At 43.0% G+C, this 72,089-nt stretch overlaps 3 long non-coding RNA genes across 6 annotated transcripts in view; all 3 read right to left on the bottom strand.

Moving 5' to 3' along the window:
* Positions 1 to 21,149, bottom strand: part of LOC141575240 (uncharacterized) — a 21,629-nt gene extending 480 nt beyond the window's left edge. Inside the window, exons 1-4 of the long non-coding RNA XR_012502679.1 lie at positions 20,585 to 21,149; positions 10,047 to 10,613; positions 4,780 to 5,349; positions 1 to 81 (exon numbers count right to left, since the gene is read on the bottom strand). The exon at positions 1 to 81 is cut by the window's left edge and continues 480 nt beyond it. This is a non-coding gene — a long non-coding RNA (uncharacterized LOC141575240). The remainder of the gene's footprint in view (positions 82 to 4,779; positions 5,350 to 10,046; positions 10,614 to 20,584) is intronic.
* A 4,318-nt stretch (positions 21,150 to 25,467) lies between these two features.
* On the bottom strand, positions 25,468 to 54,990 carry LOC141575301 (uncharacterized). The gene is made up of 5 exons (XR_012502831.1): positions 54,208 to 54,990; positions 36,391 to 36,959; positions 33,062 to 33,134; positions 31,125 to 31,693; positions 25,468 to 26,430 (listed from the first exon to the last, which is right to left on the bottom strand). It is a non-coding gene; the product is annotated as an uncharacterized LOC141575301 (long non-coding RNA).
* A 12,305-nt stretch (positions 54,991 to 67,295) lies between these two features.
* LOC141575300 (uncharacterized) overlaps positions 67,296 to 72,089 on the bottom strand; it is a 13,598-nt gene continuing 8,804 nt past the window's right edge. For all 4 annotated transcript variants that reach the window (XR_012502829.1, XR_012502828.1, XR_012502830.1 and 1 more), the window contains exon 4: positions 67,296 to 72,089. This exon is cut by the window's right edge and continues 1,678 nt beyond it. This is a non-coding gene — a long non-coding RNA (uncharacterized LOC141575300).

The raw sequence follows: 72,089 nt of genomic DNA on the forward strand, positions 1-72,089 counted from the left end.
AGAAACATACGGAGAGTCTACGTGCCCTTGAGAAAGTTACTCGATTGTCAGCTCCAAGAACGGGTCCAAGATTCCTGACATCTAAAATAGAAGAGATGGCAGAGATGATATAAGCGATCATGTTCTTGGAAGAACTCGTGAGAACCCACACATCCCAAGGGGCATTTACGAATCATTCAGACCGAAACGCACCAAGTCCAGGTAAGCCTATTCCCACGTTTGTGCCCAGCTATCAATCACATGCTCTTCCCTCCACTCCACTCAGGCATCCATTTCAAAGGATCAGAACCTGAGCTGCAATGAATCCAGTAGGAGGAGAGCAAGCCCCTACTTGAATCAGAGTTCCTCCTCCTTCACACTTGGTGAACAAATTGAACACCATAAAGGTCAAATAATCTCGACTGAAATAGTTAGGAATTTAATACTTAGCTCACACAAAGAAATGATGACCTTCCCCTAGATTCAGGAAAAGCTGGGGTTATGTAAACTTTGGGCTGAACATGGTGTGGGAAGTGAGGGGAATCTTTGAATGAACTTGAAAATGTATTAGGCCTCAGTTTCTCAAGACAGTACAGGAAAATATTCGAACTCAGATAGTGAACTGAACTGTAAAATTCGCCAAAAACATTAAAGACACAGGTTATGTGGACAGTCATTCACTTCCGTCAATCCCCGGGATCACTATTTCTTTGAGGTGCAGACTTGGTTGTATTAAATTGCATTACCCATCATGATCTGATGATTAAGCCTTCTCAGCACTGATAGAAGAGCACCTGGTTCTCAATAGACTAGAATAGATGCAGCAGGATTCTCATAGTTAAATGCCTCTAGGTGCTTTTGGGATCAAGCCTAAATGTGTATATTCTGCTTAGATTTTCTCGTATATTCCTAGAGAGGAATGATACCCCTTGAAATGCCAACATTGCCTATTATGTGTCATTGGGAATAAAGGGCACCAGGTGCACAAGGGAAACCCAGGATGGGGGTTATTTCATGGTTCCAATAGGTATTTCATTGTTCCTTTTGTTGTTGGAGGCTTCAAGAGAAAAGAGATGGCATGACCCCTTCAAACTTTTGGACTGCTATTTTACATTGAGTCTGTCTGTTTTTTCCTTAGAGCTGACAAAATCTTACAGAAATTGTCAAGTCTGGCTTCTAGGTTGATTTGGTAATTTTCAAATACTAACTTCACTTTCATATAAATCCTAAAACATGTAAATCGATACTGTTAACTTTCTTAAAGACTGCAACTGACTTGTCAACTTATGGTCAATCCTGGAATCTTTAGAAAAACCTTCCGATGATGGCTGTAAAAAACGGAGCGAAAGAAATATCCAATTTCTGTGAATTATTTGTGAAAAGTGTTGATTTGTCGATGCCCAGTAGGAGGAGGAGCAGTGCAAACGGCTCCCACTAGCTACCATACACAAAATATTCTAAACAACCACTCACCCAGCCCTTGGCAAGGATAATTTCCTAAGAGTGGTCTGTTACTTCCAAAGACAGGATGAGGCCTAAGATAAACTGGAAGCAGGAAAAGTCAAAGTAGAAAATGTAACCAGTGCAGGATCTGACTTCTGGTAATGCAGCATTAAAGGTGAAACTCTGTTTTACTTGGAAGCACACTCTCAAGCCAGCAGCAGGCATGGGATTGAAGGTGATGCACTGAGTATTAGCAGAGTGCACAGCAGATTCTTGGCTGACAGAACTCAAAGAAATCAGCTCAAAATATCCCCACAATTGAATCTGAGACCAAGATACGAGCTGCCAAATCTGAGCTAGCAGAGTTAGCGGAAAAAGAGTGGTAGGACGGCGGATGATGGCTCTCGCACAACTCAGGGATCTAGAGTGCCTTGTGGGTTTTGGTGGGTACTTTCAAGAGAGCAAAGAGAGCTGTGAACTCAGTGAGAGAGCAAACGCACTGGCTCTTGAAGTTGAGTTTATCGATATGTAATAAGGCCACATCAACTGCATCTGCAGGTCTAGGGTCCAATTTGACATTTTGCCAATACAGCACGTGTGGGGCTCAATCAGATGTATCATGCATCTGAACTGAGTGTTCCTGTGTGCATTGGGTTTGAAATAATTATTAAAAGATTTAGGATCTGCTACATTCATAACCTGGATTGGGATTACAATCTGGTTTGAGGCAGAGGATGGGGAACAGCTCAGTGGTTGCATTCGTGATCCCATAACTCAAGAATGAGAGAACTAGGAACAGTGGTCAAAGTCCACAGCATGAGAGGATGAAGCATTCCTTACAGCATTATCACCAAAATGCAGATGCTACATTTTGGACGGCACTGACCGGGTACTGAACCGAGGACACATAGGTCGGCCAGCGGGATCACCCCAGCAGGCCCTGAATTATGACATCCATACATATGTTTCCACTGGTGTTTCTGTAGACAGAGAAGCTCTGGGAAGGACTGGTAACATTAGGACATTCCCATGGCAGTAGAAAGTACAAGCGCACTCTCTGTTGGCTGTTTAGGAGACACTTCAAAATGACATACAGAAGAATGCAGAGCTGAAACCCTATAGAAGCTTCATTTCCACTAGAGGAAGTGCCCTGTGCCCTGACAGAATTGTGAGATTAGTGTAATAAAAGTGAGGTTCTACTAACTGAAACATTATGGTGTGTTCATCACATCAAAGACAACACCAGGATTTAGAAATATACAAGACAACACACACAGGAACAGATCATGGCTACAAGGTCTAGGGAAAATTGACCTCAAAGAAATACCTTGGAATTCTGTACACAAAAAAGACTAAAGTATGCACTTAACCAAGCCCTATTAGTCTATATTAGATACATGATATTACATGACCTGTAGAGTAAAGAAGTATAGTAAAAGAAACAGGAAGTACCATTTTCAGTTCCAAAGAGATTGAAGGCCCAAAAAATAAGCTTTCAAACAACTAGACGGCAAAACGATACCAGAGCAAGCTCTGAAAGTGGAGGTGAGGAAATCACTGATGAACCATAGTGCCTCAGAATCACAAAAGGCAGAATACCAGAAAAGGGGAAGGGAAACTCTAAAGAAGAACACAATAGTATCAGAAAACTCAATGGATGAGATAAAAACTTGGCTAAAGTGAATCCTAAGCTGACTACTTAATGAAGATGGACTCATGAATAGCTGAGAAGACAGGGGAACAGAAATCCCTCCATCAGAAGAAGACACAGAAAAGCAAGTGCAAACCAACGCTAACAACAATGTTGAATCCTGGGTTAAGAAAAAGCAGGTATGTATAGGACTCATAGGATTCCCAAATGGAAAAGCAAGTGATAAAATAGTATATTCTGAAAAGAAATTTGTAGAAAAATCAGAATGAAACTTGCTTAAAGACAAGAAAGTATCATCTATATGAATTCAGGAAGTACACAGCGTCCAAAAATGTCTAATACCAATAGACCAACAAGAAGCAGTAGAATTCAAATAAACAAATTTCATGATCATCCCAGTGATGTAAAATGCACCTCGAGGAAAGCAACTTAGTCACAAAAGTACCTCCAGAGGGGGTTCATCTGATATCACGGCAAAAATTTTGCAGCACGGGGAGGAGTGCCAGGACATAGACCATATCCTGAATGAGAAAAAGCTGCAATCTAGAGTAGCCTATGCCAAATGACCGCCGTTTATAGCAAAGGCAGAGCTAGGGAAATTCACTGACCGGCAAACCTTAAAAGAATTCAGCAGTTTGAGGCTGATCCTAAAACAAAAATTGAGAATCCTACCCTGAGTAGAAAAGTAGCAAGATGAAATGGAAATAACAAAACCATTATTTGAAATGCAAGAAGAGCCTGAGTTGCAAAGAAGTAAGAAGAATAAGGCAAGGAGGACATCAAAATCCTAAAGATGGGAGAGGGTAGCAGGAAATCATAGGTGATTTTAAGCACTATTTTAAGTGAATAAGCTTACATGACTGTCTGTCTGAAGCAAAGGGAGAGATGAATGGCATAATGTGTTTGCAAAATAAACAATCAGACAAACAAACAAACACCAAAAGGTTACAGTTGGCTGACATATACCAAACCAACATGATTATTCAATACAAAATACTCAAAGTGATGTCGTTTCAATCAGCACGCATTGAAATATTATCGCTGTTAGCATGTACTCAACACACTTGTATTCAGAAATCAGACGCGTGCATTAATATTCATAGATACTGATCCAGAAGTGCATATCGTGAGCCAACCCAAATGACGGTTTTGAATAAGAGTGGGTCATAGAACGGGATATAGACTTACAAGGCATCCAACAGGATGAACGAATGCCTAATTCTACCCTACGTAGAGAAGAAATGGCATAAGCCTATAACAAAGACAAGTAGCTCTGCAAAACTGAACTAAGTGCAAAAGAGACAGACTGGAAAGTGCACATTGGGATTGGTTTCATTTCTAGGAATTTCAGCCCCCATGAAACAAATGGATACATGTTCTGAGACTGTGGGTATTTCAGCAGAAAGCAACACACGGATATGTAATCTGGGTGAATGGATATTACACAAACATGAGATTCCTTGAGTGGGTGTCTGTGTAATGTGAACTGTTAGAAAGTTTAAATAGGTGTGAATCCATAAACTGAACATGGACACACTTCCCTCTGTTTGTACTGTGTATACAGATTTGAACAAAAGGAAACAGGGAAGAGAAAAGGAAATGAGACCCTTGTGGATAGAATCACAATTCCCTTAGGAAACTCTCGTCTATTGCAGCATCACACCCAACACTGACTTGAAGCATCAACCAATGGGGATGGCAGTTACCGGTAGGTTTCCTTTGTGGAATGTTGGTGTGTATCACGAGGCTTGTTGAGGCTGGTGGATCCAAAGTATCTGGGCAGAATTCTGTGGGTGGATCAGTTTGATGGTGGGTGTGTTGCCCTATGTGGGATTGGCTTAGGTCTTTTGTTCGGGAATCTGAGTAAGTTCGAGATATTGCTGCTGCCAAAAGACCTGAGTTCATGGGTCAGTTTCCAGAATCTGAAAGGGCAGACAGTGGAAGATCTGCCTGTCAACAGCTTACTGGTGTGGCTCCGTAGAATATTCAGACATATCCATTCTTGTTGACGTGGACTTTATGGGAGACACGAAGAGAAGCTGGCAGAAACACTGGCTGAATGGATTGAGGAGATGTGCGGACACATTGATGAAAGTTGTTCTGCTACAGTGGAGAATATCGGCATGGAGACATCTCTAGAGAATACCAGGCTCGAAAGACTTTCATGAGACCTACTGAACCTCGCTGATACTGGCACAAACATACGGAGTGTCAACGTGCCCTTGAGAAAGTTACTCGATTCTCTGCTCCAAGAACGGGTCCAAAATTTCTGACGTCTAAAAGAGAAGAGATGGCAGAGATGATAAAAGCGCTCATGGTCTTGGAAGGGGTCGTGAGAATCCACACATCCCAAGGGGCATTTATGAATCATTCAGACCGAAATGCACCAAGCCCAGGTAAGCCTATTCCCACGTTTGTGCCTAGCTATCAATCACATGCTCTTCCCTCCACTCCACTCAGGCATCCATTTCAAAGGATCAGAAACTGAGCTGCAATGAATCCAGTAGGAGTAGAGCAAGCCCCTTCTTGATTCAGAGTTCCTCCTCCTTCACACACGGTGAACAACTGTGAAATCCTTAATGTTCAAATACTCTTGACTGAAATAGATAGGAATTGAATACTTAGCTCACAGAAAGAAATGATGACCTTCACCTAGATTAAGGAAATGCTGGTGTTATGTATTATTTGGGCTGAAAGGAGTGTGGGAAGTGAGGGGAATCTTTGAATGAACTTGAATATGTATTAGGCCTCAGTTTTCAAGACACTACAGGAAAATATTAGAAGTCAGATAGTGAACTGAAATGTAAAATTTGAAAACACATTATAGACACAGTTTATGTGGACAGTCATTCAGTTCCGTTTAGCCGCAGGTGCATTATATCTTGGAGGTGCAGACTTGGTTGTGTTAAATTGCTTTACCCAACATGATCGGCTGATTAAGCCTTCTCAGCACTGAAAGAAAAGCACTTGGTTTTCTATAGCCTAGCATATCTGCAGCAGGTTTCTCATAGTTAAGTGCCTCTAATTGCTCTTTGAATCAAGCCTAAATGTGTATATTCTGTTTAGATTTTCTTGCATATTCCTAGAGATGAATGTTATACCTTTAAATGACAACAGTGCCTATTATGTGTCATTGGGATTAAAGGGCACCTGGTGCACAATGGAAACAAATTTGCGGGTTATTTCATGGCTCCAATAGGTATTTCATTGTTCCTTTTGTTGTTGGAGGCTTCAAGAGAAAAGAGTTGGCATGTCCCCTTGAAACATTTGGACTGTTATTTTACATTGAGACTGTCTGTTTTTTCCTTAGAGCTGACAAAATCTTACAAAAATTGTCAAGTCTGGCTTCTAGGTTGTTTTGGTTATTTTCAAAAACTAACTTCACTTTCATATAAATCCCAAAACACGTAAATCGATACTGTTAACTTTCTTAAAGACTGCAACTGACTTGTCAATATAAGGTCAAAGCTGGACTCTTCGGGAAAACCCTCAGACGATGGCTATAAAAAAACGGAGCTAAAGAAATATCCAATTTCTGTGAATTATTTGTGAAAAGTGTTGATTTGTCGATGCCCAGTAGGAGGAGGAGCAGTGCAAACGGCTCCCACTAGCTACCATACACAAAATATTGTAAACAACCACTCACCCAGCCCTTGGCAAGGATAATTTCCTAAGAGTGGTCTGTTAGTTCCAAAGACAGGATGAGGCCTAAGATAAACTGGAAGCAGGAAAAGGCAAAGTAGAAAATGTAAGCAGTGCAGGATCTGACCTCTGGTAATGCAGCATTAAAGGTGAAACTCTGTTTTACTTGGAAGCACACTCTCAAGCGGGCAGCAGGCATGGGATTGAAGGTGATGTGCTGAGTATTAGCAGAGTGCACAGCAGATTCTTGGTTGACAGAACTCAAAGAAATCAGCTCAAAATATCCCCACAATTGAATCTGAGACCAAGATACGAGCTGCCAAATCTGAGCTAGCAGAGTTAGCGGAAAAAGAGTGGTAGGACGGCGGATGATGGCTCTCGCACAACTCAGGGATCTAGAGTGCCTTGTGGGTTTTGGTGGGTACTTTCAAGAGAGCAAAGAGAGCTGTGAACTCAGTGAGACAGCAAACGCACTGGCTCTTGAAGTTGAGTTTATCTATATGTCCTAAGCCACATCAACTTCATCTGCAGGTCCAGGGTCCAATTTGACATTTTGCCAATACAGCACGTGTGGGGCTCAATCAGAGGTATCATGCATCTGGACTGAGTGTTCCTGTGTGTGTTGGGATTGAAATAAGTATTAAAAGATTTAGGATTTGCTACATTCATAACCTGGATTCGAAATACACTCTGGTTTGAGGCAGAGGATGGGGAACAGCTCTGTGGTTGCTTTCGTGATCCCATAACTCAAGAATGAGTGAACTAGGAAGAGTGGTCAAAGTCCACAGCATGAGAAGATGAAGCATTTCTTACAGCATTATCACCCAAATGCAGATGGTATATTTTGGATGCACTGACAGGGTACTGCACCGAGGACACATAGGTCGGCCTGCGGGATCACCCCAGCAGACCCTGAAGTATGACATCCATACATATGCTTCCACTGGTGTTTCTGTAGACACCGAAACTCTGGGAAGAACTGGTAACATTGGGACATTCCCATGGCAGTAGAAAGTACAAGCTCACAATCTGTTGGCTGATTTGGAGACACTTCAAAATGACACACAGAAGAATTCAGAGATGAAAACCAATAGAAGATTCATTTCCACTAGAGGAAGTGCCCTGCGCCCTGTCAGAATTGTGAGATTAGTGTAATAAAAATGAGTTTCTACTAACTGAAACCGTATGGTGTGTTCATCACAAAAAAGACAACACCAGGATTTAGAGATATACCAGACAACACACACAGGAACAGGGCATGGCATCAAGGTCTTGGGAAAATTGTCCTCACAGAAATACCTTGGAATTGTGTACACCAAAAATACTAAAGTTTGCATTTAACCTAGCCCTATTAGTCTATATTAGATACATGATAGTACCTGAAATGTAGAGTAAAAGAAGTATAGTAAAAGAAACAGGAAGTACCATTTCCAGTTCCAAAGAGATTGAAGGCCCAAAAAGTAAGCTTTCAAACAACTAGACGGCAAAACGATTCCAGAGAAAGCTCTGAAAATGGAGGTGAGGAAAACACTGATGAACCACAGTGCCTCAGAATCACAAAAGGCAGAATACCAGAAAAGGGGAAGAGAAACTCTAAAGAAGAAACCAATGGTATCAGAAAACTCAATGGATGAGATAAAAACTTGGCTAAAGTCGATCCTAAGCAGACTACTTAATGCAGATGGACTCGTGAATGGCTGAGAAGGCAGGGAAACAGAAATCCCTCCATCAGAAGAAGACACAGAAAAGCAAGTGCAAACCAACGCTAACATCACTGTTGAATCCTGGGTTAAGACAAAGCAGGTAAGTATAAGATTCATAGGAATCCCAAATGGAAAAGCAAGTGATAAAATAGTATATTCTGAAAAGGAATTTGTAGAAAAATCAGAATGAAACTTGCTGAAAGCCAAGAAACTATCATCTATACGAATTCAAGAAGTACACAGCGTCCAAAAGAGGTGGAATACCAATAGACCAACAAGAAGCAGTAGAATTCAAATAAACAAATTTCATGATCATCCCAGTGATGTAACATGCACCTCGAGGAAAGCAACTTAGTCACAAAAGTACCTCCAGAGGGGGTTCAGCTGATATCTCGGCAGAAAATTTGCAGCACGGGGAGGAGTGCCAGGACATAGACCATATCCTGAATGAGAAAAAGCTGCAATCTAGGGTAGCCTATGCCAAATGACCGCCATTTATAACAACGGCAGAGCTAGGGAAATTCACTGACCGTCAAACATTAAAAGAATTCAGCAGTTTCAGACTGATCCTAAAACAAAAATTGAGAATCCTACCCTGAGTAGAAAAGTAGCAAGATGAAATGGAAATAACAAAATCATTATTGCAAATGCAAGAAGAGCCTGAGATGCAAAGAAGTAAGAAGAAGAAGGCAAGGAGGACATCAAAATCCTAAAGATGGGAGAGGGTAGCAGGAAATCATAGGTGATTTTAAGCACTATCTTAAGTGAATCAGCTTACATGACTGTCTGAAGCAAAAGGAGGGATGCATGGCCTAATGTGTTTGCAAAATAAACAATCAGACAAACAAACAAACACCAAAAGGTTACAGTTGGCTGACATATACCAAATAACCATGATTATTCAAGACAAAATACTCAAAGTGATGTCAAGTTTCATTCAGCATGCATCGACCTATTATCGCTGTTAGCATGTACTCAACACACTTGTATTCAGAAAACAGACGTGTGCATTAATATTCATAGATACTTATCCAGAAGTGCACATCGTGAGCCAACCCAAATGACGGTTTTGAATAAGAGCGGGTCATAGAACGGGATATAGACTTACAAGTCTTCAAACAGGAAGAACGAATGCCTTATCATACCCTACGTAGAGAAGAAATGGCATAAGCCTATAACAAAGACAAGTAGCTCTGCAAAACTGAACTAAGTGCAAAAGAGACAGACTGGAAATTGCACGTTGGGATTGGTTTAATTTCTAGGAATTTCAGCCCCCATGAAACAAATGGATACATTTTCTGAGAGTGTGGGTGTTTCAGCAGAAAGCAACAGAAGTATTATGTAATCTGGGTGAATGAATATTACACAAACATGAGTTTCCTTGAATGGGTGTCTGTGTAATGTGAACTGTTAGAAAATTTAAATTGGTGTGAATCCATAAACTGATCATGGACACACTTCCCTCCGTTTGTACTGTGTATACAGATTTGAACAAAAGGAAACAGGGAAGAGAAAAGGAAAATGGGACCCTTGTGGATAGAATCACATTTCCCTTAGGAAACTCTCGTCTAATGCAGCATCACCCCCAACACTGACTTGATGCATCAACCACTGTGGATGGCAGTTACCGGTTGGATTCCAGGTGGAATGTTGGTGTGTATCACGAGGCTTGTTGTGGCTGGTGGATCCAAGGTAACTGGGCAGAATTCTGTGGGTGGATCTGTTTGATGGTGGGTCTGCTGCCCTATGTGGAGATTGGCTTAGGTCTTTTGTTCGGGAAGCTGAGTAAGTTCGAGATATTGCTGCTGCCCAAAGACCTGAGTTCACGGGTCAGTTTCCAGAATCTGAAAGGGCAGACAGTGGAAGATCTGCCTGTCATCAGCTTACTGGTGAGGCTCCGAAGTATCTTCATACTTGCCTATTCCTGTTGACGTCGACTTTATGGGAGACACGAAGAGAAGCTGGCAGAAACACTGGCTGCATGGATTGAGATGTGCGGATACATTGATGAATGTTGTTCTGCCACAGTGGAGAATATCGGCATGGAGACAGCTCTAGAGCATACAAGGCTCGAAAGACTTTCATGAGACCTACTGATCCTCGCTGATACTGGCAGAAACATACGGAGAGTCAACGTGCCCTTGAGAAAGTTACTCGATTCTCTGCTCCAAGAACGGGTCCAAGATTCCTGACGTCTAAAAGAGAAGAGATGGCAGAGATGATAAAGCGCTCATATTCTTGGAAGAGGTCGTGATAATCCACATATCCAAAGAGGCATTTATGAATCATTCAGACCGAAATGCACCAAGCCCAGGTAAGCCTATTCCCACGTTTGTGCCTAGCTATCAATCACATGCTCTTCCCTCCACTCCACTCAGGCATCCATTTCAAAGGATCAGAACCTGAGCTGCAATGAATCCAGGAGGAGGGGAGCAAGCCCCTGCTAGATTCATAGTTCCCCCTCATTCACAAGCGGTGAACAACTGTGAACTCCTTAAAGTTCAAATACTATCAACTGAAATAGATATGAATTGAATACTTAGCTCACACAAAGAAATGATGACCTTCCCCTAGATTAATGAAATGCTGGTGTTATGTATTCTTTGGGCTGAAAGGAGTGTGGGAAGTGAGGGGAATCTTTGAATGAACTTGAATATGTATTAGGCCTCAGTTTTTCATGACACTGCAGGATAATATTAGAAGTCAGATAGTGAACTGTACTGTAAAAGTCGAAAACACATTATAGACACATGTTATGTGGACAGTCATTCACTTCCGTCAAGCCACGGGTGCACTATATCTTGGAGGTGCAGACTTGGTTGTGTTAAATTGCTTTACCCAACATGATCGGCTGATTAAGCCTTCTCAGCACTGATAGAAAAGCACCTGGTTTTCTATAGCCTAGCATATCTGCAGCAGGTTTCTCATAGTTAAATGCCTCTAATTGCTTTTTGAATCAAGCCTAAATGTGTATATTCTGTTTAAATTTTCTTGTATATTCCTAGAGAGGAATGTTATACCTTTAAATGACAACAGTGCCTAGTATGTGTCATTGGGATTAAAGGGCACATGGTGCACAAGGGAAACAAAGTTGTGGGTTATTTCATGTTTCCAATAGGTATTTCATTGTTCCTTTTGTTGTTGGAGGCTTCAAGAGTAAAGTGTTGGCATGTCCCCTTCAAACATTTGGACTGCTATTTTACATTGAGACTCTCTGTTTTTTCCTTAGAGCTGACAAAATCTTACAAAAATTGTCAAGTCTGGCTTCTAGGTTCATTTGGTTATTTTCAAAAACTAACTTCACTTTCATATAAATCCCAAAACACGTAAATCGATACTATTAACCTTCTTAAAGACTGGAACTGTCTTATCAATATAATGTCAATGCTGTAGTCTTAGGACAAACCATCAGACCACGGCTGTAAAGAAAAAGGAGCGAAACTAAAATCCAATTTCTGTGAATTATTTGTGAAATGTGTTGATTTGTCGATGCCCAGTAGGAAGAGAACAAGTGCAAACTGCTCTCACTAGACACCATACACAAAATATTGTAAACACACACTCACCCAGCCCTTGGCACATGACACTTGACTAAGAGTGGTCTGTTACTTCCAAAGACAGAATGAGGCCTCAGAAAAACTGTAAGCAGAAAAAGGCAAAGTAGAGAATGGAAACCAGTGCAGGATCTGACCTCTGGTAAAGGAGCATCAAAGGTGAAACTCTGTTTTCCGTGGAAGCACACTCTCAAGCGGGCAGCAGGCATGGGATTGAAGGTGATGTGCTGATTGTTAGAAGAGTGCACAGCAGAAGCTTGGCTGACAGAACTCAAAGAAATCAGTTAAAAATATCCCCACAATTGAATCTGAGACCAAGATCCAAGCTGCCAAATATGAGCTAGCAGAAGCAGCGGAAAAAGAGGGATAGGGCTACGGATGATGGCTCTCGCAGAACTCAGGGATCTCGAATGCATTGTGGGTTTTGGTGGGTTCTTTCAAGAGAGCAAAGGAAACTGTGAACTCAGTGAGACAGGAACAGCACTGGCACGTGAGGTTGAGTTTATGATATGTCCTATGGCCACATCCACTGCATATGCAGGACCAGGTTCCAATTTGACATTTTGCCAATAGAGCACAAGTGGGGCTCAATCAGAGGTATCATAAATCTGGACTGAGGGTTCCAGGGGGCGTTGGGTTGGAAATCAGTATTAAAAGATTTAGGATCTGCTACATTCATAACCTGGATTGGAATTACACTCTGGTTTGAGGCAGAGGATGAGGAACAGGTCTGTGGTTGCCTTCCTGAACCCATTACTCAAGAATGAGAGAAATAGGAAGAGTGGTCAATGTCCACAGCATGAGAAGATGAAGCATTTCTTACAGCATTATCACCCAAATGCCGATGCTACATTTTGGATGGCACTGACAGGGTACTGCACCGAGGACACATAGGTCGGCCTGTGGGATCATCCCAGCAGTCCCTGAAGTATGACATCCATATATATGCTTCCACTGGTATTTCTGTAGACAGAGAAGCTCTGGGAAGTACTGGTAACATTGGGACATTCCCATGGCAGTAGAAAGTAAAAGCGCACTCTAATTTGGCTGTTTTGCTGACACTTCAAAATGAAATACAGAAGAATGCAGAGCTGAAAACATATGGAAGCTTCATTTCCACTAGAGGAAGTGCCCTGCGCCTTTTCAGAATTGTGAGATTAGTGTAATAAAAAAGAGGATCTACTAACTGAAACAGTACGGTGTGTTCATCACAACAAAGGCAACACCAGGATTTAGAGATATAACAGACAACACACACAGGAACAGGGCATGTCTTCAAGGACTAGGGAAAATTGTCCTCATAGAAATACCATGTAATTACGTACACCAAATTGTCTAAAGTTTGCATTTAACCAAGCCCTATAATTCTATATATGATACATGATATTACCTGACCTGTGGAATAAAAGAAGTATAGTAAAAGTAACAGGAAGTACCATTTTCAGTTCCAAAGAGATTGAAGGCACAAAAAATAAGCTTTCAAACAACTAGATGGCAAAACGGTACCAGAGTAAGCTCTGAAAATAGAGGTGAGGAAAACAGTGATGAACCACAGTGCCTCAGAATCACATAAGGGAGAATACCAGAAAAGGGGAGAGAAACTCTAAAGAAGAACCCAATAGTATCAGAAAACTCAATGGATGAGATAAAAACTGGGCTAAAGTCAATCCTAAGCAGACTATATAATGCAAAGGGACTCGTGAATGACTGTGAAAACAGGGGAACATAAATCCCTCCATCACAAGAAGACGACACAGAAAAGCAAGAGCAAACCAACGCTAACATCACTGTTGAATCCTGGGTTAAGAAAAAGCAGGTAAGAGTAGGACTAATAGGATTCCGAAATGGAAAAGCAAGAGATAAAATAATAAATTCTGAAAAGGAATTTGTAGAAAAATCAGAATGAAACATGCTGAAAGCCAAGAAAGTATCATCTATACGAATTCAGGAACTACACAGCGTCCAAAATTCTTGGAATACCAATAGACCAACAAGCAGCTGTAGAATTCAAATAAAAAAATTCATGATCTTCCCAGTGATGTAAAATGCACGTCGAGGAAAGAAATTTAGTCACAACATTACCTCCAGAGGTGTTTCAGCAGATATCTTGGCAGATATTTTGCAGCACGGGGAGGTGTGCCAGGACATAGATCATATCCTGAATGAGAAAATGTTGCAATCTAGGGTAGCCTATGCCAAATGACCTCTGTTTATAACAACGGTAGAACTAGGGAATTTCACTGACCGGCAAACCTTAAAAGACTTCAGCAGTTTGTAACTAATCCTAAAACAAAAATTGAGAATACTACCCTGAGTAGTAAAGTAGCAAGATGAAATGGAAATAACAAAACCATTATTGCAAATGCAAGAAGAGCCTGAGTTGCAAAGAAGTAAGAAGAAGAAGGCAAGGAGGACATCAAAATCTTAAAAATGGTCGAGGGTAGCTGGAAATCATAGATGATTTTAAGCACTATCTTAAGTGAATCCGCTTACATGACTATCTGTCTGAAGCAAAAGGAGAGATGCATGGCCTAATGTGTTTGCAAAACATATAAACAATCAGACAAACAAACACCAAAAGGTTACAGTTGGCTGACATATTCCAAACAACCATGAATATTCAAAACAATATACTCAAAGTCTTTTCAAGGATCATTCAGCACGCTTCGACCCATTATCAAGGCTAGCATGTACTCAACACACTTGAATTCAGAAAACAGACGCGTGCATTACTATTCATAGATACTGATCCAGAAGTGCATATCGTGAGCCAAACCAAATGATGGTTTTGAATAAGTTTTTGTCATAGAACGGTATACAGTCTTAGAAGGCTTCCAAAAGAATGAATGAATGCCTTATACTACCCTACGTGGAGAAGAAATGGCATAAGCCTATAACAAAGAAAAGTAGCTCTGCAAAACTGTACTAAGTGCAAAAGAGACAGACAGGAAAGTGCACGTTGGGATTAGTTTCATTTCTAGGAATTTCAGACCCCATGAAACAAATGGATCCATTTTCTGAGAGTGTGGGTGTTTCAGCAGAAAGCAACAGAAGGATATGTAATCTGGGTGAATGGATATTACACAAACATGAGTTTCCTTGAGTGGGTCTCTTTGTACTTTGAACTGTTAGAAACTTAAATAGGTGTGAATCCATAAACTTAACATGGACACTCTTCCCTCCGTTTGTACTGTGTATACAGAACTTAACAAAAGGAAAGAGGTAAGAGAAAATGACCTTGGGACCCTTGTGTTTAAAATCACATTTCCCTTTAATAACTCTCGTCTAATGCAGCATCACCACCAAAAAGGTCCTGATGCATCAACCAGAGGGGATGGCAGTTACCGGTTTGATTCCAGGTGGAATGTTGGTGTGTACCACGAGGCTTGTTGCGGCTGGTGGATCCAAGGTAACTGGGCAGAATTCTGTGGGTGGATCAGTTTGATGGTGGGTCTGCTGCCCTATGTGGAGATTGGATTACGTCTTTGATTGGAACCTAAGTTCGAGATAATGCTGCTGCCCAAAGTCCTGAGTTCACGTGTCAGTTTCCAGAATCTGAAAGGGCATATAGTGGAAGATCTGCCTGTCATCAGCTTACTAGTGAGGCTCCGAAGTATTTTCAGACTTGCCCAGTCCTGTTGACGTCGACTTTATGGGAGACACGAAGAGAAGCTGGCAGAAAAAATGGCTGCATGGATTGAGGAGATGTGCGAACACATTGATGAAAGTTGTTCTGCTACAGTGGAGAATATCGGCATGGAGAAATCTCTAGATCATACCAGGCTCAAAAGACTTTCATGAGACCTACTGAACCTCGCTGATACTGGCAGAAACATACGGAGTGTCAACGTGCCCTTGAGAAAGTTACTCGATTCTCTGCTCCAAGAAAGGGTCCAAGATTCCTGACGTCTAAAAGAGAAGAGATGGCAGAGATGATAAAGCGCTCATGTTCTTGGAAGAGTTCGTGAGAATCCACAAATCCCAAGGGGCATTTACGAATCATTCAGACCGAAATGCATCAAGCCCAGGTAAGCTTATTCCCAGGTTTGTGCATAGATATCAATCACATGCACTTCCCTCCACTCCACTCAGTCATCCATTTAAAAGGATCAGAACCTGAGCTGCAATGAATCCAGTAGGAGGAGAACAAGACCCTTCTAAAAACAGAGTTCCTCCTCCTTTACAATCGGTGAACATCAGTGAAATGCTTAAAGGTCAATTAGTCTCGACTAAAATAGATAGGAATTGAATACTTAGCTCACACAATGAAGTGATGACCTTCCCCTAGATTCAGGAAATGCTGGGGTTATGTATTCTTTGGGCTGAAAGGAGTGTGGTAAGTGAGGGGGAATCTTTAAATGAACTTGAATATGTATTAGGCCTCAGTTTTTCAAGAGAGTACTTGAAAATATTAGAAGTCAGATAGTGAACTGAACAGTAAAATTCGCCAAACATATTAAAGACACAGGTTATGTGGACATTCATTCACGTCTGTCAAGCCCCGGGAGCACTATATCTTGGAGGTGCAGACTTGGTTGTGTTAAATTGCTTTACCCAACATAATCGGATGATTAAGACTTCTCAGCAATGATAAAAGAGCACCTGGTTCTCAATAGACTAGCATATCTGCAGCAGGTTTCTCATAGATAAATGCCTCTAGGTGCTTTTGGAATCAAGCCTAAATTTATATATTCTGTTTAGATTTTCTTGTATATTCCTAGAGAGTAATGATACCCCTTGAAATGCCAACATTGCCTAGTATGTGTCATTGGGAGTAAAGTGAACCACGTGCACAAGGGAAACACAGGTTCTGGGTTAATTCATGGTTCCAATAGTTATTTGATTGTTCCTTATTTTTGTTGGAGGCTTCAAGAGAAAAGAGTTGCCATGTCCCCTTCAAATTTTTGGACTGCAATTTTACATTGAGACTGTCTGTTTTTTCCTTAGAGCTGACAAAATCTGGCAGAAATTGTCAAGTCTGGCTTCTAGGTTGATTTGGTTATTTTCAAAAACTAACTTCACTTTCATATAAATCCCAAAACACGTAAATCGATATCATTAACTTTCTTAAAGTCTGCAACTGCCTTATAAACCTAAGGTCAAAGCTGGAGTCTTTGGACAAACCATACGACGAAGGCTGTAAAAAAACGGAGTGAAACTAATATCCAATTTCTGTGAATTATTTGTGAAAAGTGTTGATTTGTCGATGCCCAGTAGGAAGAGAACCAGTGCAATATGCTCTCACTAGCTACCATACACAAAATAATGTAAACACACTCTCACCCAGTACTTGGCACAGGACACTTGACTAAGAGTGGTCTGTTACTTCCAAAGACAGGATGAGGCCTCAGAATAATCGGAAGCAAGAAAAGGCAAAGTAGAGAATGGAAACCAATGCAGGATCTGACCTCTGCTAATGGAGCATCAAAGGTGAAACTCTGTTTTCCGTGGAATTACACTCTCAAGTGGGCAGCAGGTACGGGATTGAAGGTGATGTGCTGAGTGTTAGAAGAGTGCACAGCAGAAGCTTGGCTGACAGAACTCAAAGAAATCAGCTCAAAATATCCCCACAATTGGATCTGATACCAAGATCCGAGCTGTCATATCTGAGCTAGCAGAAGCAGCGGAAAAAGAGGGATAGGGCTACGGATGATGGCTCTCACAGAACTCAGGGATCTCGAATGCATTGTGGGTTTTGGTGGGTTCTTTCAAGAGAGCAAAGGAAACTGTGAACTCAGTGAGACAGGAAAAGCACTGGCACGTGCGGTTAAGTTTATCGATATGTCCTATGGCCACATTCACTGCATCTGCAGGACCAGTTTCCAATTAACATTCGGCCAGTAGAGCACGTGTGGGGCTCAATCAGAGCATCATGCATCTGGACTGAGGGTTCCAGATGGTGTTGTGTTTGAAATCATATTACAAGATTTAGGATCTGCTACATTCATAACCTGGATTGGGATTACAGTCTGATTTGAGGCAGAGGATGCGGAACAGCTCTGTGGTTGCCTTCGTGAACCCATTACTCAAGAATGAGGGAACTAGGAAGAGTGGTCAAAGTCCACAGCATGAGAAGATGAAGCATTTCTTACAGCATTATCACCCAAAAGCAGATGATATATTTTGGACGGCACTGACAGGGTACTGCACCGAGGACACATAGGTCCGTCTACGGGATCATCCCAGCAGGCCCAGAAGTATGAAATCCATACATATGCTTCCAGTGGTGTTTCTGTAGACAGAGAATTTCTGGGAAGAACTGGTAAAATTGGGACATTCCCTTGGCAGTATAAACTACAAGCGCACTCTATGTAGGCTGTTTCGGAGACACTTCAATGTGACATACAGAAGAATGCAGAGCTGAAAACATATAGAAGCTTCATTTCCACTAGAGGAAGTGCCCTGCGCCCTTTAAGAATTGTGAGATTAGTGTAATAAAAATGAGGTTCTACTAACTGAAAGAGTATGTTGTGTTCATCACAACAAGGGCATCACCAGGATTTAGAGATATACCAGACAACACACACAGGAACAGGGCATGGCATCAAGGTCTAGGGAAAATTGTCCTCACAGAAATACCATGGAATTGCGTACACCAAAAAGTCTAAAGTTTGCAATTATCCAAGCCCTTTAAGTCTATATTACATACATGATAGTACCTGAAATGTACAGTTAAAGAAGTATAGTAAAAGAAACAGGAAGTACCATTTTCAGTTCCAAAGAGATTGAAGGCCCAAAAAATAAGCTTTCAAACAACTAGACGGCAAAACGATACCAGAGCAAGCTCTGAAAATGGAGGTGAGGAAAACACTGATGAACCACTGTGCCTCAAAATCACAAAAGGCAGAATAACAGAAAAGGGGAAGAGAAATTTTAAAGAAGAAACCAATAGTATCAGAAAACTCAATATATTTGATAAAAACTGGGCTAAAGTCAATCCTAAGCAGACTACATAATGCAGAGTGACTCGTGAATGACTGTGAGTTTAGGGGAACAGAAATCCCTCCATCAGAAGAAGACACAGAAAAGCAAGTGCAAACCAAAGCTAACATCACTCTTGAATCCTGGGTTAAGAAAAAGAAGGTAGGAATAGGAAACATAGGATTCCCAAATGGAAAAGCAAGAGATAAAATAATAAATTCTGAAAAGGAATTTGTAGAAAATCAGAATGAATCTTGCTGAAAGCCAAGAAAGTATCATCTATACGAATTCAGGAAGTACACAGCGTCCAAAAGAGGTGGAATACCTATAGACCAACAAGCAGCTGTAGAATTCAAATAAACAAATTTCATGATCATCCCAGTGATGAAAAATGCACCTCGAGGAAAGCAACTTAGTCACAACAGAACCTCCAGAGGGGTTTCAGCTGATATCTCGGCAGAAATTTTGCAGCACGGGGAGGAGTGCCAGGACATAGACCATATCCTGAATGAGAAAAAGCTGCAATCTAGGGTAGCCTATGCCAAATGACCGCCGTTTATAACAACGGCCGAGCTAGGGAAATTCACTGACAAGCAAACCTGAAAAGAATTCAACAGTTTGAGACTGATTCTTAAACAAAAATTGAGAATCCTACCCTGAGTAGAAAAGTAGCAAGATGAAATGGAAATAACAAAATCATTATTGCAAATGCAAGAAAAGCCTGAGTTGCAAAGAAGTAAGAAGAAGAAGGCAAGGAGGACATCAAAATCCTAAAGATGGGAGAGGGTAGAAAGAAATCATAGGTGATGTTAAGCACTGTCTTAAGTGAATCAGCTTACATGACTGTCTCTCTTAAGCAAAAGGAGAGATGCATGGCATAATGTGTTTGCAAAACAGACAATCAGACATACAAACAATCACCATAATGATACAGTTTGCTGACATATACAAAACAAACATGATTATTCAAGACAAAATACTCAAAGTGATTTCAAGGATCATTCAGCACGCATCGACCTAATATCGCTGTTAGTATGTACTCAACACACTTGTATTCAGAAAACAGACGCTTGCATTACTATTCATAGATACTGATCCAGAAGTGCATATCGTGACCCAACCCAAATGACGGTTTTGAATAAGAGTGGGTCATAGAATGGGATATAGACTTACAAGTCTTCCAACAGTACGAACGAATGCCTTATCATACCCTACGTAGAGAAGTAATGGCATAGCCTATAACAAAGACAAGTAGCTCTGCAAAACTGTACTAAGAGCAAAAGAGACAGACAGGAAAGTGTACGTTGGGATTGGTTTCATTTCTAGGAATTTCAGCCCCCATGAATCAAATGGATCCATGTTCTGAGAGTGTGGGTGTTTCAGCAGAAAGCAACAGACGGATATGTAATCTGGGTGAATGGATATTACACGAACATGAGTTTCCTTGAGTGGGTCTCTGTGTACTGTGAAATGTTAGAAAGTTTAAAGAGGTGTGAATCCATAAACTGATCATGGACACTCTTCCCTCTGTTTGTACTGTGTACACAGATCTGAACAAAAGGAAAGAGGGAAGAGAAAATGAACATGGGATCCTTCTGGATAGAATCACATTTCCCTTAGGAAACTCTCGTCTAATGCAGCATCACCCCCAACACATTCTTGATGCATCAACCATTGGGGATGGCAGTTACCGGTTGGATTCCAGGTGGAATGTTGGTGTGTACCACGAGGCTTGTTGCGGCTGGTGGATCCAAGGTAACTGGGCAGAATTCTGTGGGTGGATCAGTTTGATTGTGGGTTTGCTGCCCTATGTGGAGATTGGCTTAGGTCTTTTGTTCGAGAAGCTGAGTAAGTTCGAGTTACTGCTGCTGCCCAAAGACCTGAGATCACGGGTCAGTTTCCAGAATCTGAAAGGGCAGACAGTGGAAGATCTGCCTGTTATCAGCTTACTGGTGAGACTCCGAGGTATTTTCAGACTTGCCCAGTCCTGTTGAAGTCGACTTTATGGGAGACACGAAGATAAGCGGGCAGAAAATCTGGTTGCATGGATTGAGGAGATGTGCGAACACATTGATGAGAGTCGTTCTGCTACAGTGGAGAATATCGGCATGGAGATATCCCTAGAGGATACCAGGCTCAAAAGACATTCATGAGACCTACTGATCCTCGCTGATACTGACAGAAACATACAGAGAGTCAACATGCCCTTGAGAAAGTTACTCGATTCTCTGCTCCAAGAACGGGTCCAAGATTCCTGACGTCTAAAAGAGAAGAGATGGCAGAGATGATAAAAGCGCTCATGTTCTTGGAAGATGTCGTGAGAATCCAAACATCCCAAGGGGCATTTATGAATCATTCAGACCGAAATGGACCAAGCCCAGGTAAGCCTATTCCCAGGTTTGTGCCTAGCTATCAATCACATGCTCTTCCCTCCACTCCACTCAGGAATCCATTTCAAAGGATCAGAACCTGAGCTACAATGAATCCAGTAGGAGGAGAGCAAGCCCCTACTAGAATCAGAGTTCCTCCTACTTCACACTCGGTGAACAACAGTGAACTCCTTAAAGGTCAAATACTCTTGACTAAAATGGATAAGAATTGAATACTTAGCTCACACAATGAAATGATGACCTTCCCCTAGATTCAGGAAATGCTGGGCTTATGTATTCTTTTGGCTGAAAGGAGTGTGGTAAGTGAGGGCAATTTTGAATGAAATTGAATATGTATTAGGCCTCAGATTTTCAAGACACTACAGGAAAATATTAAAAGTCAGATAGTGAACTGAAATGTACAAGTCACCAAAAACATTAAAGACACAGGTTATGTGGACAGTCATTCACTTCCTTCAAGCCCCGGGTGCACTATACCTAGGAGGTGCAGACTTGGTTGTGTTAAATTGCTTTAACCAACATGATCGGATGATTAAGCATTCTCAGCACTGATAGAAGTGCACCTGGTTCTCAATAGCCTAGCATAGCTGCAGCAGGTTTCTCATAGTTAAAAGCCTCTAGGTGTTTTTGGAATCAAGCCTAAATGTATAAATTCTGTTTAGATTTTCTTGTATATTCCTAGAGAGGAATGTTACCCCTTGAAATGCCAACAATGTGTAGTATGTGTCTTTGGGAGTAAAGGGCACCAGATGCACAAGGGAAACACAGGTTGGGGGTTATATCATGGTTCAATTAGGTATTTCATTGTTCCTTTTGTTGTTGGAGGCTTCAAGAGAAAAGGGTTGGCATGTCCCCTTCAAACATTTGGACTGCAATTTTAAATTGAGACTGTCTGTTTTTTCCTTAGAGCTGACAAAATCTACAGAAATTGTCAAGGCTGGCTTCTAGGTTGATTTGGTAATTTTCAAAAACTAACTTCACTTTCATATAAATCCGAAAACACGTAAATCGATACTTTTAACATTCTTAAAGACTGCAACTGCCTTATCAACATAATGTCAAAGCTGGATTCTTCGGACAAACCCTCCGACCATGGCTGTAAAGAAATCGGAGCGAAACTAATATCCAATTTCTGTGAATTATTTGTGAAAAGTGTTGATTTGTCGATGCCCAGTAGGAAGAGAACAAGTGCAAACTGCTCTCACTAGCTACCATACACAAAATATTGTAAACACACACTCACCCAGCCCTTGGCACAGGACACTTGCCTAAGAGTGGTCTGTTACTTCCAAAGACAGGTTGAGGCCTCAGAAAAACCGGAAGCAGGAAAAGGTAAAGTAGAGAATGGAAACCAGTGCAGGATCTGACCTCTGGTAATGGAGCATCAAAGGTGAAACTCTGTTTTCCTTGGAAGCACACTCTCAAGCGGGTAGCAGGCACAGGATTGAAGGTGATGCGCTGAGTGTTAGAAGAGTGCACAGCAGATGCTTGGCTGACAGAACTCAAGGAAATCAGCTCAAAATATCCCCACAATTGAATCTGAGACCAAGATCCGAGCTGCCAAATCTGAGCTAGCAGAGGCAGCGGAAAATGAGGGATAAAGCTACAGATGATGGATCTCGCACAACTCAGGGATATAGAGTGCGTTGTGGGTTCTGGTGTGTACTTTCAAGAGAGCAAAGATAACTGTGAACTCAGTGAGACAGCAACCGCACTGGCGCGTGAGGTTGAGTTTATCGATATGTCCAATGGCCATCTCCACTGCATGTGAAGGACCAGGGTTCAATTTGACATTTTGCCAATAGAGCATGTGTTGGGCTCAATCAAAGTTATCATGCATCTGGACTGAGGGTTCCAGGGGGTGTTGTGAATGAAATCAGTTTTAAAAGATTTAGGATCTGCTACATTCAATACCTGGATTGGGATTAAATTCTGGTTTGAGGCAGAGGATGCGGAACAGCTCTGTGGTTGCCTTCGTGAACCCATTACTCAAGAATGAGAGAAATAGGAAGAGTGGTCAAAGTTCACAGCATGAGAAGATGAAGCATTTCTTACAGCATTATCACCCAAATACAGATGCTACATTTTGGACAGCACTGACAGAGTACTGCACCGAGGACACATAAGTCAGTTTGTGGGATCATCCCAGCAGGCCTTGAAGTATGACATCCATACATATGCTTCCACTGGTGTTTCTGTAGACAGAGAAGCTCTCTGAAGAACTGGTAACATTGGGACATTCCCATGGCAGTAGAAAGTACAAGCGCACTCTATGTTGGCTGTTTTGGAGACACTTAAAAATGACATACAGAAGAATGCAGAGCTGAAAACCTATAGAAGCTTCATTTCCACTAGAGGAAGTGCCCTGTGCCCTTTCAGAATTGTGAGATTAGTGTAATAAAAATAAGGTTCTACTAACTGAAACAGTATGGTGTGTTCATCACAACAAAGGCAACACCAGGATTTAGAGATATACCAGACAACACACACAGGAACAGGGCATGGCATCAAGGTTTAGGGAAAATTGTCCTCACAGAAATACCATGGAATTGCGTACACCAAAGTGTCCAAAGTTTGCAATTAACCAAGCCCTATAAGTCTATATTAGGTACATGATAGTACCTGACCTGTAGAATAAAAGAAGCATAGTAAAAGAAACAGGAAGAACCATTTTCAGTTCCAGAGAGATTGAAGGCCCAAAAAGTAAGCTTTCAAACAACTAGATGGCAAAACGATACCAGAGCAAGCTCTGAAAATGGAGGTGAGGAAAACACTGATGAACCACCATGCCTCAGAATCACAAAAGGCAGAATACCAGAAAAGGGGAAGAGAAACTCTAAGGAAGAAAACAACAGTATCAGAAAACTCAATGGATGAGATAAAAAACTGGGCTAAAGTCAATCCTAAGCAGACTACATAATGCAGAGGGACTCGTGAATGATTGTGAAGACAGGGGAACTGAAATACCTCCATCAGAAGAAGACACAGAAAAGCAAGTGCAAACCAATGCTAACATCAATGTTGAATCCTGGGTTAAGAAAAAGCAGATAAAACTAGTACTCATAGGATTTCCAAATGGAAAAGCAAGAGATAAAATAATAAATTCTGAAAAGGAATTTGTAGAAAAATCAGAATGAAACTTGGTGAAAGCCAAGAAAGTATCATCTATATGAATTCAACAAGTATACAGCGTCCAAAAGAGGTGGAATACCAACAGACCAACAAGCAGCTGTAGAATTCAAATAAACAAATTTCAAGATCATCCCAGTGATGTAAAATGCACCACGAGGAAAGCAACTTAGTCACAACAGAACCTCCAGAGGGGTTTCAACTGATATCTCGGCAGAAATTTTGAGCACGGGGAGGAGTGCCAGGACATAGACCATATCCTGAATGAGAAAAAGCTGCAATCTAGGGTAGCCTATGCCAAATGACCGCCGTTTATAACAACGGCCGAGCTAGGGAATTTCACTGACCGGCAAACCTTAAAAGAATTCAGCAGTTTGTGACTGATCCTAAAACAAAAATTGAGAATCCTACCCTGAGTAGAAAAGTAGCAAGATGAAATGGAAATAATGAAACCATTATTTCAAATGCAAGTAGAGCCTGAGTTGCAAAGAAGTAAGAAGAAGAAGGCAAGGAGGACATCAAAATCCTAAAGATGGGAGAGGGTAGCAGGAAATCATAGGTGATTTTAAGCACTATCTTAAGTGAATCAGCTTACATGACTGTCTGTCTGAAGCAAAAGGAGAGATGCATGGCCTAATGTGTTTGCAAAACAAACAATCAGAGAAACAAACAAACACAAAAAGGTTACACTTGGCTGACATATACCAGACAAACATGATTATTCAAGACAAAGTACTCAAAGTGATGTCAAGGATCATTCAGCACGCATCGAACTATTATCGCTGTTAGCATGTACTCAACACACTTGTATTCAGAAAACAGACGCGTGCATTACTATTCATAGATACTGATCCAGAAGTGCATATCGTGAGCCAACCCAAATGACGGTTTTGAACAAGAGTGGGTCATAGAACGGGATATAGTCTTACAAGGCCTCCAACAGGATGAACGAATGCCTAATTCTACCCTAAGTAGAGAAAAAATGGCATAAGCCTATAACAAAGACAAGTAGCTCTGCAAAACTGTACTAAGAACAAAAGAGACAGACAGGAAAGTGCACGTTGGGATTGGTTTCATTTCTAGGAATTTCAGCCCCCATGAAACAAATGGATCCATGTTCTGAGAGTGTGAGTGTTTCAGCAGATAGCAACAGACGGATATGTAAACTGGGTGAATGGATATTACACAAACATGAGTTTCCTTGATTTGGTCTCTTTGTAATGTGAACTGTTAGAAAGTTTAAAGAGGTGTGAATCCATAAACTGATCATGGACACTCTTCCCTCTGTTTGTACTGTGTATACATATCTGAACAAAAGGAAAGAGGGAAGAGAAAAGGACCATGAGATCTTTCTGGATAGAATAACATTTCCCTTAGGAAACTCTCGTCTAATGCAGCATCACCCCCAACACAGTCTTAATGCATCAACCACTGGGGATGGCAGTTACTGGTTGGATTCCAGGTGGAATGTTGGTGTGTACCACGAGGCTTGTTGCGGCTGATGGATCCAAGGTAACTGGGCAGAATTCTGTGGGTGGATCAGTTTGATTGTGGGTCTGCTGCCCTATGTGGAGATTGGCTTAGGTCTTTTGTTCGAGAAGCTGAGTAAGTTCGAGTTACTGCTGCTGCCCAAATACCTGAGATCACGGGTCAGTTTCCAGAATCTGAAAGGGCAGACAGTGGAAGATCTGCCTGTCATCAGCTTACTGGTGAGACTCCAAGGTATTTTCAGACTTGCCCAGTCCTGTTGACGTCGACTTTATGGGAGACACGAAGAGAAGCTGGCAGAAAAACTGGCTGCATGGATTGAGGAGATGTGTGAACACATTGATGAGAGTCGTTCTGCTATAGTGGAGAATATAGGCATGGAGACATCTCTATAGTATACCAGGCTCGAAAGACATTCATGAGACCTACTGATCCTCGCTGATACTGACAGAAACATACAGAGAGTCAACGTGCCCTTGAGAAAGTTACTCGATTCTCTGCTCCAAGAACGGGTCCAAGATTCCTGACGTCTAAAAGAGAAGAGATGGCAGAGATGATAAAAGCGCTCATGTTCTTGGAAGATGTCGTGAGAATCCACACATCCCAAGGGGCATTTATGAATCATTCAGACCGAAATGGACCAAGCCCAGGTAAGCCTATTCCCAGGTTTGTGCCTAGCTATCAATCACATGCTCTTCCCTCCATTCCACTCAGGAATCCATTTCAAAGGATCAGAACCTGAGCTGCAATGAATCCAGTTGGAGGAGAGCAAGCCCCTACTAGAATTATAGTTCCTCCTACTTCACACTCGGTGAACAACAGTGAACTCCTTAAAGGTCAAATACTCTTGACTAAAATGGATAAGAATTGAATACTTAGCTCACACAATGAAATGATGACCTTCCCCTAGATTCAGGAAATGCTGGGCTTATGTATTCTTTTGGCCGAAAGGAGTGTGGGAAGTGAGGGGAACCTTTGAATGAAATTGAATATGTATAAGGCCTCAGATTTTCAGGACACTACAGGAAAATATTAGAAGTCAGATAGTGAACTGAAATGTACAAGTCACCAAACACATTAAAGACACAGGTTATGTGGACAGTCATTCACTTCCTTCAAGCCCCGGGTGCACTATACAAAGGAGGTGGAAACTTGGTTGTGTTAAATTGCTTTAACCAACATGATCGGATGATTAAGCATTCTCAGCACTGATAGAAGTGCACCTGGTTCTCAATAGCCTAGCATAGCTGCAGCAGGTTTCTCATAGTTAAATGCCTCTAGGTGTTTTTGGATTCAAGCCTAAATCTATAAATTCTGTTTAGATTTTCTTGTATATTCCTAGAGAGGAATGTTACCCCTTGAAATGCCAAAATTGTGTAGTATGTGTCATTGGGAGTAAAGGGCACCAGATGCACAAGGGAAACACAGGTTGGGGGTTATATCATGGTTCCAATAGTTATTTCATTGTTCCTTTTGTTGTTGGAGGCTTCAAGAGAAAAGAGTTGGCATGTCCCCTTGAAACATTTGGACAGCTATTTTACATTGAGACTGTCTTTTTTTTCCTTAGAGCTGACAAAATCTTACAAAAATTGTCAATTTTGGCTTCTAGGTTGATTTGGTAATTTTCAAAAACTAACTTCACTTTCATATAAATCCGAAAACACGTAAATCGATACTATTAACTTTCTTAAAGACTGCAACTGCCTTATCAACATAATGTCAAAGCTGGATTCTTCGGACAAACCCTCCGACCATGGCTGTAAAGAAATCGGAGCGAAACTAATATCCAATTTCTTTGAATTATTTGTGAAAAGTGTTGATTTGTCGATGGCAGTAGGAAGAGAACAAGTACAAACTGCTCTCAGTAGCTACCATACACAAAATATTGTAAACACACACTCACCCAGCCCTTGGCACAGGACACTTGCCTAAGAGTGGTCTGTTACTTCCAAAGACAGGTTGAGGCCTCAGAAAAACCGGGAGCAGGAAAAGGTAAAGTAGAGAATGGAAACCAGTGCAGGATCGGACCTCTGGTAATGGAGCATCAAAGGTGAAACTCTGTTTTCCTTGGAAGCACACTCTCAAGCGGGAAGCAGGCATGGGATTGAAGGTGATGCGCTGAGTGTTAGAAGAGTGCACAGCAGATGCTTGGCTGACAGAACTCAAAGAAATCAGCTCAAAATATCCCCACAATTGAATCTGAGACCAAGATCCGAGCTGCCATATCTGAGCTAGCAGAGGCAGCGGAAAAAGAGGGATAGGGCTACGGATGATGAATCTCGCACAACTCAGGGTTCTAGAGGGCGTTGTGGGTTTTGGTGGGTACTTTCAAGAGAGCAAAGAGAACTGTGACCTCAGTGAGACAGCAACCGCACTGGCGCGTGTGGTTGAGTTTATCGATATGTCCAATGGCCACATCCACTGCATGTGCAGGACCAGGGTCCAATTTGATATTTTGCCAATAGAGCATGTGTTGGGCTCAATCAAATGTATCATGCATCTGGACTTAGGGTTCCAGGCGCCGTTGGGTTTCAAAACAGTATTAAAAGATTTAGGATCTGCTACATTCAAAACCTGGATTGGGATTAAATTCTGGTTTGAGGCAGAGGATGCGGAACAGCTCTGTGGTTGCCTTCGTGAACCCATTACTCAAGAATGAGAGAACTAGGAAGAGTGGTCAAAGTCCACAGCATGAGAACATGAAGCATTACTTACAGCATTATCACCCAAATGCAGATGCTATATTTTGGACGGCACTGACAGGGTACTGCACCGAGGGCACATAGGTCAGTCTGCGGGATCATCCCAGCAGGCACTGAATAATGACATCCATACATATGCTTCCACTGGTGTTTCTGTAGACAGAGAAGCTCTCTGAAGAACTGGTAACATTGGGACATTCCCATGGCAGTAGAAAGTACAACCGCACTCTATGTTGGCTGTTTTGGAGACACTTCAAAATGACATACAGAAGAATGCAGAGCTGAAAACGTATAGAAGCTTCATTTCCACTAGAGGAATTGCCCTGCGCCCTTTCAGAATTGTGAGATTAGTGTAATAAAAATGAGGTTCTACTAACTGAAACAGTATGGTGTGTTCATCACAACAAGGCAACACCAGGATTTAGAGATATACCAGACAAAACACACAGGAACAGGGCATGGCATCAAGGTCTAGGGAAAATTGTCCTCACAGAAATACCATGGAATTGCGTACACCAAAGAGTCTAAAATTTGCACTTAAACAAGGCCTATAAGTCTATATTATATACATGATATTACCTGACCTGTAGAATAAAAGAAGCATAGTAAAAGAAACAGGAAGAACCATTTTCAGTTCCAAAGAGATTAAAGGCCCAAAAAATAGGCTTTCAAACAACTAAACGGCAAAACGATACCAGAACAAGCTCTGAAAATGGAGGTGAGGAAAACACTGATGAACCACCATGCCTCAGAATCACAAAAGGCAGAATACCAGAAAAGGGGAAGAGAAACTCTAAAGAAGAACCCAATAATATCAGAAAACTCAATGGATGAGATAAAAACTGCGCTAAAGTCAATCCTAAGCAGACTACATAATGCAGAGGGACTTGTGAATGACTGAAGACAGCTGAACTGAAATACCTCCATCAGAAGAAGACACAGAAAAGCAAGTGCAAACCAACGCTAACATCAATGTTGAATCCTGGGTTAAGACAAAGCAGGTAAGTATAGGACTCATAGGATTCCCAAATGGAAAAGCAAGAGATAAAATAATAAATTCTGAAAAGGAATTTGTAGAAAAATCAGAATGAAACTTGCTGAAAGCCAAGAAAGTATCATCTATACGAATTCAGGAAGTACACAGCGTCCAAAAGAGGTGGAATACCTATAGACCAACAAGCAGCTGTAGAATTCAAATAAACAAATTTCATGATCATCCCAGTGATGTAAAATGCACCTCGAGGAAAGCAACTTAGTCACAACAGTACCTCCAGAGGGGTTTCAGCTGATAGCTATTCAGACATTTTGCAGCACGGGGAGGAGTGCCAGGACATAGACCATATCCTGAATGAGAAAAAGCTGCAATCTAGGGTAGCGTATGCCAAATGACCACCTTTTATAACAACGGCAGAGCTAGGGAATTTCACTGACCTGCAAACCTTAAAAGAATTCAGCAGTTTGAGAGTGATCCTAAAACAAAAATTGAGAATCCTACCCTGAGTAGAAAAGTAGCAAGATGAATTGGAAATAACAAAACCATTATTGCAAATGCAAGAAGAGCCTGAGTTGCAAAGAATTAAGAAGAAGAAGGCAAGGAGGACATCAAAATCCTAAAGATGGGAGAAAGTACCAGGAAATCATAGTTGATTTTATGCACTATCTTAAGTGACTCAACTTACATGACTTTCTGAAGCAAATGGAGAGTTGCATGGCCTAATGTGTTATCAAAACTATCAGACAAACCAACAAACACCAAATGGTTACAGTTGGCTTACATATACCAAACAACAATGATTATTCAAGACAAAATACTCAAAGTGATGTCAAGGATCATTCAGCACCCATCGACCTATTATCGCTGTTAGCATGTACACAACACACTTGAATTCCAAAAACAGACTCGTGCATTACTATTCATAGATACTTATCCAGAAGTGCATATCGTGAGCCAACCCAAATGACGGTTTTGAATATGATTGGTTCATAGAACGTGATATAGACTTACAAGTCTTCCAACAGGATGAACGAATGTCATATTCTACCCTACGTAGAGAAGAAATGGCATAAGCCTATAACAAAGACAAGTAGCTCTGCAAAACTGTACTAAGAACAAAAGAGACAGACTTGAAAGGGCACATTGGGATTGGTTTCACTTCGAGGAATTTCAGCCCCCATGAAACAAATGGATCCATGTTCTAAGAGTGTGGATGTTTCAGCAGAAAGCAACAGACGGATATGTATTCTGGGTGAATGGATATTACACAAACATGACTTTACTTTAGTGGGTCTCCGTGTACTGTGAACTGTTAGAAAATATGAAGACGTTTGAAAACATAAACTAAAAATGGACACACTTCCCTCCGTTTGTACTGTGTATACAGTCTGGACAAAAGGAAAGCGGGAAGAAAAAAGGACGATTGGACGCCAGTGGATTGAATCACATTTCCGTTAGGAACCTCTAGTCTAATTCAGCCCCTCCCCAACACTGAAAAAATGCAGCAAACATTGCGGATGGCAGTTACCGGATGCAATTCCAGATGGAATGTTGCTGTGTACCGCGAGGCTTGTTGTGGCTGGTGGATCCACGGTAACTGGGCAGAATTCTGCGGGTGGATCAGTGTGATGGAGGGTCTGCCGCCCTCTGTGGAGCTTGGCTTTGGTGTTTTGCTCGGGAAGCTGTGCAACTTTGAGTTCCTGCTGCTGCCCAAAGACCTGAGTTCACGGGTCAGTTTCCAGAATCTGAAAAGGCAGACAGTGGAATATCTGCCTGTCATCAGCTTACTGGTGAGGCTGAGTTACTTCCAGACTTGCCAAGTCCTGTTGAAGTTGACTTTATGGGAGACACGAAGAGAACCTGGCAGAAAAGCTGGCTGGACGGATTGAGCTGAGATGCGAACATATTGATGAGAGTTGTTCTGCTACAATGGAGAATACCGGCATGGAGGCTTCTCTAGAGAATTCCAGACTCGAAATTCTTTCATGAGACCTACTGAACCTCGGTGATACTGGTAGAAATATACGGAGTGTCAACGTGCTCTTGAGAAAGTTACTCAAATCCCTGCTTCAAGAACGGGTCCAAGATTCCTGATGTCTATAAGAAAAGAGATGGTGGAGATGATAAAAGCGCTCATGTTCTTAGAAGAGGTCATGAGAATCCACAGGTCCCAAGGGGCATTTACAAACCATTCAGACCAAAATGCACCAAGCCCAGGTAAGCCTTTTCCCAGGTTTGGGCATAGCTATCAGGCACTTGCACTTCCCACCCCTCCACTCAGTCATCCATTTTAAAGAATCAGATCCTGAGCTGCAATGAAGCCAGTAGGAGGAGAGCAAGCCCCTCCTAGAATCAGAGTTCCTCCAACTTCACACTCTGTGAAGAATGGTGAATTACTTAAAGGTCAAATACTCTCGACTAAAATAGATAGGAATTTAATACTCAGCTCACACAAAGAAATGATGATCTTCCCGTAGATTCAGCAAATACTGTGGTTAAGTCTTTTTCGGGTGAAGGAAGTGTGGTATGTGAGGGGAATCTTTGACTGAACTTGAATATGTATTAGGCATCAGTATTTCAAGACAGTATAGTCAAATATTATAAGTCAGATATTGAACTGAACTGTAAAAGTCTTGAAAGACATTAAAGACACAGGTTATGTGGGGCGTCTTTCCCTTCAGACAAGCTCTGGGTACAAGATATCATGGGGGTGCACACTTGGTTGTGTGAAATGGATTTACCCAATATGATCGGATGATTAAGCGTTCTCATCAATGATAGAAGAACACATGGTTCTCAATTGCCTAGCATAGTTGCAGCAGGGTTCTCATAGCTAAAATGCCTCTAGGTGCTTTGGAATCAAGCCTAAATGTATAATTTTGTTTGGTTTTTCTTGTATTTTCCTAAAGAGGAATGTTACCCCTTGAAATGCCAACATTGGTCAGTATGTGTCATTGGGAGTAAAGGGAACCACATGCACAAGGGAAACCCAGGTTCTCGGTTATTTCGTGGTTCCAATAGGTACTTCATGATTCCTGTTGGTATTGTTTTCAACAGTAAAGAGTTGACATATCCCCATCAACATATTGGATAGCGATTTTACTTTATAACTGTCTATATTTTTCTTATAGTTGACATAATGTTACAAAATTGATAGGTCTGGCATCTAGGTGGATTTAGTATGTCTCAAAATCTACCTTCATTTTCTTATAAATCCCAAAACATGTAAATCAATTCTATTAACCTTCTTAAAAATTGCAACTGAGTTATCAACACAATGTGAAAATTGGAGGCTAAGAACAAACCCTCCCAGCATGGCTGCATATTAAACAGAGATAAACAAACATCACAATTCTGTGAATTATATCTGTAAAGTGTTGATTTATCGATGCCCAGTTGGCAGAGAACCAGTGCAACCTGCGCTTACTCCCACCCATGTACACAGCAATGTAAACATCCACTCACCCAGCCCTTGGCACAGGACACTTTCCAAAGTGTGGTCTGTTACGTCCAAAGACAGGATGAGGCCTTAGAAAACCTGGAAGCAGGAGAAGGCAAAGTAGAGAATGGAAATCTGTGCAGGATCTGACCCCTGCTGATGGAGCAGCAAAGGTTAAACTCTGTTTTACTTGGACGCACACTCTCAAGCGGACAGCACAGATGGGATTGTAGGTAATGCACTGAGTGTTAGAAGAGTGCACAGCAGATGCTTGGATGACGTAACTCATAGAAATCAGCACAAAATATTCTCACAATTGATTCTGAGACAAAGATCCGATCTGCCAAATTTGAGCCAGCAGAGGCAGCAGAAAATGAGTTATAGAGCTACAGATAATGGCACACGCTGAGTCTCAGGGATCTGGAGTGCATTGTGGGTTGTGGTGGGTTCTATCAAGAGAGCAAACCGACCTGTTACCCCATTAAGAAAGCAACCACATTGGCGTGTGAGGTTGAGTTTTTCAATACGTGCCATGGCCACATACACTGCATCTTGCAGGCCCAGGATCAATTTGGCATTTTGCCAATAGAGCACATGTGGGGCTCAATCAGAGATGTCGTGCATCTGGTCTGAGGGATTCAGTGGCCCTTGGGTTTGAAATCAGTATTAAAAGCTTTAGGATCTGCTACAGTCATAACCTGGACAGGGATTATGGATTGGTTTGAGGAAGAGAATTCTGTACAGCTCTGTGGTTGCATTCGTGCACCCATGACCCAAGGATGAGTGATCAAGGAATAGTGGTCAAAGTCCACAACGTGAGAAGTTGAAGCATTTCCTTCAGCATTATCTCCCAAATGCAGATGCTACATTTTGGATGGCACTGACATGGTACAGCATAGAGGACACAAAGATTGGTCTGCGGGATCATTCCAGCAGGCCCTGATGTATGACATCCATACATATGCTTCCACTGGTGTTTCTTTAGACAGAGGAGCTCTGGGAAGAACTGGTAACGTTGGGACATTCCCATGGCAATAGAAAGCACAAGCGCACTCTCAATTTGCTGTTTTGGAAAGACTCCAATATGACATACAGCAGAATGCCGAGCTGAAAAACTTTAAGCTTCATTTCCAGAACAGGAAGTGTACTCTGCACTTTCAGAATTGTGAGGTAAGTGCAATAAAACGAAGTTTTACTAATTGAAATTATATTGTGTGTTCATCACAACAAAGGCAACACCAGCAATTAGAGATATACCAGACAACACACACAGGAACAGGACATGGCATCAATGCCTAGGGAAAATTGTCCTCACAGAAATATCATGGAACTTTGTACACCCAATGGTCTAAAATTTTCACTTAACAAAGCCCTATAAATCTATATTAGATATCTGATATTACTTGACCAGTAGAGATAAAGAAGTAGAGTAAAAGAAACAGGAAGTACCATTTTCAGTTCCAAAGAGTTTGAAGGCCCAAAAAATAAGCTTTCAAACATCTAGACTGCAAAACGCTACCAGAGCATGTATTGAAAACGGAGGTGAGGAAAACATGAAGTACAACAGTGTCTCAGAATCACAAAAGGCAGTTATCCAGGAAAGGGGAAGAGAAACTCTAAAAACGAGCCAAATAATACCAGAAAAATCAAGGATGAGATAATATCAGTGCTAAAGTCAGTCCAAAGCAGACTTGATAATGCAGACGGACTCGTGAAAGACTGTGAAGACAGGGGAACAGAAATCCCTCGATCAGAAGAAGACATAGAAAAAGAAGTGCAACCCAATGCAAACTTTGCTGTTGAAGCCTGGGGTAAGACAAAGCATGAAAGAGTAAGATTCGTAAGAGTCCCAGATGGAAAAGCAAGATTAACAAAAAAGTCTGAAAAGATATTTGTAGAAAAATCAGACTGTAACTTGCTGAAAGACAAGAAAGAATGAGGTATACGAAATCAGAAAGTACACATACCAAAGGAGTTGGAAACCCAATACACCTACATTCAGCAGTATTATTCAAATCAACAAAGTTCATGATCTACCGAGTGATTTTAAATGCATCTAGAGGAAAACAACTTAGTCACAACACTACCTCCAGAGGGGTTTCAGCTTATATTTCGAAAGGAATATTGCAGGATAGAAGGAGTGACAGGACATAGACCAAATCTTGAATAAGAAAAAGCTGCAATCTATGGTAGCCTATGCTACAAGACTGCCATTCCTATTAAAGGCAGAGCTAGATAATTTCACAGACCGGCAAAACTTAGAAGAATTCAGCAGTTAGGAACTTAGCCTTAAAGGAAGATTGAGAATTCCACCCTGAATCGAAAAGTAGCAAGTAGAAATGTAAATAAGAAAACCATTATTGGAAATGCAAGAAGAGCAAAGAGTTGCAAAGAATAAACAAGAAGGCAATGAGGAAATCAAAATCCTGAAGATGGAAGTGGGGAGCAGGAAATCATAGGTGATTTTCTGCACTATACTAAGTAAATCAGCTTACATAACTCTCTGAAGCAAACGGAGAGATTCATGGCGTAATGTGTTTGCAAAACAAAGAACAAGCAAACAGTCAAACAAATAAACACAAAAAGTGTACGGTTGGCTGACATCTATCCAAAGGAAACATGATAATTCAAAATAAATTACTCAAAGTGATGTCAAGGATCATTCAGCCTGCATTGACCCAGTATCGAGGCTTGCATGTAATCAACACACATGTATTCAGAACACAGACGTGTGCATTAATATTCATAAATATTGATTCCAAAGAGCATATCGTGACCTAACCCAAATGCCGATTTTGAATAAGATGGAGTCATAGTCCGTGATATAGGATTACAAGTCTTCCAACAGGATCAATGAATGGCATATTCAACCCTACGTAGAGAATAAATGGCATACACCTATAACAAAGACAAGTAGCTCTGCAAAACTGTACTAAGAGCAAAAGAGACAGACAGGAAAGTGCACACTGGGATTGGTTTCACTTCTAGGAATTTCAGCCCCCATGAAACAAATGGATCCATGTTCTGAGAGAGTGTGTATTTCAGCAGAAATGCAACAGACGGATATGCATTGTGGGTGAATGGATATTACACAAACAAAAGATTCTTATAGTGGGTCTTTGTGTAATGTTAAATGTTAGAAAGTTTAAAGACGTGTGAAACCATAAACTTAACATGGACAGAATTCCCTCCGTTTGTACTGTGTATACAGTTCTGTACAAAAGGATAGAGGGAAGAAAAAACTGATCATGGGACGCTAATGGAGAGAATCACATTTACCTTTGGAACCTCTCGTCTGATGCAGCCCCTCCCCCAAAACTGACAAGATGCAGCAACCATTGGGGATGGCAGTTACCGGTTGGATTCCAGGTGGAATCTTGGTGTGTTCCGCCAGGATTGTTGTGGCTGGTGGATCCAAGGTAACTGGGCAGAATTCTGTGGGTGGATCAGTGTCATGGAGGCGGTACCGCCCTCTATGGAGCTTGGCTTAAGTCTCTTTTTCTGGAATCTGTTTAAGTTCGAGATACTCGTGCTGCGCAATGGCCTGAGTTCACGGGTCAGTTTCCAGAATCTGAAAGGGCAGATAGTGGAAGATCTGCCTGTCATCATCTTACAGGTGAGGCTCCGAGGTTCTTTCAGACTTGCCCTGTCCTTTAGAATTTGACTTTATAGGAGACATGAAGGAAGTTGGCAGAAAAGCTGGCTGCACGAATTGAGGTGAGATGCGAACACATTGATGAGAGTTGTTCTGCTACAATGGAGAATACTGGCATGGAGACTTCTGTTGAGAATACCAGGCTCAAAAGACATTCATGAGACATATTGAACCTCGCTGATACTGGCAGAAACATATGGAGTGTCAACGTGCACATTAGGAAGGTAATCAATTCTCTGCTCCAAGAACGGGTCCAACATTACTGACGTCTAAAAGAGAAGAGATGGCAGAGATGATAAAAGCGCTCATGTTCTTGGAAGAGGTCGTGAGAATCCACATGTCCCAAGGGGCATTTATAAACCACTCAGACGACCAAGCACGAAGCACAGGTAAGCCTTTTCCCAGGGTTGGCCCTTGGTACCAAGCACTTGCTCTTCCCTCCCCTCCCCTCATGTATCCATTTCAAAGAATCAGCACTTGAGTTGCAATGAAGCCAGTAGGAGCTGAGCAAGCCCCTCCTTGTATCAGAGTTCCTCCTCCTTCACATTCTGTGCACAACAGTGAACTCCTCCATTGTCAACTACTCTCGACTAAAATAGATTGGTATTGAATTCTTCGCTCACACTTTGAAATGATGATCTTCCCCTAGATTCAGCAAATGCTGGGCTTATGTCTACTTTGGTGTGAAGGGAGTTTTGTAAGTGAGTGAATTTTTTGCCTGAATTTGGATATTTATTTATCCTCATTTTGTCAAAATAGTATTTGTAACTATTATAATTCAGTTATTGAAATGAAGTGTAATTGTTGGGATAGATATGTAGTGACACTTCTTTTGTGGACCGTCTTTTCCCTTTTGTCAAGTCCCAGGAGCAGGATATAATGTGATTGCTGTATTTTTTGGGTTAAATTGCTTTTCTCAACATAATTAGTCAATTAAACATTCTCATCTTTGATAGAAGAGCACATGATTCTCAATAGCCTAGCAAAGCTGCGGCAGTGTTCTCATAGCTATAATATCTCTAAGTGCTATTGAAACCAAGCCTATGTAAAAATACATTGTTTGGGTTTCTTTGTGGTTTCCTAAATAATAATTTTTCCCCTTGAATCGCCAACATTGACCAGTATGTGGCATTATTAGGAAAGGGCACCACATGCACAATGGAAACCTAGGGTTGTGGTTGTTAATGGTTCTAAGAATAATTTCATTGTTTCTGTTAGTGCTGGAGGCACCAAGAGAAAACTGTTGACCTGCCTCCTTCTTGACTTTTGGCTGCTAATTTATAGTTTCTGTGCATTTTTCTTATTTGGATATTTCAAGCTGGTACCTAAATTTGGCAACTCTGTCTTATAGTTAGATTTAGTATGTTTCTAAAACTGTATTTATTTTGATACATTTCCCATGTATGTAATTTAATTCTGTTTATTATTTGAAAGTCTGCAATGAGGTATGAACACATTGTCAGACCTGGAGTTTTCGGACACATCCTCCCACAATTGATATACAGAAAATTAGCTAAACAAGAATCAAGTGTCTGTGAGTTATGACTAAATTGTGTTAATTTATCCATGCCAAACTGGCAGAGTACCAGTGCAAACTTTGCTCACTCTCTCCCATGTATACAGCAAGATAAACATACACTCTCCCAGCCCTTGGCCCAGGAACCCTGCAGAATAATGCCCAAACATCTCTTACTTCAAAAGTCAGAAAGAATTCTCACATAACCTGGAAAGAGTAGAAGGCAAATTAGAAAATGGAAATCAGTGCAGGGCCTGACCTTTGGTGAGGGAGCAGTAAAGGGGAAACTGTGTTTTACTGGAATGCACACTCTAAAGTGGACAGGTCATTTGAGATGGAAGACAATGTGCTGAGGGTTAAAAGAGTGCATAGTGGACGTTTGGTTGACATATCTGAAAGCAATAATCACAAAATTTCTCTGCAATTCATTCCCAGACCAATACTCCACCTGTTAATTTTGAGCTAGGAGTGCCTGTGGAATCTGTGTGTTAGGGCTGTGGCTGATGTCACAAATTTATTCCCAGGGGTTTGGAGATTGTTTTGGGCTGTGGTTGGTACTATCTAGAGAACAGATCTGCCTGGGTCCTCCCTTAATATTAAATCTGCTGGCATATGTGTTGTGGATTAGCTTAGTAACCCAGGGCCTTAATCACAGTCTTTCCACATCCACGGTATAATTGCTCATTTTCTCCATAAAGGAGAAATGGTTCTCATTCAGAGCCATCTTCATCTAGTTTCTAGAATCCAGGGCAATTTATTGTTGAAATCAGATTCTATAGCCCAAGGATCTGCAACTTTCATAGGCAGGATTGAAATTTCTTATTGTCCAAAGCAGAGGTTTTTCAAATGCCCCATGCTTGCCTTTGAGTTCCAATGCCTTATTGCAAGAGTTCTTGGAGCAGAGATCTGCTGAACAATATGTGAATTTGAAGCCTTTCCATCAGACTTGACTACCACATGCTAATGCAACAATAGTTGTGGTGCTGACCCAGTACTACACTAAGGACCCAACTGTGGCACTGCACGCTTCAACAGGTTCTAATGTGTGACATCATTAGATTTGTTTCCACTTTTGTTTTTGTTTGCAGAGAACCTGAGGGAACCCATTATAAAATTTTGACTTTTCCGTGGCAATAGTAAGGATGAATGCACTTTCATGAGAGTGTATTGGAACCATTCCCTATCCACATATCCAGCTGGCAGCCCAGAAACCATTTGGAAGCCTGTATTCCAGCAAAAATTACTAGTCCCAGCACTGTCAGAGCTATGATAAGCATTTAAGCAAAATGACACTCTGCTAACTTTACTAGAATAGGTTGTATTCACCACAACAAAAACCACACTAGCAATCATAGATATAACAGGCAACAGACACAGAAGGAATGCATGGCATCATTACATACCAAAAACAATCCTCACAGCATTAATACTAAATGTGCACAGAAATGATTTCACTTACAAAAGCTGTTCAAGTCTATAATAGATAACTGATAATCCTTAACCCATAGCGATAGAGAGATATAATAAAATTAAAAGAACCATTCCAAATTTTCAAAAGACAGGAGTCTCCTGAAAGAACATCCAATGTATTAGACCACCAAAATTTACTAGAACATGACTTGAAAAGGGAGGACATAAAAACACTGAAGGAAATCTTGAGTCTATGAATACAAATGCAGGCTAGTATAAATGGAAAGAGAAACACTTTAGATGAGCCAAATATAATCAGAAAACTCAATGGTGAGAATAGCTAAGCTAAAGACAGTCCAAATCGGACTAGATAATGCAGAGGAACAAATAAGTGACTTCGAAAGCAGGATAACTGCAATCAGTCAGTCAGAACACGACATAGAAAAGCAATTGAAAACCAATGCAAGCAATGCAACTGAAACCTGGGATAAGAGAAAACATACCAGTCTATGACTCATAGGGATCCCACATGGAAAAGAAGAAAGACAAATGGTTTGAAAAGATATTTGAAGAATTCAGACTGAAATTTTCTTAAACCAAAGATAGAACCAGCTATCTTAACACAGGAAGCACAGAGGGTCCAAACATAATGAACCCCAGTAGGCCTAAAACAATATATATTCTAACTAAAATGGCCAAAGTTGATAATAAAGAAATGATTCTAAATGCACCAAAATAGAAACAAGTGCATTGCAAGAGAATTTTCTAATGTCTTCAGCTGATTTCTTAATAGATAGATTGGTAATTTTTTCTTCCCTCTTTCATTTTGTGTTGATCCCTATTCCAAGAACTGATGAAAGGCAGATTCCTTCAGTCTAAACAAGGTGAGTTGGCAGAGATTCTATAAGTGTTCAAGTTCTTGGAAGAGGTCATCATAATCAACACATCTCAAGGGGCTTTTTCAGACAATACAAGAGACCATGCACCAAGCCCTGTTTATAGTTTTACCAGGAGTGGGCCAATGTATTAAGACTTGCTGTTCCTTCACACTAAACCAGCCATGCAGGTATACCTTCAGTCTGCTACTGCAGTTGAATTGGAGCCAGGTCCAATTTTACCAACACTGTAGGGAGAACCTGAGCCTGCTACTGCAGGAGACACAGCACTGTGTCCCATTTCACCAATCTTTCAAGGAGGCCCTGAGCCTACTCCTGCAGGAGACTCAGAGCAAAATCACATTCCACCAGCTGTGTAGGAAGACCCCCAAGCCTTCACTTGCAATGGATCCAGGAATGTGTCCAATTCAACTAGTCTTGTAGGGAGACCTTGAGCCTATTCCTGCAGGAGAACCAGATCTCTGTCATATTCCACCATCCCTCCAGGAAGATGCAGGGCCTCCTCCTGCAGGAGACTCAGGAATGGGTCTAATTTCACCAGTTCTGCAGGGAGACACTGAGCCAATTCCTGCAGGAGACCCAGGACTGGGTCCCATTCCATCAACCCTGCACTAAGACCTTGAAGTGGGTCCAATTCCACTAGCCTTGCTGGGTGACCCACAAGCCTGATCCTGCAGGAAAATTAGAGATATGTCATATTCCAGAAGCCCTGCAGGAAGACTGAAAACCTGCTCCTGCAGGAGACCCAGGAATAGGTCCAAATCCACCAGCCTTGCTGGGAGAGCACAAACCTGATCCTGCAGGTGATACAGAGCGAGGTACAATTCCAAAAGCCCTGCAGGGATATCCTGAGGCCACTTCAGCAGGAAACACATGACTGGGCCACATTCCAATATCCCAGAAGGGAGACTGTAAGCCTGCTACTCCAGGAAACCCAGGAATTCGTCCCATTCCACCAAACCTGCAGTCAAACACTGAGACTGCATCTGCAGAAAACAGAGTGGGTCACATAACACCAGCACTGTAGTGAGACTACAAACCTGCTCCTGGGGGAGACCAAGCCCTTCACAGAGAACATGAGCCAGCTCCCGCAGAAGAACAAGAGTTGTGTGACATTCTACCAGCTCTGCAGGTAATCCCTAGGCTTGCTCCTGCAGGAGACAGACATCCCAGTCCAATTCCATCAGCCTTTCCAGGGAGAACCCCGCTTCCTCTTCTAGGAGAGCCAGAACTAGATCTCATTCCACCAACCCTGCACGGAAACACTGAGCTTGCTCCTGCAGGATACCCACAGCCAAGTCATATTCCACAAACCCTGCAGGGAGACACTGAGTCTGCAATTGCAAGAGACCGAGGACTGGGACGAATTCCACCAGCTCAGCATGGAATCCCTCACCTGCTCCCATAGGAGACTAAGAGCCATCAGTTCTGGTGGGGTCCCTAAGCCTGCATCTGCAAAAAATACTACAGAGTGGAGTCACATTCCACCAGCCCTGCAAAGAGAACAGAACCTGCTGCTGCAGGAGACACAGGACTAGGTCCCATTCCACCAACCTTGCAGGGATACCCTGAGCCTTGGACCAAGGAATGGGACAAATTCTGCTAACCTTCCAGGGAGACCATGAGCCTCTCCTGCAAGAGAACCAGAGATGGGTCATATTACAGTATTCTTCCAGGAAGACCCAAGGCCTGTTCCTGCAGGAAATGCAAGAACAGGCCCAATTCCTCCAGCCTGAAGGTAGTGTCCAAATCTGTTCTGGCAGGTGACCCAGAGATGGGTCCCATTCCACCAGCCCTGCAGGGAGACTCTGAACCTACTTCTACAGGAGACCCAGGAATGGGTCCCATTAAACCAACCCTGAAGGGAGACACAGAACCTACACTTGCAGGAACCACAGAGCCAGGTCACATTCCATCAGCCCTGTAGTGACCCCTGAGCTGGGTCCAATTACACTATCCTTGCAAGGAGACTCTGTGCCTACTCCTGAAGCAGAACCAGTGATGGGGTCATGTTCCAACAGCCCTGCAGGAAGACCTGGAGCCTGCTTCTGCAGAAGACCCAGGACAGGGTCTGATTCCACCATCCCAGCAGGGAGAAATCTAGCCTGCTCCTGCAAGTGACCAAGGTCTGAGTCATATTCCACTAGCCCTGTAGGAAGAACATAAGACTGCTGTTACAGGAAACTCAGAGCCATGTGCCATTCCAGCAACACTGCAAGGAGAGTCTGAGCCTGCCCCTGAAGGAAACAGAAACCCAGTCACATTCCACAAGCCCTGCAGGGATACCTGAGCCTGCACATGCAGGAGACCCAGGCCTGGGGCCAATTCTACCAGCCCCGTGGAAAGACCCTGAATCAGCTCTGGCAGGAGACTAAGAGCCATGTCACATTCCACCAGCCCTACAGGTAATTTATCAGCCTGCTCCTGCAGAAGACCCAGAGCCAGGTCACATTCCATGAGCAATGCAGGGAGACTTAGAACCTACACCTTCAAAAGACCCAAGAATTGGACCAATTCCAATGGCACTGCAGGGAGACCATGAGCCGTGTCCAATTCCACTAGCCCTGCAGGAAGGCCCCGAGCCTACTCCTGCAGGAGAACCTGAGATTGGTCATATTGCAACAGCTCTAAAATGACACAGAGCCTGCTCCTCCAGGAGACCGAGGACTATGTCCCATCCACCAGCCTTGCAGGGAAACCCTGAGACTGTTCCTTCAGGAGAACCACAACTGGCTCACATTTCACCAGCAATGCAGGGAGACTTAGAGCCTGCAACTTCAAGACACCCAAGAATTGGACCAATTCCAACAGGACTGCAGGGAGACCATTAGCCAGGTCCAATTCCACTAGCCCTGCATAGAGACCCCGAGCATGCTCCTGTAGGAGACCCAGCACTGGGTCTCATTCCACAAGGCTTGCAGGGAGAAACTCTGCCTGTTTCTGCAGGAGACCAACAGCTGAGTCACATTTCACCAGCCCTGAAAGAAGACCCCAATCCTGCACCTGCAAGGGACCTAGGACTGGAACAAAATTGACTAGCCCTGTAGAGGGACCCTGAGCCTGCTTCTGCCAGAGAATCAGAGATGGGTCATATGCCATCAACCCAGCAGGGACAGTCTGAGCCTGCTCCTGCAGGTGATACACAGTAGGGTGAAATTGCAAAACCTTGCAGGGACACCATGAATCTGCTGCTGCAGGAGAAAAAGGATGGGGTCTCATTCCACAAGCCTTACAAGGAGACCCTGAGCCTGGTCTTGCATGAGATCCTGAGCTGGATCCTGCATGAGACACAGGACTGGGTCCCATTCTACCAACCCTGCAGGGGAACCCGAACCTGCACCTGCAAAAAACACAGAACCATGTCACATCCCACCAGCTCTGCAGGGAGACTTTAAGACTAGCCCTACAGGAGACCTAGAGACAGGTTACTTTACCAGTCCTGCAGGGAGACCCTGAGCCTGATCTTGTAGCTCCTCCTGCACCTACACACACACTTCTATGAGACCCAGAGCCAATTCAGGCATCACCACCCCTATGGGCTGAGATGCCTCTGCAAACACCAACACTGTCATCTAATTCTCAGAATCAACCCACTCGCAGACCCAAACTTTACTTCCCTTCTCCTGGCATCATTTTTGTTTGTTTTTTCTGTAATTTCCTTGTTTTCTTTCATGTCATTTAGAGTATCATTTTTTTTATGTTTTAAGTTTACAATAATAAAATTTAGATGTTTTTCCATTTTAAATTGTGCAATTCAGGAGCATTAAGTGCATTCACAATGCTGTGTAACCATCATCACTGTCTAGTTTCAGACTGTTTCTTTCCTCATAATAAAACCCTGTATCCAAAGCACATATTCTCTTTTCTCCCTCCCCCAGCCCCTGACAAGCCCTAATCCTATTTCTTTCTGTGTGTCTTTCCCTACCCTGGATGTTCCCTATCAATGAAATCATACAAAAGATGGCTGTTTGTGTCTGCTCTCATATTTTAACAAGGGAATGTTTTTTTTTTTTTTTTTACTTGAAGTAGCATTTTGGTTATCTGAAAGGGAAACCCAGGTGGATTAAACATGAGATGTACAAAATGAAAAATTTAGTAACTATGTGCATAATCTCGAGATAGGCACTGCTATTCTATGTGTGAAACCAGAGCCAGAAGGGAGATGCTTAGCTCTTCCTGTGGCAAAACATAACCTACAAAATAAAAAATACTAATATTCAAAAGCCATGAAAGACAAACCACAACCTGGAAAAATCATTTTTCATAACCTAATGTCAGAGAAAGGTTTCACATCCCTGTGGTCCAAAAACTTCTTGAAACACTGTGTTCTAAACAGAAACAGAACAAACACATGCAATTCCAACAAGAGGCAATGCAGGTGGCCAGTGTATATTAGAGGTGCTTGACCTCTCAAGTGAGGATGCACACAGATGTACACACTTTGGAGACAGCATTGGTCACCATCACACTGGCAGGACTTTAGCCTGGTGACAACCAGCTCTAGTGACAACATGAGGAGGCAGAGGCCACAGTAGATCCCCTGGAGGGAAGAGTGAGCAGACACTCCTCTCTGGGAGAACAGTATGCAGGATGAATTACAGTTCCACAAGTTCACCCCTTTCCGAGTAGTGCTGATGCTTAGTGTTGATCATACTAAAATTCTTGCACAATTTTTCAAAGATGTCTTTTCAAGGATGTTCATCACAGTTCTCGTTTAACTAGTAGGAGATTGGAAGCAACACTAATGTTCATGGAGAGGGGGTGGGATTCATCAGTTCTGGTTCACATGGAGGAATGATTGTTGTGCAGCTGGAAAAATGACTGCTGGTCTTTACCTGATGTCAAGGAAGCCCTCAGTTTGGATGCTTGTTAATCCATCATCTACATCCCAGATTCCATCTATGACCACATATGTGTCAAATCATCATAGATGTAAATGAATCTTGTGGTGTGTGAGAGACAGAGGCAGAGAGAATAAGAGAGATAGAGACTGAGAGATGTTCATCAAGCCATTCATGATGGTCACTTCTGGGGGTGGGATTTGCAAATCTCTGCACTTTTCCTTTAGGCAACATTTCAAGTGTTCATAATGTATCTATATTGCTTTACTAATTCTAAGGTATTTAAAGCATATGTTACTTGAGATTCATTCATATTGCATCCACAGCATAAAGTTTATTATTTTTATTTTAAAGTATTTGTTACAAGTACAATCATCATTTATGAGAGTAAAATGATAAATTCTAAAGAATTAAGAATCAGATAAAGAACAAAACTTTTTGGTGACTCAGACACAGGCCAGCTAGTTGGCAGCAAATGGCAGGGTGGGACATGTTTTTCCAGAAAGTTGTGTATGTTCTGAATCAGCATCCAATAGAGGCAAGGAAAAATTACAAGACATGTACGCTGGAAACTACAATAGCTTGTTGAGAGTAATTAAGAAAGACCTAGCCCTATTTTAAAATTTGAAGGAGCCAAAATGACAGAGTAGACAGACTCACAGCTTGACCTCTCCCACAAATACACAAAGAATTACATCTACAAAAACATTGAATTGCACAGAAGCCACCTGAACTCTGGCAGACTGTCTCTCATTTTGAAATACAGGAAGATTCTCACAAAATATGGTAAGGAATAAAAAGAAAAAAGAAAAATTCAGTGCAGGACTGATCCTGCAGGGAAAGAGTAGCATAGGAAGAAAGGCACCCTCACACTGGGACACAACCTCTCTAGCTGGGAGATCAACTAGGAAAGAAGCAGAGCTTCCAAGGTTTGGAGGAGACAGTGGCAACTGCATGGCAGGCAGAACTGGGGAACTGACATAGAGGGTCCCTGTGATGACCAGCACTAGACATGAGCTAGCAGGGATGAGCCAGGACTGGCTACTGGAGTCAGTGAAGAGCCCAGGCAGAGGGCTGGGTCACACTGCAGAGAGGCAGCATCAGGAAACTAGAGGGCAGTGTGAGCTCTGGCTGTGTGTGTGTGTGTGTGTGTGGAACAGAACAGACTGAAACCCTCATAAAAAAGCACCAATTTTGGTATAATGGGAGAGGAATGACGCATGGCTGTGCCAAAGTCACATTCTCCACTTGGCTCCATTGTTGGTGTGTTCTCATGAGAAGAGAAATGGGGCTTGGTCATAGCCAACACTGCTGCACAAAGGCAGAGCTGAATGTTGAATCCATATCCTGTGCCATTGCAACTTCACAGGCGGGACTGAGATTTGTTTACAGCTCCAGGCAGAGAGGGTAGATTTGCTCTCTCTGGTCACTTTGTGGATCCACACCTCTGGGACTTACAGACAGTGAGTGGAGTTCTGACTCAAGAAGGGTGGCCAGTGAGGGTATTTACAACAGGGTGGTGTATGGTTCCATAAGTGGATGCGGGATTGGGGTTTGAGCTGAACCTGTAGTGGACCACAAATTCATGTGTGTGAATACACACTTGCTAAGGCAGGTCCAAGGGACTGACACTGCTGGATCTGCACTGATGTTTCCTGGGGCTCAGAACCTGAGGGGCAACAGAGTAGGTGGCTGACATTCCCATAGCTAAGGCAGGGATAAAGTCAACATCAACAAATAGTACTTTGTAAGTCTGCATAACAGGTGACAGACAAAACCACAGAGGGAACTCCCCAGTGGACATCTGCCTATTTTTCTTCACAACTGAAGTGCTCCCACACTGCCTACTACACACCACAGCTCAGAAACGGGTCTAGAAGAAATACATAGAGCCAGAGAAATATAAGTAAATAAAGAAGCTGAGGAACCACTTTCAATTAAAAGAACAAGAGAAATCCCCTGAAAGAACAATCAGTAAAATAGACTGATAGTCTACTAGACTTCAAAAAGGGAATGAACAACACACTGAAAGAACTAAAAGAGACTATCAATAAAGACAGAAAACTTTGAAAAGAAAATTTAAACTATAAAGAAGAGCTAGTTAAAAATAGAAAATTCAACTACAGGCAATCAAAAGCAGACTAGATAACGCAGAGGAATGAATAAATGACTTAGGAGACAAGATAAAAGAAATAACCCAATACAGCAGACATAAAAGCCAATAAATACCAATTAAAGCAAGATAATATACAGTGTGCCAGCCTATGCATAATAGTGGGTCCCAGAAGGAGAAGAAAGAGAAAAGGGGATTGAAAAAATAGTTAAAGAAATCATGACTGAAAACTTTCCAAACCTTAAGAAGGAAAGAATTATCCAAGTACAGGAGGCACAGAGGGTCTCAAACAAGAAGAAACCAAACAGACCTACACCAAGACATATTATAATTAAAATGGTTAAAATTAAAGATAAAGAAAATATTCTAAAGGCAGTGAGAGAAAAACAAAATGTTAGTTACAAGGGAGCCCCATAAGCATTCAGCAGATTTCTCTACATAAAAACTTCTGGCCAGAAGGGAGTGGCAAGATATATTCAAAGTCCTGAATGAGAAAAGGCTACAAACTAGGATATTCTATTTAGAAAGACTCTCCTTTAGAACAGAAAGAGAGAGAAAGAATTTCATAGACAAGCAAAACTAAAAGAATTCAGCAGTACTAAATCTATGCTAAAAAAAAAAAATTGAAAGTTCTAATCTAAATAAAATATAAACAGGAAACTATAGAAATTAGGAAACCATAATTGGAAATGCAATAAATACAGTGAATTGCAAGGGAAAACATGAAGATATAAATAAGTCAGCAAGTCAATAAAGAAAGCAAGAAAGAAAGAGAGAAAGAGAGAATAGCAAAATCATAAAAGGTGAAAGAGGAGAGCAAGAGAATATAGATTTTGTTCCCTTTCTTTTTTTTTTTTTTCTTCTTTCTTTTTGTCTTCTTTCTTTTTAGGATGCACTTGGGCCTACATGACTATCAACTAAAACCAAACAGATGAAGTAAGGGATTACCATACTTGAAAGACAAGATAACCACAAATCAGAAGTATATAAAGAGTCATAAAACCCAAAAAGAAACCAAACTTATAGAAAAGATATTTATCAAATGACAAAAATAAAAAAAAAAATAAAAGAAAGAAACAAATAAGAAATACCAAATCAACTGGAAAACAAATTTCAAAATGGCAATAAAACCACATCTATAAAATAACTACTATAAATGTCAATGGACTAAGTGTTCCAATCAAAAGAAAAAGTGAAGGAGGAGGAAAGATGGTTGAGTAAAAAAGATGCTCAGAGCTCAGCCTCTCCCACAAATTCACCAAGAGTGACATCCACAGACACACCCACCACCCAGAACACCTGCTGAACTTTGACAGAATATTGCCTTCTTCAAAAGATAAAATTTTCCACAAATCTGTTAGGAGAAAAGAAGAAAAAGGAAAATAGTTCAGGACCATTCCAATGAGGAGGGAGCTGCAAAGGAGTAATAGCATTAATACACTGGGTCTACCCAACTCCAATGGCGAGTTCAGCAAGATGGAGAGGGAACATCTGCAGCTCGGATCTGTACAGAATAGCCTTTGACAGAACTAAGTTAATTGGGCACAAAGAGTCCCAATGATCCCCAGCCCTAGACGTGAACCAGCAGAGGTGGGATGGGACAGGCTGTCTGAGTCGAGCAGAGGATTCGGGCTGACTGTACAGAGGAAACCTTGGGGGACTGCAATGTTCTGTGTGCCATGGCTGGGAGAGTATACAGATTAGAACAGCCTGGGTCCCCCATAAAATCCAAAAAAAAAAAAAAAAAAGCACAGCAACACTGCTGGTCTGCCCTGGGGGGAAGGGGATCCGTAGCCTTTGTGTCCACAGACCCACAGTGCCATTATTGGAGACTTCTTGGGAGAAGAGAGTCAAGGCTCAGCCATAGCCACCATATTTTCTGGTTCAAGGTTCCCAGGTGAAGGAGGGGTCAAAACCCGAATCCCTACCTAGGGGCTCCACAACCTCATAGGTGGCACTGAGATTTGTTTACAGTCCCAAGCAGAGGGGACCATTACACACCGATGCCTCTCTGAATTGGCTCTTCTAAGACAAATGGACAAGAAGCAGTGTTCTGGAACAGAGCAGGGGTGAGGGCTAGTGCAGCTGTTTTCTCTGAGTCCACCTATGAAGCATGGACCTAATGCGGCAGGGGAGCTACCTGCCAACTACCTTGCACAAGTGTGGTACTGGGACCAGGCATCTGGTGGGGGTGCAGACCACACACTTACTGATGCTGGGACACAGACCAGGAGCACGACTGGAGGGCCTCTGGAACCAGCAAGTGGAGTTTTCACAGCAGGATATGGGCAGGAGTGTGACAACCACAGGAAAAAAGGAGCTCCTGCTCAATATCCAGGGCAGACTCAGGCCACCAGAACACTAGCCACACCACCAACAAAGGGGATAACAGGCAAAAGGCATGGAAGGAAGACTTGGCAACCACCCATAATTAAAAACAACCTTATGACAAAATTATTGAGTGCATATTCTTGGAGAAAGGCCAAGTTAGTGGAGTAGAAGGATACTTGTATCTTATCCTCTCCAATAAATACACCAAGACTGACATTCACAGACACACCCACCCACTCAGAACATCTGCTGAACTTTGATAAAACATTGCCATCTTCAAAATACAAAATGTGCCACCAATCTGGTAGGAGAAACGGAAAAAAGAAGGACGAAAATGCAAAATGGCTTGGGTTTGGTCCTTTGAAGAGGGAGCAGCAAAGGAGGGATAGTGCTGGTTGACTGGGTCTCCCCCTTCCCAACGGAGAGGTCAGCAGGATGGACAGGGAACCTCTGAGGCTCAGAAGTGTACAGAACCGCCTTGACTGACAGAATTAAGTTACATGGGCACAAAGTGTGTCAACAACCCCCAAACCTAGAAGTGAATCAGGGATGGGAAGGGACAGGCTGCTGGATCCAGGCAGACTCTGGTTGAATGTACAGTGGTAACCCTGGGGGACTACAGTGTGCTGTGGACAACTGCTTGGATTGTATACAGAGCAGAACAGCCTGGGACCCCGATAAAATAAGAAAAAAATAAAGCAAAGCAACATTGCTGGCTTGCCTGGGGGAAGGGGAGTTTTGCCTTTGTCTCTGCTGACCCACGGCAACATAACTGGTGATTTCTCAGAAGAAGAGAGATGAGGCTCAGCCACAGCCATCATACCCACCCAGGCAGAGGCAGGGTTGAAACCTGAATATGTACCTCGCAGTTCTGCAGCCTCATAGGTGGGACTCAGACTTGTTTACATCCCCAGACATATAGGAAGGTTCTGTCCTGGTGCCTCAACGAACTCGCACCTCTAAGACAAATGAACAAGGAGCAGAGTTCTGGCAAAGAGCAGGGACTAGGGCTGGTGTGGCCATTTGCCTCAAGCCCACCTACAGAGTGTGGAACAGATGTGGAGTGGGGAATAGCACTGAACAGGGGAGCAACCAACCCAACTACTGTGCAGGACTGCTGCACCTGGACACGGCATTGGGAAGGGGCACACCCTGCCCACCTACCATGCAGGAGAGCAGCACCAAGATGCAGCATTGGGAGGAGATGTGACATGTCTACCTACAGGCACTGGGAGCAGCACAGACCAAGGGTGTGACCAGAGGGTCTCTGGAACCAATGAGCTGAGTTCATGAAACAAGGCAGGGGCAGGAGCTGTGACAACCACAAAACAAATAGGAGTCCCAATTCAATAGCCAGGGTAGGCTCTGGTTAACAGGTTAACGGCCACATCCGTAACCAAAGGGATAACAGACAAAAGGCACAGAAGTAAGACTTGGCAACCACACTTATTTAAGAAAGACATCTTGATAAAATTATTAAGGGCACACAATCTCCACGGGAACATCCTCTCTTCTTTTTCTGTTCCATTTTCTTTTACTTTTTAAATGTTACTTCTTAAATAATTTTTATATTTCTATTTTTAATCCCTTTTAAAAGTTTCTTTTAAAATACTAATATTATTATCTTTCAATTTGTCCAATTTCATTTTTATCTTTGTTTTGTTCTTCTGTTATAATTATACTGTGTTCTCAAATATTTTTCTTCCTTTAATGTTTTAAAAATTCATCGCAACTCAATTGTTAACTTGTTTCAATATGTTCTTCTGTTATTGATTATACTGCTTTTAAAACTAATTTATTTGTGCTTAGTTTTATTTCTGCATTTACTTTATATAAATAAATAAACTCCTAAAGGACGACAGTAGATAACTGATACTCCATAAGCCAAAGTGCCAGAGAGATATAAGCAAGATGAAGCAGAGCCACCTCTCTCAATTAAAAGAACAAGATAAATCCCCTGAAAGAACAATCAATGAAATAGACATTGATAGTCTACTAGTTGATTTCAAGAAAGGAGTGATCAAAGTACTGAAGAAACTAAAAGAGATTGTCTATAGAGACAGAGAATATGTCAGAAAACGAAATTGAAACTCTAAAGAGGAGCCAGTGAAAATTGGAAAACTTATTTGCTGAGATGAGAGTTGAGCTAAAGGCTGTAAAATGTAGGCTAGATAATTGAGAGGAATGAATATGTGACTTAGAAGACAGGACAACAGAACAGCTGAGAGAAAACAAATAAAAACCAATGAAAGCAATATAAGGGACCTATGGAATAACATAAAGCATGCCAACCTACTCATAATGGGGGTCCCAGAAGGAGAAGAAAGAACAAAGGGGATTGAAAAGGTATTTGAAGAAATCATGACTGAAAACTTCCCAAACCTAAAGAAGGAATCAGATATCCAAGTACAGGAAGCACAGAGCGTCCCAAACAAGGAGGTCCCAAACAGACCCACACCAAGACATATTACAATTAGGATGACCAGGGTTGAGAATAGGAAATGATTCTAAAGGCAGCAAGAGAAAAACAAAGAATGAGATACAAGGGAACCCCCATAAGATTTTCAGCTGATTTCTCTACACAAACAGTACAGGCCAGAAGGGAGGGGCAAGGAATATTCAAAGTCCTGAATGAAAAAATGATGCAGCCTACGATACTTTATCCAGCAAGGCTATCCTTTAGAATAGAAGGAGAGATAAAGAACTTCACAGACAAGCAAAAACTAAAAGAATTTAGCAACACTAAACCTATGCTAAAGGAAATATTGAAAGACTTACTCTAAACAGAAAAGAAGCAGGATGCTACAAAAAGGAGAAAACCATGATTGGAAAGGTGATTCCTAAAATGAATTACAATAGAATAAACATGAAATCATAAAAGAGGACATCTAAATCATTAAGGGTGGGGGAGGCGAACAAGAAAATGTACAGGTTTCTCTCTCTCTCTCTCTCTCTCGTTCTTGGTAGGATGAGTTTGAGCTTATATTACTATCTGTTTTTAAACAAACAGATATAGTAATAGGTTAATATATGTACAAAGTAGGGTAACCACAAGCCAAAAAGTTACAATAGAGTCACAAAACTAAGAAGACACCAAGATAATAAAAAGGAAAATTATCAAACCACAAAAAGAAAATGAAAGGAACAAAGAGGAAATACAAAATCAACTGCAAAACAAAGTTCAAAATATAATAAACACATATCTATCAATAATTATTATAAATGTCAATGGACTAAATGCTTTAATCAAAGGATATAGAGTGCAGAGTGGATAATAAAGCAAGTATCTACAATACACTGTATACAAGAGACCCACGTTAGGGAGAAGGACACACATAGATTGAAAGTGAGAGGATTGAAAAAGATATTCCACAAAAATGGAAATGACAAGAAAGCAGGAATATCAACAGTGATTTCAAATAAAATAGACTTTAAAACAAAGATTATAAAGAAAGATTAAGAAGGATATTTTATAATGATTAAAGGAGTCATAGATGAAGATATTACACTCATTAACATATATGAACCCAACATAGGAGCACCTAAATACATAACAGATAAAAAGGGAAAATTTGATCGGAATACAGTCATGGTAGAAGACTTTAACTATCCATTAACATCACTGGACAGATCTCCCATACATAAATTTAATAAGACAACATAGAAATTAAATGATAAAATAGAACAATTTGTCTTAGTTAATATTTTCAGAACATTATATTTCCCTAAAATAGAATATACATTCTTCCCAAGCGCACGTACCACATTTTCTAGGATAGATCATATACTTTGGCACAAAAGAAGCATTAACAATTTGAAGAAGATAGAAAATATTTGAAGCAACTTTTTCTGAACACAATACCATAAAAGTAGAAATTAACTACAGAAAAATAAAGGAGAAATAAATGACAGCATGGAGGTTAAACAACATACTGCTTTAAAAAAAAAATGGGTGGATGATGAAATCAAAGAAGAAATAAAAAAACACAGTGAGATAAATGATGATGAAAACACAACCACACAGAACCTATGGGATCCAGAAAAGGCAGTGCTTAGAGGGAAGTTTATAGCGAGAGTATCAGGTCTACCTCAAAAAAGAGGAAAAACTGCAATAAACAATCAAACTTACCACCTAAAAGAATTAGAAAAAGAAGAGCAAAAAATAACAAAAGTAAGCAGAAGGAAGGAAATAATAAAGATCAGGGAGGAAATAAATAAAATAGAGATATTAGAAACATTTGAAAAAATCAAGCCAAGAGATGGTTTCTTGAAAGAGTAAACACAATTGACAAATTTATGCTCTATGCTGGAAATTGACACAACAATGCAAACTGACTATAACTCAATAAAATAAAAATTAAAAAATAAATATATTAACAAAAGAAAAAAGAAAAGGTAGTTTCTACTCACCAGACTTGTGGAGGGGACTGCACCCCATGCGGGGTCACACACCATGGGAAAGCCTGGGGTCAGGATTGGAGGAGCAGGGTGCTGTGGACAGGATCTGTCACAGGGTTTCTGCAGGAGGGGAGGGTGAGGCATGTGAGCAGGCTGAGGACTGGCCATTTGAGTAAGTTCATGGGCTCTAGGGTGGAGGGGCTCCCCCAAGTGTCTGGACTTGACTCTGGGTGAGTTGGGCAGGTGGACAGTGGCTCAGTGTGAGTCCAAGTCCAGTGGAGGAGGTAGTGCGTTAGATCTAGAAGGACTCCTTCTGGGGTGGGAGGGCCCACAAGGGAGGCAGGAGGCCAAGTCCAGGTGACTGAGAACAGGGTGTGTCCTGCATAGGCCTGCAGGGCAGACGAAAGCATCCAGTCTACAGAAGGTGGAAACACGGTCCATACAAGGGCTCAGCTCAGATGTCAGCCCCTCAGAGGAGCCTTCCCTGCCTGCACAGTCTACAGGGACAGCCTCCTCCACGCACATCTCCCCAGCAGACAACTTCTCCATTTCCTGCATAGCATTCAGGACCCGGGCCCCTGCTCCACGCCCAGCCATGGTTTCGCTGCCCTGAGGAAAAGCCCTCACAGGAGCCATCAAGCCCTGCAAGACCTGGGCCCCACCTCTCTGTCTCTTCTGCCACCACTGTCTCCACCTCGCCCTCTTCTCCTCCACTCCTGCACTCCTGACTTCCCCCAGCCCTGTGTGCTCTACAGAGCACGTGTCCCTCCTAACATGCTGTGTGTGCTCACTGTGTCTCATCCACTGCATGCCTTCCACCCAGGTCAGTATCCAGTGCACAGTAGGGCTCAGTAAGTAGAGAATGAATGACTCTTACCATCACTGCTGGGAAGACTTTTGTCTGTGGCCTACAGTGATCACACACCCGTCACACATTCGCTGACGTCCTACTGTGTGTTGGGCGGGTTCCAGACACCGGGCACAGCAGGTAGTGAAGCAGGCAGGTCTCCATTCTCATGCAGCAGACAGCCTGGTGGGGGACACAGAGAAAATTAAGTAAAATATGCACAGTGTCCGGAGGTGATATGTTCCATGGAGAAAAATAAGGTCAGGGAGGAAAATTGAGCAGATTCCTGGAGGTGTTTAAGAAGCAGGCAGAGAGAGATCCTGGCTGAAAAGCAGCCAGCGCAAAGGCCCTGAGGCCACAGTGGGATGCGCGTGGAGGGTCTTAGTTATCCGTGTGAGTTCTTAGTCCTGCCGTGAGTATGTATGTTGCTTTTATTTGTAAACAATTGATTTCACCTTTATAGCAAATTAACCTGCATCATCAATCTGCATAATTTAGCCAATTCTGTTTCAGGTGTTGTGGGCACAATGGCGGGCTAGTTACTTGGGTTGGTAAAGAATTACCAGCATCTGAGAAGGGTTTAGGAAAGTTTAATAGGGACACTGCTATAGGCAACATCAGGCCACACAGGCAAGAGGTGCCTACACGAGGGCCAAGGTTGAGTTTGTGGGGTCTGTTATTGGGGGGGTGCTGTGCACACAAGGAGGAGGGGGATGCATGATCAATTCTTGCACAGGTACCTGGTTGGTTGTGAGATCTGACAGGGGCTTCTCTGAACAACAGTCTTTACCACTTTAATAAGGGCAGGATGTGAGGCCTCTCTTCCTAGGGCAATGAGTTTTCATAGGGTAAACACACAGCAAGAGAAGATGTTTTATAGCTTGTGGAAATGCAGGTGTGCAAAGGGTCCTGCAGTGGGGAGTGGGAGGTAAGGTGTCACTGGGCTCTAGGCACACAGAGAGCCCAGGTGTGAGGGTGTATGACTCTAAAGAGTGCCAGCTGGTTTCACACCAGGGACTTTATGTGGAAACAGGAGACTCTAGGTTGTCAGCACATGTCTACTCAGTGAGCTCCCTAAGTCTAGCTCTGTCAGGCACCATGTGAAATGAACATGAAGGTCCCCACCCTGAGGACCCCAATGAATTAACATCTTGACATCCTCAAGCCCCTTAACCTGCACCACCGCCCCACCTCATCTGGGTCTCAGTCTCTGACACTGACATCAGTGGCACCTTGGTTCCCTATATCCAGCTCCTCTGGACATCTCTGTGATGAGCTGTTCCATGTCAGCGAGCCCCAAACTGAGCTCTGCCTTTACCCCATGAATGCTTCCTCCCTGTGAAGCCCCTTGTGAAGGAGCCACCACTAGCAGGATCCTTCAGCCCTGAGTCTCTGACTTCCCCACCCCTCCGATTTCCCCCAGCCCATGATCCCCTCTGGAGGTCCCTATTATCCTCTCCCTCCCACTTCAGTCTTGGGCTGCACACCAAATCCCTCTTCACAATCTCCCACAAGACAGGTCCAGGTCCACTTGGGGACACTGAGGTGACACAGGTGGGTGTTGCTGGGAATGAAGAGCAGGATACTGTAGCAGAGGAGAGGCAAGGGCTCCCAATCCACCAGAACACAGGCTAAAGTGGGGGCAAGACACCCATAAAGGGTGAGGCAGGCATCACACTGCAGCCCCGCCCTCTGCTCCCCCAGGGTGCCCTGTGTTTCCTGCTTTGGCCTGGGGGACTTCCCCCCTCACTCTCTGTTAGAGGGGTGCCCATTCATTCATTCACAACCTCATTCACCATGTACATGGGTCCTGCTCAGTGCCAGGTCTCAGCTGGATGACAGCTCTTCCTTGGGGACACAGCTCAGATCTCACCTCCTCCATGAAGCACTTCTGGATTCCCACCCCTCCTGAAGTTCCTCTGCCTCAGTTGGGACCACTAGGGCTGAGACCACACTCTGATTACCTCCCAAGTCTGTGATCTCTGTGAAAGCCCTGGGCTCAATGTGGAAAGAGACTCAGAAAAATGGGGCCAAAAGGGGCTAAGAAAAATGTTACTAGTTCTCTATTACAGAGAAGGGCACTGAGCAGAGAGAGGGCAGTGTCCAACCAAAGCTACAGAGGAGGGTCTCAGTGAGCCCTCCCTTGGCCCTGTTACTAGTTCTCTGTTACAGATGAGGACACTGAGCCACAGAGAGGGAGCAGAGCCCTGCTATAGCCTTGGCCTCACGGCCTGTGTCCTTTATGACTAGCTCAATGCTGCCAGCAGGGGTGTGGGCCTGGAATGGAGGTTGAAAGCAGCCTGACCCCCAGGACCCCTTCATACACAAAGTCAGTCTCAGGAAACACCCCTCAAGACCTACTCTACACCCCTGGGATTGGGACCTGATTGCTGTTCCTGGAAGCTGGCTGGGCTTCCCTGTGAATTGGCCCAGGAGATGCTTGGGACAGACACAGGGCCCCTGAGGCTCCCTGTCCCCAGATGAGCAGCTCTGGTCCCCTTGACTGTCCCTGGCAGAGGCCAGATGACACGAGGTGTTGGTCAGGTAGCCAGCTGTGGAGATGAGGAAATGGGAGCAACATGCAGGTATATGCAGAGGTTCAGGTATTCACTCAACAATCATTGATTCAGGCCTTGCAGTGTGGCTGGCCTGGGCCCAGGCCTGGGTGTCCAGTAGTGAATACAGTCAACCCCTTGAGCCTTCTGGGAAAGCAGTGCTCAGAGAAACAGGCCCTCAGAGCCCCCATCCTGTTTCCCATGAACAATCACACTGAGATGAGGCTGCAGCCATGGGTCCCAGTGGAGGGTGAAGGGAGGAAGGAAACCCAGAGTGGGCACTGACCATGAGCCTGGACACTGGAACCAGATGGCCTGGGCTCTGTAATCTGGGGTGGTCACCTCCCCTGTTCTCTCTGTGCCTCAGTTACTTCTGCAGAAATGGGTGATAACGCCTGTCCCTGCCCCACAGGTTTTCATGAGGAGTCAGTGATCTCTTATGCGTGTAGGACAGTGCCTGGCAATGGGTCAGGATCCTGCTCACCTCACAATAGTCTGTCCCACTTTAAAGATGAGAAAGCCAAGGCTAAGGGGGTTATGAGACCAGCCTGGGCTAGCCCCCTTCTCATGCTCTGCTGTCCAGGTCTCCTGCTTTTACATCATCCCTCTGCCCCCATATCCACCCAGCAAAGTAAGTGCTGAGAATCTGAGCAAATCAGAGTATGAATGGAGGCACACTCTCTCCCCAACTTGAGCTCTTGGGGCGGTGGGCAGGATGGGGATATCGGGCTCCCCCAGACTGTCTAGGAGGCCCAGCATGTCCGTCACCTCATTTCCACTCAACACGGAGGTGTGTGTCCAAGGGCCAGAGGGCGATGGACTAACCCATGGTGGGTGGATGCTAGGTAGGTGTGGGAGGCACAGAGTGGCCCCTGGAAGACAGTGTCCAGGCAGCCAAGGTGTGGGGAATGAGGGTGCCCAGAAGGGGCAGAGGACAGAGTCCAGCCTGGACACCACCCCCTGCTGGACCCTGATCTGGGGTGAGAATTGGGACAAGCCAGGGCCCCGCTAGGGCTCCTCATCCAGCAAAGAGGTGAGGAAAAGTTAAGGAGACAATGGAGGCTGACCCCACCGTGCTCCCTGTGTGAGGGCGCTGCTTCCAGGATCCTGGAGGTTCCTTAGACCCTTGTGAAGTGGCTGCTGTTTCCAGCCCCATGTGGGCAGAAGGACTGAGGCAGGGAGGACAGAGTGACTCAGGACAGAGCTAGGATTCATCCAAGAGTGTGTGCTGGGCCTCTCGCTGAGAGCAGCCTCTGGGCATCATGGACTTAGGAAGTGTCTTGTCCTCCCTCTTAAGGCTCCTGGCATGTTAGGCAGGAAAGGTCCCAGTGCCCATACCTGGGCCTCTCTGGGTGATGCTGACATGTGGGATCATGATGGTCCTGGGAAAGGAGAGAGAATGTAGCCTGGGCGTCAGGTCTGCATCAGACCCTAATGATGCCCCTAATGTTGTGTGACCTGGAAACTCCCTGACCTCTCTGTGCTTGGCTTTCCAGCTCTGACTCAGAGGACTGCTGTGCTTGGCACACAGTAGGACCTCAATCAGAGGAAAAAGCCAGCCCTTCCCCAGGAACCTCTCCTCTTACATGCCCAAAGCTAAGCCCATGTGCCACACATCACCAGAGCTAATACTTGACAAACAGGGCAAGTGAAATCCAGCAACACCTCCCTCCTGCCTGAGGCCCTTCCCTCCTCAGTGAGTGGCTCAGAGCAGGTCTCTGCATCCCAGAAGCCTGAACTGAGCCTTGTGACCTGGAGGAGTCCCTGTTCCACACAACTTTTTTTCCAGGTGCTTCCAACAAGACACAAGAGCACCTGGTCAGTCTCTTAGCTGCAAGGTCCTCCCTTTGCAAATTCCCCCATCACATCCAGGCTAGAAGATGTGAGTTCCAGGGCACATGACCATCCAAATGATGACTACAGGGAAACATCCCTGCCCACACTGCACTCTTCAGAGCCCACCTTCTAAAAGAAGGGGTAGTGACCCACGGTTGTGCACAGTTTTATCAGAACACAGCCCTCACCCACCCACCATTGGAAACATGTGAGAAGCAGAGATTCCCAAGTGCCTGGACCCCTGTCATCCAGAAAGCAGAGGTTAGGGTAACAGACAGAAGGGGAGAAAGTACTTTCATACTATGTATCTGATAAGGGGTTAACACCCAAAACATATAAATAACTCTTACAATTCAACAGCAAAAAAACAAGCAATCTGATTTAAAAAGTGGGCAGAGGAACTGAATAGACATTTTTCCAAAGAAGGCACACAGATGTCTAACAGGTACATGAAAAGGTGCTCAACATCACTCACCATCAGGGAAATGCAAATCAAAACCACAATGAGATATCCCCTCACACCTGTAAGGGTGGGTGTCATCAAAATACAAGAGATAACAAGTGATGGTGGTGGTGTGAAGAAAAGGGAAACTTCTGCAATGTTGGTGGGAATGTAAATTGGTGCCATCACTCTGGAAAAGAGTAAGAAGACTCCCCCAAAATTTAAAATTAGAACTTCCATATGATCCAGCAAGTCCACTGCTGGGAATATATCCAAAGGAAATGAAATCACTATGTCAATGAGACAACTGCACCCTCACTTTCACTGTATCATTATTTACAATAACCAAGATATGTAAACAACCTAAGTGTCCATCAACAGATGAATGAATACAGAAAACATGATGCATATATATGTATATATAATGGAATCTTATTCAGACATTAAAAAAATGAAATCCTGCCATTTGTGACAACTTGGATGGACCTTCAGGGTATTATGCTAAGTGAAATAAATAAGACAGAGAAAGACAAATACCTATGATCTCATTTATATGTGGAATCTATAAAATAAACCGAAACCCATAGAAACAGAGATCAGGTTGGTGGTTGCCAGAGGTGAGTCAGGGGGTGATTGAAATACGGGAAGATAATCAAAATGTACAAACTTCCAGTTAGAAGATAAAAAAGTCCTGGGGACATAATGTACTGCAAGGTGACTGTAGTTAACAACACTGCACTGTGCATTTGACAGTTGTTAAGAGAGTACCTCTTAAAATTTCTGATCACAAGGAAAATAGTGTGTGACTATGGGTGATGACAGACGTCAAGTAAACTTAATGCAGTGATCATTTCACAATATGCACATGTAACAAGCCATTATGCTGCACACCTAAAGCCAACAAAGTTATGTGACAATTGTATCGCAGGAATACTTATCCCAGGAAGCGGGGGTGCGAGCCTAGATTACCTACTGCAGGAGCTGCCTTTGTCCTCCAACAGCAGAGGGTGGTAGTTGTGACAGGGACTGTAGGTCCCTCAAAGCCTAGAATGTTTACTGTCTGGACCTTCACAGGGAGAGTGTGCAGACCCTGCCCTGGAAGACGGTGGTCATGGCAGCAACAACGGCCTGCCTGTGTTCAGGCTCAGCCCAGACAGCTCCTGTGCTCTGCTGTCACCGCATTTACTTCCCTCCACACCCTCAGAGGGAGAGGCTTCAATGTTCCGATTTTACACATGAGAAAACTGAGGCTCATTTGCTTTGAATTATTGACCGAGTGGTGGGGGAAGCTTTGAACTCCAGTGTTCTGATTTCAAAGCCACATCTCAGTCCTGATTTTTAGAAGGTGGAGGTCCAGGCACTGGCGACCCTCCACCTTCCTCACTTGTAGTCTTACTCCAGGGCTGCCATCCCCGAGGCGTCTGGGTGAACACATTTAATCCGCTTACTCTGCACCAGCTGAGCCCTTGCCTGCCAGTCTGTTGTCGCTGCCTGACACCAGCTGAGTTTTACAAGTGAACCATCACCCCCTGCCAGCCCACCTGCCCTGCCATGTGGGGCAGACCCCTCCTAGCCTGGTCATTCTAAACCCTTAGCTCACACATTTGCACAACTGCATCGAAAGGGCCCTACTCCCTGTGTGGAGGTATCGACAAGGGGAAGGGAGGGGAGTTTCGGGTGGCCCCTTACTCTGAAAGTGACACATGACAAGGACATGTTCATGTCCATAATGGCACTCAATTTGAAGCTAAGAACATGGTCACAGCGAGGGGTAAAAGCTGAGAGGCTACAAGGCTGCTGAGAAAGGGGCTTGACTATTGAATTGTAAATGTGTAATTTAATTTAAAAATTAGCCTCCTGGGTGATAAGAATTTGCCCCTAAGGCCAGAATTGGCCACCTGACCCCTGGGAACCCCTCAATTCCAGGATGTAATCATCTGAGCATGGAGGGGGCTTAAATTGGGGTGCTGTCCTCTCAGTCATGGTGCACCTGCCCACATGTGCACCCATGAACTGCAGTTCTCACACATCAAGTCACCTCTCATGCCCTGCCAAGGAGGTCCAGGTCATAAAGAAGGGATGACAGACTGTGAGGTCACACGTGTGCCCCTGCAGGGGTGAATGTTGTATAGGGCAGAGCCCCCCCACTCTCACCTCCAGGAGGGGTGCTGGAGGGAGCAGGACTCCTGAGCCCCTAGGCTTAGCAAGCATCCTGGCTGAGGGTGGGGAGGCTGTCCACTCTGAAGTCATAGGTCAGATGGTAGATTGGGGTCCCACCCCCACAGCTCACCAGTGAGACCGTCTAGTCTGTTTTCTCTGTAAACTGGAACCCAGTCACCCTCACCCTCAGAAGTGGGGGCAGCCTGTGTAAATTACAACACAAAGCCCTGGGCTGTTTCAGGTGCCTGGGGGTGTCCAGGCCCCTAGGCCGGGCAGGTGGGAGAGGAGATGTATGGGTTAGCAGGTGTGAGAACAGGGCTGAGACTTGGCTGAGTGCATGCACTCTAATATCCAGGAACTGCGAGCTACCACTAGCAAATCTGTTCACTGAGGCCATGTGTACTCTCCCTTGTCATTTACAATCCCCTGTTTGAACAGAGGCCTCTGGAGTCTATTAGCCACATTGTTGCCTGTCAACACACTGTTGCAGTTCCAGGGTCTCCATTTAGCCAGCTTGAAGGAATAGTCAAACTTTTTCTTAAAACCAGTGACAGAAAACCAAAGTGGCTTAAAGAAGAAAACAGGGCAGGAGAGAATGACTTACCTAACTGAGACATCCACAGGGAGATAGCTTCAGGCAGGGCTGTACCTGGTGCTCAGTGACATCAGCAGAAGTCATCCTTCCCCACCTCTGGGCTCTGCCACTGGTGTCATCTTCACATGGCTCTGCCTTTACGAGAGCAAGATAGTCACCAACTGCCAGAGGCTGACATCACCACCCCTCAAATCCCAACTGAAATAGAACTTCTCTGCTCCGAGGATTCCAGCAACTAGGCCTGACCTCCGTGGAGCCTGATTGGGCTGGTGCCCAGCCCTGAGCCAATCACAGTGGCCAGGGAGGGTGGAAAATGCTGATTGGCCAGATCAAGGCCATGTGACCATCCTCTCCAGGAAACCTGTGAGCTGTTCACCTGTTTTCAGTTTGGGAGAGTGTGATGTCTCCTAGAGGATCCTGCTACTAGCACAAACTGCAGGTGGCACAATGAGCTGAAATGAGCCTGTCTGCTTGGTGACAAGTGACAGGTCACTTAGTGGTTCCCTGCTCCAGGGAGGGAGGCATGTCCAAACAATATTGGGGCTTCAGAGCCAGAATGTAGTAGAAAAGCCTCCCAGTATCACAAAAGGTGGGAAAGTGAGCAGTGACACTGGAAAGGCACTCCTCTCTGTGGCCCTTGGCTTTCTCCTTGTTACAGTGGAGAGTGCAGTGTTGCCCCTGACAGCCCACTTCCCTGCTGGGAGGCCTTTGCAACAGGTGGAGAGTGCTTGGAAAAGCCCACTTATTCTGAGGAACTGTTATTGCTCCTGGTGGCATTATTATTTTCATGTCACTTGTGAGGTGGGCCCTGAGGGGTCCCTGATCTGGGGGCACAGACACCCACAGAAACTTGACCCAGTATTGCTGTTCATTCAACAATGACTTACCGAGAACCTACTGTGTGTCAGATTCCCAGGGTAGAGCAGTGGTGTTGACAGCACAAGCCCCTGCCTCACCTCATCACTGCATCCCAGGTGGGGTCACCAGAATGGGAGTTCAGGAAGCAAGGATGTGGCCGAAGCCTTGTGGGAACCCCTGGGTTTTTCTCTGTGCTGAGGGCACTAGCAGCACACCGATTGTGGGACTCAGTACCCGCAGGACCCAGCATTGATGGGTAAAGGAGAGGGGCATTTCTACAAGCCCATTCTCACTAACCCCAGGCTCCAGAGGGCAGCTACACTCTGCTCAACCCAAGGGGGTATCTTCCACCATCCTGATCACCCTCTGGTATTACTCCCCGCTCAGATGCACTTTTTCCTGTGGCAGCTACACTCAGAATATGTGTTTGTTTCTCTCCCATGTGGTTAAGTGGACTTCAGACACATGATAGTGATGGAGTGGCTAAGCCTCTGGGCAGATTGCTGGGTGACCCGCGGAAATTGCTGCACATGGTGAGCTCCCTTCTGCCAACCAATGGGCCAGGCCCCACCACTTTTCTGTCTGTTCTACCTCACTTAATCTGCACAGACACTCTGTGCAGGACATCCTGTTATCCCCCATCTCTGCTGACCTTGGGTGGACAAAGCTTGGGTTTGAGAAAGTTGCCCAGGTCACATTGTTGACAAGTGAGGAGCTGGGGATTTGCACCCTGGTCCCAGGAGTCTGGATCATGGAAAGGCCTGGGTGGGGCAGCTTATTGCCAAGGGAAGTCCTGCCCAAGCCTCTCCCATGAGAGCCCACACAACAGCACATCTAGCAGAGTCAGCATTTCCTGGACCAGATGGACAGAACCTCAAAACTTCTTTGCAGATTGTTTCCATGTTCTTTTGCAAACACAGAAAGGCCACAGGCCAGGGAAGGATAAGGCCAAGAGTGTTTTCATTGGGGAGAGTGAAGGACAAGTGTGAAGACACACAGTACTCCCAGCAGCCCTCTCGGCAGAGCCTGCCACTGGGTGAGCAGCTACCATGACTACCTACCATAATCCTTTGAGGTTCATGCCTGTACAAGCCTGCCTGTGAGAAGAGCAAAGTGAAGCTCAGAGAGGTGTGGGGACACTCCAAAGACAAACAGATAAGGTGGGATCATCACCACCATGCTGTGCTGGGACAGGCAGTCACCTGTCACACTGCTCATGCATGGCCTGCTGGGAGTAGTGAAGGCCTGATAGGAGCACAGGAACACTGTGGTGAAGGTGATGTTTCTACCTGGGACAGCTGGTACCGGGAACTCTAGCTGATTCTTCATTGTGCCTGCTTTGAGTGTCAGCATGTTGCAGCCTCATTTAGGGGAAGGGCTGCCTCCTTTCCTCACCAGTGCACAAGGAAGAGCATGTACACACTGGCATCACCATAGACCACCGGCAGGATCAAGATCTGGAGCTCAGAGCAGAAACTGCCAACACCAGGAACTGGTGCAAGAGGAGGACCTGAGTGCCCCCTGAAACATTTCTAGTTTTAAAAACATAATTAGGGGGAAGTGATAAACAGTTGATCCCTTCAAAATATTCGGTTATCCAAGGAACAACAGCACCTCAGCATTGTAAGAGGATTAACTCAGTCATCAATAACCATCACTATAGGTATGAGAAAACAGTGTTAGGAGTTACAAAAGGGTCTCAAGGTCATGCAGGTCACAACTGAGAACCGTCCAAAGCATGTGCTGCATGATAGTCTCTCTAAGCTACCTGAGGCTTGGTCTGCTCCTGACACAGGGCAGATGGTCTGAGAAAACCACACTCCTCAGGGGACCCCAGGGAGTTGACAGAGTTGAGTTTGGGTTCCTGATCATCTTCTAAGTTTGGAATTTTGAGATTCTTCTGCACCTGTCCTTCCTCCAGAACAGAATCTGATTCAGGCGGGATTCCAAGGACTGAGGCATGTGTCAGGCAAGAGAGCAGGCATGGCTGGATGAGAGCATCGCCAGTGCCATCAACAAAGAGGCCAGGGCACTGAGATTTCCAGTGATTTAGCATCCTGGCTGGGAGGGGTCATGTGTTCTACAGTGAGTTCTGAGTATCCTGCACCGCCCTCGAGGACCTGCAGGGGGCGCGCGAAGCCAGCGTGTCTTAGGTGGCGGTGCGCATGCGCAGTTCGCGAAAGCAGCCAGCGTCTTCCCTGGGGGCGGAGCTTGTTTTCCTCAGGACTGAGCGGGCGGCGCCATGGAAACTCAGGGACAGCGCTGCCTGCGTGTCCGCGGGAGGAGGATGCTCCCCGCCCGCTGTCTGAAGTTACGCCGGTTTCTCACGGCCTGAGCCCGCTTCCTGCCGGGGTGTGTGTGGACCTGACCGAGCTGGGGCCCCGGCCGGCTGTGCAGGAGGGGACGGGTGCGCTGGCGGGCCCGCTTCGACTATTCTCCTTGCCCGCAGGTAGCGGGTGAGTGTCCGCGTCCATCCGGGCCGCTGGAGTGTCCGTGCCCCTGGTCCTCACCGCCCGGGTCCCCGCTCCTCCGTGTGATCGGGGGTGTGTACACTAAGGGTCAGGAGCGGGGATGCAGGTGTGAGTGTCCCCGCTCCCCCGTGTGATCGGGGGTGTGTACACCGCGGATTAGGAGCGGGGACACAGGTGTAATGGGAAAGGGGCTGAGAAAGTACTGAAAGAGTTAAAGAGAAGTGTGTAAATCACATTATGTTAATTTTTATATTTTAAGTGTGTCAAAGTCAGAGTTTATCGTGCTTTTATTTTCTTGTCTTTAAAGGCATGCAATCATTTATTTTATACTTAAAATATGCTTCTCATCTTATCTCGTTTTCAAGTCAAAATACTGCCATGGTTGACATTTTCTCATAATATAGTGACAATCTTCAACATGTGTGAATATAAACTCATTGAAAAAATCTTGCAGCATTCCATGGTGAGTAGTCTTGTTAAAAATAATATCCGGGCCATTACTAAATTATTACAAAAATATAAATTTTTTTGAATCACTTTTAGAAGTTCCACACACACTGGTATTTTTAAAACACCAACCACTGCATAGTGCTTAAGACCATTTAAGATGAAATATATTCAAACCTAAAACTTTAGAATACTCAAAAGGCAGAATAATGGCTGCTTTTTCATTGCAAATACATTTTTTCTTCATAAGTGCAAAATACGAAAGTATTCAGCTAAATTTTGTATATCTTTATTCAAAAAGTGAAATTAGAATATAATCTCATTTTTTATATTAAGGCTATTTCCCATAAAAATTGGTATTTTTATCTGTAGGATCTTAATTGTCCATTCATTTGTTTTTTCTTTTGGTTTCTTTAACAGAGAGTGCATTCTTGTGTCTTTTTAGAGTTTTTAATTGTGCTAACTTATTCCAAGAGATTTTCTGACACTGATAGTAAATAAGGGGAGAGCCCTTATAGTAACTGTGCATCTTTTCATGTAGTCAGCATTTTTTTTTTTTTTTGGATAACATTTTTTTACAATTTCCACTTGGTTCACAATATTATCCCATTATGACAACTCAATGAAAAATTATAATCTGTTTACACCAAGACAGCACAGTGTGCTTGCTGATATGATTTTACATTAGATTATAATATAATTATTTTATTTGATTTACATATATACTAATACACATTTTATATATGTACACACATATATGAATATCTACTAAATGCCATTAATTTGCATGGGGTGGTAGCTGATAACATGTGATCTTTCTGACCATTGGCTATTCTTATGTGTGTCTAACGTACTTCTTAGAACAGATACTAGAACATCACACCTCTCATTATACAGTATTTTAAAGGTTATATTTTATTTTACTTATTTTTAAACATTTTTTATTGAGTAATAGTCATTTTACAATGTTATGACAAATTCCAGTGTAGAGCACAATTTTTCAGTTATACATGAACGTACATATATTCATTGTCACTTTTTTTTTTTGCTGTGAGTTACCACAAGATCTTGCATATATTTAAGATTCCACACATGAGTGATCTCATATGGTATTCCTCTTTCTCTTTCTGTTCTGCTCCACCTAGAATAACATTCTCCAGGAGCATCCATGTCTCTGCAAATGGCGTTATGTTGTCAGTTTTTGTGGCTGAATAGTATCCCATCATATAAATATCCCACATCTTTATCCAGTCATCTGTTGATGGACATTTTAGGCTGTTTCCATGTCTTAGCTGTTGTAAACAGTGTAGAGAAATCAGCTGAAAACCTTATGGGGGTTCCCTTGTAACTCACTCTGTTTTCCTCTTGCTTCCTTTAGGATCATTTCTTTATCCTTAACTCTGGCTATCTTGATTAGGATGTGCCTTGGTGAGGGTCTGTTTGGGTTCTTCCTGTTTGGGACCCTCTGAGCCTCCTGTGCTTGGATATGATTCCTTCTTTAGGTTTGGGAAGTTTTCAGTCATGAGTCCTTCCCATACCTTTTCAATCCCCTTTGTTCTTTTTCCCCTTCTGGAACTCCTATTATGCATAGATTGGCACACTTTATATTACCCCATAGGTCCCATATATTGTTTTCATTGTTTTTTATTTGTTTTTCTCTCAGCTGTTCTGATTGGGTGCTTCCTGTTGTCCTGTCTTCTAGATCACATATTTGTTCTTCTGTATTTTCTAGTCTGCTTTGCACAGCCTTTAGGTCAGCTCTCATCTCAGCCAATGAGTTTACTAATTCTACTTGGTTCTTCTCTATAGTTTCTATTTCATTTTTGACATATTTTATATCCCTAAACCCTATTTCTTTTAGTTCCTTCAGTACTTTGATCACTCTTTTCTTGAAATCTTGATCTAGTAGGCCATCAATGTCTTTTTCCTTGATCATGCTTTCAGGGGATTTCTCTTGATCTTTTAATTGGGAGTGGTTTCTCTGCTTCACATTGCTCATATCTCTCTGGCACCGTGGCTTAAGGAGTATCAGTTACCTACTTAACCTGGAGATGGTGTGCCCTTAATGATTTGATCGAGAGGTCTTTGTGTCTTCGCCCTGCTTCGCGAACTCAGCTTGCTGTTTCATAGGCCTTCTGTTGGCGCCCTCATCTGTGCTGCTCTCAGTGGCTGCTGGCTAGCAGATTGTGACCCCTCCTAACACTAGGTCAGGAGCTGAGCTCTTACCCAGTGGGCGGGAAGGTCACTACCCCTCCTGATTCCACAGTCAGATGCTGTGCTCAGTGGGAGGCAGGTGGGCAGATCACACCCCATCCCAGCACAGTGGTCAGGTGCTGTGCCCTCTCCTGGTGCTGGTCACTCCGCTGCTCTGTGCAGCTGCCTGCTCTGCCTCGGGTAGGCGGTCTGTAGGTGGGCTCGGGGAAGACCGCGGAACAGCCCCGCCTACGCTCTGTGCCAAATCTGAGCTCCTTGTTTCTCTTGGCAGCACAAGTTCTCTGAGGTGTCAGGGTAGAAAGATCCTCCCTGCCTCAGGCTATAAACAAGTCTCAGTCCTGCCTAGGAGGTTGTGGAGCCCCCATGTGCAGATTCAGGCCTCAGCCCCGCCCCCGCCCGGGCACTATGCACAGGAGGAGATGGTAGATGTGGCTGAGCCCTGCCTCTCTTCTTGCGAGATGTGCCAGTAATGGCACAGGTCTGAGGAGACAAAGGCTAAAGCACCCCTCCCCCCAGGGCACATTCCTGTTTACAGTTTTGTTTACCTTCTGAGTTAAAATTTACCTGACAATGAGATGTATAAATTAGGCTTTTGAGGTTCATCCTTGTATCAGTAGTTGATTCTTTTTTATTGTTGAATAGTATTCCATTATTTGAATATACTATCATTTGTTTTATCCATCCTCCTACTAATAAATATTTAGGCTTTGGATATCTTTTTTTGCAAGCAAACATTTTTTTAAAAAATGCAAATATAATATACATGCTTAAATGTGAACACATCTTAAGTATGCAGCTCACTGATTTTTCACAAAGTAAACACATCTATGTAACCTTCATCCAGTCAAGAAACAGAACATTGCTGTTCCACTTTGGGTTTCTTCCCAGATACTACGGCACCCCTTTGATGGACTCACCATCCTAAATTCTGCCACCATGGATTGGCTTTTTTGCTTTTGAAATTTTTGGTCCCATACTTTCCACTCAAAATTATGTAAGATTCATCCACTAGTGTTTTCTGTAAACTAGTATATTTATTTTTATTGCTTTAAAGTATACAACTTGTATGCATGTGCCACCACTTATGGTCATGTATTGTTGAAAAGTGTTTGGGTCATTTTCTATTTGGGGGTATAACAAATAGTGATTATGAGAATTTTCTGGATGTCCTTTGGTGCTCAGATGTAGAAGTTTCTGAAGGGTACACACATGGCTTACCCTTGGTAATAGGGTGTGTGTGTGTGTGTACACATATACACACACACATATACATATATAACTTTCATTCAAAAAGCCTATTTCCAAAGTATTTGTAAGAATTTATATTCCCACTGTCCATGTGTAAGAGTCCTCATTGCTTGTTGCCCTCACCAATGCTTCGTATCACTTAACAACTAACTATACTAGTGGATGTCTAATGGTGTTCCAAGTGTGGGTTTAGTACGTATTTCCATTATTACTAAAGAGGTCAGCCCCTTTTCATAGCTTATGTGGATTTTTTTTTGTGTGTGAGAAGCACCTGTTCAATTTTTTTGCACATTTTAATATTAAGGTTCTGCCTTTTTCTCCACTGGTTTTTGTTCTTTATATGCCCTAGATACAAGTCTTTTGTTGGATATAGGTATAGCAAATATATTTTCCCACCGTGTGGCTTAGCTTTTCACTTTCTTAATGGTATCTCTTGATAAAAATAATTCTTAATTTTACTGAAGTCCAACTTAAAACTCATCTTTTTTGTTTAGTGCTGTGTCCTGTTTAAGAACTCTTTGCCACTTCAAAGTCATTAAAATATCTCCTACACTATTTTCTAGATGCTTTATTTTGGTGGGGGATTAGGTTATTTATTTTAATGGAGGTACTGGGAGTTGAACCCAAGACCTTATGCATGCTAAGCACACATTCCACCTGAGCTTTACCCTCCCCCAGATGCTTTGCTTTATGTTTCAAATTTATTAGATTTATAATCTATCTAAAATTACTGTTCATGTATGGTACAGGGTTTAATTCAATACTGTTCCATTGGTCTATATGTCTAACTTTAGGTAGTTATCACATAGACTTAATATTGTTTTATAATAAGTCCTTTAACATTGTTCTTTAATATCATCTTGGCTATTGGCCCTTCACGCTTCTCTATGTATTTAGAATCAGTTTGTCAATTTCTACAAAAAAACAGTAACAACAATTAACTTTTGGGGATTTTGATGTGCACATATAAATCTTTGAATCAGTTGAAGGGGAACTGACATCTTTAAAATGTTGAGCCCTCCAATCCATAAATTTGGATTATCTCCCCTATACTTATTTTTATCACTGCTGTAACAAATTATCACAAATTTTGCAGCTTAAAGCAACACAAACTTATTGTTTTATGGTTCTGTAGGTCGTCAGGAACAGGTATCACTTGGCTAAAAATCAAGATGTCAGCAGCACTATGCCCTTCTGTAGGTCAAAGGAAGAATGAATTTCCTTGTCTTTTTCAGCTTCTAGAGTTCACTCACACTTCTTTACCCATGGCCCTTCCTCTATCTTCAAAGCTAACAGCTTTACAGCTTTCTAATCCCTCTTCCAAAGTCATATCTTTCTGACCACAGCTGGGAAAGATTTTCAATTTTTAAGGACTCCTGTTGTTAGACTAGGCCCATGTAGATAATCCAGGCTAATCTCCCTGTCTCAGAGTCCTTAACCTGATACATCTGCAAAATCCCCTTTGCCATGTAAAATAACATATTCACAGATTTCAGGATTAGAGCATGGATATAGGTAGGGGTCAGTGTGGTGCACTATTCTGTTTATCAAACTGTTTAACATTTGACACTTTATGACTAACGTACAAGATAGAAGACCCTGATCATGTTTAGAATGCTTCCTCTGCAAAATAATGGGCACTGAGTTTATTTGAAAGGACTGAAAATAATATTACCACAGGAATGGTTTCCTAATTCTACTGACATTTACTTACTTTATACTTAAATACCCAAAATGGTCAGCCAGGAGTGGGATCTTGGCAAATAAAATAAAAGTATAATTCAAGCTATTATCACTGAATTTACTAGCTAATTCTATTTTAGAAACAGACAGAAAATAAAACAATTTAGAGTAAGTCTGCTTACTTATATATTAAGTGAACATAAAGTTTTAAAAGCATGTCTGAATATGGGATAAAGTGAGCATCATAAAATGTAATGTTAATATTTAGTACCTGCAAATCAAACTCCCAATTTATAAACAAGTTCATACTGTATAGCACAGGGAACTATATCCAATACTGTTTTGTAGTAACTTATGGTGAAAAAGAGTATGAAAATGAATATATGTATGTTCATGTATGAATGAAGCATTGTGCTGTACACCAGAAATTGACACTACAGTGTAAACTGACTACATATATATATATATTTGAAAGGACTATATATACCAAGAAAAAAATTAGATTGATAACCAACAAAAAATCTGTCAGTAATATAAT

This window comes from Camelus bactrianus, chromosome 27 (assembly GCF_048773025.1).
Source record: "Camelus bactrianus isolate YW-2024 breed Bactrian camel chromosome 27, ASM4877302v1, whole genome shotgun sequence".
NCBI lineage: Eukaryota > Metazoa > Chordata > Mammalia > Artiodactyla > Camelidae > Camelus > Camelus bactrianus.